The 62,130-nt window shown below is 40.1% G+C and overlaps 2 protein-coding genes across 7 annotated transcripts; both read left to right on the forward strand.

Moving 5' to 3' along the window:
• Positions 1-3,592: 3,592 nt before the first annotated feature.
• On the forward strand, positions 3,593-30,039 carry znf512b (zinc finger protein 512B). 4 transcript variants are annotated; one of them, XM_062426412.1, is made up of 18 exons: positions 3,765-3,805; positions 4,307-4,530; positions 6,017-6,151; positions 14,711-14,790; positions 14,940-15,068; positions 15,378-15,553; positions 15,665-15,948; positions 16,496-16,567; positions 17,394-17,528; positions 18,892-19,019; positions 20,185-20,277; positions 23,015-23,113; positions 23,733-23,882; positions 24,018-24,356; positions 24,696-24,797; positions 24,984-25,046; positions 25,317-25,415; positions 26,178-30,039. In XM_062426412.1, exons 3-18 carry the CDS (start codon positions 6,019-6,021, stop codon positions 26,520-26,522), a joined length of 2,427 nt encoding a protein of 808 aa, XP_062282396.1. In that variant the 5' UTR covers positions 3,765-3,805; positions 4,307-4,530; positions 6,017-6,018; the 3' UTR covers positions 26,523-30,039. The 4 variants fall into 4 exon arrangements, with proteins under 4 accessions (XP_062282395.1, XP_062282396.1, XP_062282394.1 ...); XM_062426411.1 differs by having other exon boundaries at positions 3,593-4,530; XM_062426410.1 differs by lacking the exons at positions 3,765-3,805; positions 4,307-4,530 and having other exon boundaries at positions 5,895-6,151.
• Positions 30,040-31,498: 1,459 nt separating this feature from the next.
• On the forward strand, positions 31,499-49,309 carry uckl1b (uridine-cytidine kinase 1-like 1b). 3 transcript variants are annotated; one of them, XM_062426417.1, is made up of 15 exons: positions 31,499-31,578; positions 37,520-37,713; positions 38,337-38,443; positions 39,610-39,780; positions 40,149-40,220; positions 41,368-41,557; positions 41,786-41,847; positions 43,548-43,564; positions 45,703-45,801; positions 45,919-46,012; positions 46,536-46,598; positions 46,748-46,870; positions 47,226-47,333; positions 47,420-47,576; positions 47,705-49,309. In XM_062426417.1, exons 1-15 carry the CDS (start codon positions 31,505-31,507, stop codon positions 47,782-47,784), a joined length of 1,611 nt encoding a protein of 536 aa, XP_062282401.1. In that variant the 5' UTR covers positions 31,499-31,504; the 3' UTR covers positions 47,785-49,309. The 3 variants fall into 3 exon arrangements, with proteins under 3 accessions (XP_062282401.1, XP_062282400.1, XP_062282403.1); XM_062426416.1 differs by lacking the exon at positions 43,548-43,564 and adding an exon at positions 44,926-44,945; XM_062426419.1 differs by lacking the exons at positions 31,499-31,578; positions 43,548-43,564 and adding exons at positions 35,875-35,960; positions 44,926-44,945.
• Positions 49,310-62,130: the final 12,821 nt, after the last annotated feature.

The raw sequence follows: 62,130 nt of genomic DNA on the forward strand, positions 1-62,130 counted from the left end.
GAAAGCTGTCTTTTTAGAATAAACTAATTGATATGAAGCTTTGGTCCTGCTTTTTAATTCTATTACTATAATGAACTAAATTTACTGCAGAGGTTTTCATAGTGGGAGGTGGGCCTCCCCTGGGGGGCTCTAAACAGTTTCAGGAAAGGCTCAGTGAATGGAAGTGAAAAAATATTGTCACATCGAATAGCCTAAATGTGTGAAATTCTTCTGTTCTTGCGTCCATCTTGCGATTTGATTAAAGAGGGTTCAGTGATACAGTAGTTTGGGGGAATTTTACAGTTTTTCCCACTTTCTCAGAGTCAGAAACAGTTTTATGTATTTGGTGTGGTGTTAAATTATGTCAAACAGCAAACACCTTTGTGTTTTTCCAAGCTTTGTCTGTGTGGAGGCTCACAGTCTCAGACTTTGAAAACTCCTGATTTACTGTATTTACTATAGAGAGACTGCAACATCTCTCATTTCCAATGAGTTTTCATTTCTGTTTGTACACAAGCAGTATACACACATGCACATACAAAACCAAATGCTTTTATTTAAAGGACAGGTTCGCAATAGTTGGGTGCCCTTATGAACATTGAAAAAGGGATGGGGCACAAAATCCACAGCTCTCCTTCCTAATAGGAAACTAATATAAATCTTGAATAAGTCTTCTTTTTGCTATCTTTTCACCACAGCTTACACAACAGGGAAACACAAAGAGGGAACTGTATACTAAAAGGATTGTAACCGTGGAAGATATTCACTTGATTTGACTTGGACTGCTGAAGCTTCATATTGGCTGCAGATGAACTTTTAAATACATTTTTGAGCAAAACAAGGACTTTGGATTCTGCAGTGCATTTGACAGGGATCTTTTAATGTTTATGAACAGGTGAAATGATTACACCAAGCAAAACCTCTTTCATTGTTCATATGGGCACCTAACCTTCAGGTGCCATAAAACTGATTAATGGCAGTGGCTCTATTCTTAAAGTATTCTTGGATAACTTGATCATAATCAAGAAATGCTGCACAGCTTCTCTGGATCCTTGTTTTTCTTCTCTGTCTTACTCTCTATTTTACTTTTCCATATGTACATCCTTCCTTCTGCTGTTTGTTCCTGGCTTTGATTGCTCCTAATCTTCCTTTATCCCTTCCCTTATTCATTTATTCATCAACTATCACAATAAAATGGTATGTTTTCATTAGTGAGTTTCCAATATAAGTAGGCCCTGAACAAAAACAGAAAAAAATCAGTTGAGAAAATAATCCTGGCATCAAGAGAAAGTACCAATAAAGCAAAGCTGAATATAAAAAAATGAATATCAGAGGTTGAACATTGTATTTGTTAGAGAGTGAAAATGTCTCACACTTGCACTCGTGCTTTGACCTGTCATTCAAGGTCCACAAGTCACGACTCTAACTCTGTGAATGCAAAATAGTGCTGCCTGACTAAAGAGACACACTCATTGAGTCTCTGTCCCAACACAGACTAGGATCCAATTACTGAAAGACTTGAAGCATCTCACCTGTTATTAACCAGGCACATGTATGATACACATATTCAGTGAACAGTGGCCTTCTCAACCCTGACAGGGAATAAATCAGTGGAGCAGATGGATGGATAGTGCATTTAATTGGGCACTGTTTACTATTAAGTGTCTTTTCTTTCTCCCCGTGATGTTTAGAAATGTGCGATTCATTTTTGAAAGCTTGTCTTTCGTCATTATTCTTTAAAACACCCAAACGCTGAGGCTCCCCATCCAGCTTGTTTATTGTTATCTGCTTGTGGCTTTGATCAGCTGGATCTCAGTCCTCTGACAGCACTGAAAGAGAATGAAAAACACTCTGTCTTCTCTCATCAACTATTGTTAAGGAGCCCAGTGGCATAAACAGCCAAAGACTAATTTTTTGGTATTGTTAATATTCCTGATACTACAAAGTAAGTCGGTATGAAAAAAGTGCATTCATGCTCACTCTACTTTTACCGGAAAGGTCAAAAGATGAATAACAATCAGCTGCTGGATAGACTCTTGAAGAGCCTTTTAGGGCACAGACCACTCCACCTGGTCAGTTTTAAAAAACCATTAAGTAGCGTTTTGCTCACTCAGCAGAGGAAGAGTGGGAACATAAATCACTGCCATGGTAAAAGGATTAATCACGGGTCAAACAAGGCCTTGTGTGAACAATTCATCAGCAGCCATTGGAAGGAAACAGCAGGCAGATTTACCTTTATCAGCTGGACAGACTTTGCAGGGGAATGGCAACTGTCAGTCACCTACACACATGACATTGTGATGTAAACCAAATACATGTTTAAAACAGACAAAGATGCACTGTGGTAGATACAAGTGCAGTTCCTGGTGAATCTTAAGACAACAGGGCCCCTTATTGGATGATGCAGACAAACCCAGGCTGGACATTAAAGGAAGTAATCTGTTGGCAGTTACAACCAAGCATAAAGTCTAATATTGTTATTAAATAAGAATAAGTGACATTTTATGTTTTTCTTACAGGAAACTAAGACATATCCTATGTATGCAATGTATGTATTTTAAAAGGTTATATTGCTTAATCATTCAGTTCATTAGCTCTGTCTTCTCTTGTGTGACCTTTTTAAAAAAAAAATATATAAAATTGTGTGCAGGTTAATATTAGAAAGCTGCTCTGTATTGCATAGCACTTTGTGATCAGTGGATGAAAATGTTATTTCCTACTCTCTCTCTTTGATTTAAAAGTAATACTAATTAAACCAAACAGATTTCAAGTTATTTAAACATCAGTGACACTGTGGGCTGATGCATCACAGGGAAACAAAAATGAGGCTCTCCTGCCCTCCACTGGCAATGCTGAAAAATGTTTTACACGTAGATTACATCATGGTTTCAGATGATTTCCACTAATATTAGGTCATAATAACTGGCACCAATCAAAGAGAGAGACCCTCTCTGTGTGTGTTTTGACTGAAACTGAGGGAGGTGGCAATGATGCCATGAATGACTCACAAAGTGAGCTGTGATACAAGGAAGATGTGGGTTCACACCATATGTTAAACATTTATTATTAGCTGAGGAACTGTGAGTAGTGTGCACATAACCAGCAGTGACCAACCTGCAGCTACAGCAATTAAAACTCCAGTAGACTGTAGGCCTGCCCTACCATTAACATTCATAGGAATAATAGCCTTAATATTGACCTTGAATTTGAGGATGATAGTTTATTTTAAAAGCCTACTTTAATATAGGGTAAGGTTGAACACATGTATTATATATGTTGCTGTGCAGAGCTTTTTTCTTTTAATTCTGCTGTTTTTGCAAATGTTGGGCATATTTGTTATTCCAGTGGTTTTTGGAGAGGGCTGTTGGCAGTGACTGACTAAAGCATCGGCCTACAGTATAAGGTAATGACAACTAGAAGAGCCCACAACAGACTGGACTATTATCATTTTCTCTTTCTCATTTGTTGAAGCCGTTATAGGTTGGAGGACGCATGGGGGAGAACATATCAGCAACTAGATTAAAATACTTGGCGAAGGTTGATTTAAGGAATTTAAGCCCTGACCCCTTTTTTTTCGTCAGGAACGAGCGCCGTTACGTCGGAAGAGCAGCGCAAGCCGGTATCGCAGCGAGTTTATTTGACAGAAAAAAACCCCCAATATTAATCCGGTCGATATAGATAATAATAACGCGAGAGTTTGCAAGTTGCCTCAAGACTGTAGTTGCAACTGTCAAAGGTGGAGTGGATACGCGCATGACCCAACACACATTACTGTAATACTGTACACGGCCGCCGAGATAATATCCAAAACCGAAATAATCCCGAGGTAAGGAACCGAGGAGTGTACCAAAACCGATCGAGGTTTGGCGTTTCTGCTGATTTTCCTTCGCTTCGTTTTCTTTTACTCTAATCAACTGTCTTGCAGTCGTCGAAATTAATGCACTAAACATATTTTGTGCCTCCCTTTAGCTCCAGCCAGCGCAAGGATTTTTTTTTTTTTACTCCTCCTTCGTAATAAAGTCGCCATTTTGCTTCACTGCCTATATAAACCATCCCGTATTCTAATATTTTTCCTCAAGGAGTCGGGGAGCTACCTATCTTTCCTGGCTATTTCTAATATTTCTGGAGTGTTTAACGAGAAGACAGAGGTTGGAGAAGTGCCTCGTGGTATACATATTAATGCAGGAAAGGAGGAGGGGGCAAGGCAATTGGAAACTGGGAATAAGGTGAAAGTATCCAGGATTTCTTTTCATGTACAGGCGAAATTGTAATTTCTCTTCTCCTGCCCGTGCTCTTTTTTTCTCTTCCACCTCGTCGCCGCCTGCAGAGCTGGGGGGACAGGACGACGGTGACGACTGTCCGCTTCCTTTCAGGCCCCCCCTAACCCCGGTGTGACCGGTCCTTGACGCACAGCAGGTGTGATTGCCATGTAACATAACATTGGTGGAAAAACGCCCACTATAGGTGCCTGTCTGCTGACCTCCTCCTCCCTCACGTGGGTGACCCGGGGCCACCCGACCCCTAGCGCTGGGTGACTGCCCGACAGTTCAGGTAGGTGTGGCCGAGCAGGAGGGAGAAAGTCTCCTCTTTTTTCTCACGTTAACCACACAAATAGGGAACTCTGTAACCTCCTTGCCGTTGACACACACAGCATGGCAGTGTGCCACGTGCGGAGCTAAAATACTTATTTCCAGGTTGGTTTGTCAGCAGATTGTGTGAGGAGATGTGAGTGGGAGTCATCGGGTTTTGTTGTGTCTGGCTAAAGGTATGATAATGTGGGGTTGTCATTTACTTGTAGAATTACTCTTTTTAAAAAAAAAGCAAAAGCAGCTAAAAATAAATGAGTGATCTTAAACAAGAGCAGAGCAAAGCTAACAAATGTTGAATCCTCTACAAGAATGATATAAGAAATAAAAATGCATTGTGTACAAAAGGTACAGAGATCATGACTGAATCTCACCATTAAATATAACAAGGATACTGTTTATTAAAGGATACTTGAGTGATTTTTATTGTTTTTCACCAGTAATAGAGTTTTAATTGCTAGTCTGTAGTTCTCAATTCCTCTCTTCACACTCTCACACCTCACACAGGAACAGGAAGGCGTCTTTTGTTGGTGTGTGCAATATTTCTGCAAAATGCACCATGCAGCGAGCTCACCATGCCTCCAAAGTCAGATTTATTAACAACAAACTCTGTGCATATTATCAGAGTGACAAATGAGCCATCATTGTTCAATGTACAGCGAATGGCATGGCGTGTAAACTGAAACTGAGTGGCCCCCACTGGGTGACCCTTTGTGTGCTGTTGTAATTCATTAGGAGAGTGACATGAATGTGTGCTTAGAGAAAGCATGTTGGATCATAATCAGTCCCACTTACCATAATTAGCAATTGTCTTCATCTATTAGACTGTTCCATGCTGATGGGGGAATGAGGGTTCAAGCACCCAGAATTCATAGCTGACATATGACATGCTATGGATGCTATGGCATGAAATTTAGAACACAGTGGTGGACAATTCTGTGTAATTTATCAAGTAGTCAACAAATGAGGATTAGCCTACTTAAAGCAAAAAATCTTGCTGACCATGTGACCCGAGATGCATCGCTGGTTTTAATTAGAAAGAGGACTAGGCAGCTAAGAAAAGGAGCTTTTACCCCCCAACCCACACCATCCCCTCCCCTTTCTGTGGCTCACCTTTTGTCTAATGGGCAGAGCATGGAGTTAGTGTGTAAGTGAGAATATTGATTTTGAAATGAAACATGGAAGGTCACACCCTCATTACCTCTGCAGATGATGTGTGTGCCTCCACTCAGATAACCTTCAGTCCGACAGCACCGATGGCCGACATGAAGAAACTGCTTTGTAGAACAAGGAGACAGTATCATCACAGACTATTGATGCAGTGGACATTGCTAATAATGTTTTGACAAGCAATGGAACAGGATTAATGAGCGGTATTAGAAAGGATCCAAATATTGCCTCCAGCTATCTATATCTCTTGTGTGTTTGTACCCCCTCTACTATCATTGCAGGCATGGAGAGCCCAAGTGGCCCCAGGCTTGGGAAGCTGTCCTCATCAGGGCTGCCAAGGGGCCGGACCTCCAAACACGGACATCCCCAGGAGCCTGTTAGAAACACGACAGGCCCCGAAAACAACAACAAACATAGTGAGTGAAAAGCCGCCGCACTTTGTTAAATAAAAACAATGCACAACTTTAGATCCATGCAGAATTTCTCCACAGATTGTTTGAAATGTGGGAACTGGGGGAGCTTTTGTTTGTGTGACCCAGGTTTGCTCCTGGACTGATTCCAGGATAAATTCCATTTGGTGATGCAGCGTAAGAATAGCTCTTGTTTGCTTACATGACATATTAACACATGTGCATCTTATTGTATTGTTGCACATTTGTCTCTTTGGCTTTCCATTGGCTGGACTTTTGTCATTCTAGACTGGCTGTTCAGGTTTTGATCAACATACCATACACATAACTCTCTCTGCTGCTTTTTTTGAATGGGTTATATTTTATTAAGAATCAATGGTTCCCCCAGCCTGAATGTAATTCTACCCCTTGCGCCACAGAAAGGCCTGGAAACTACAACGTTTTTCCTCAGACTGCCTTTCAGTGAGAAAACCAAACAAACATGTTTTGCCAAGCAATGACATGAGTGAAACCCCAAGCCATCTGGATGGAGATGGAAGATTTTGGAATGGGGGAGCCGGACTGGAGAATTATGTTTCAATCCAATAACCAGCAGATCATTATGACTTTTTTAATAGAGTCAGGCAGGCTTGGAAAACTGGGGCTTTTCTAATATGACCCAGTTGTTTTGGTTGCTACAAAATAGCCTCACAAACCCAGACACATACAGCACCAAAACTAGACTAAGGTGCTTCAATTTCTTTTCTTTTCGTGTTAATATTCAGCCCTCTAGGCTGGATCTGCATGCCAGTGAGGGTGCTTGCACATATGTGTGTACGTGTGTATGTGTTTGGTTGCTTGCCGTGGACAGTATTACAAAACTTATTTTCCAAGAGAGAAGAGTGCAGGAAAGCGTAGGAGCGTTTTTTTTTTCTCGCATTAGTGAATCCATTTATTGAAGTGCTCTCATTTTTATGTCAATTTCTGATTATCTGTCTAACCTTACTAGGGTCAACACTTACAGGCTTGCTGTATGGTCTCCAATTCTTTTTTGTATATAGGCTGCTGGTTGATGTGTGTGTTTATTTTTCTCTTGAAGAATTTATTGTAGCAGAACACAGTGTATATGAGTGACAGGTTTTTCTCTGCAGCCTCTCAGAGTCTTATGTTTTATAGATTTTTTTTTACACTTTATTACTCCATAAACAAGATGTGTTTACAAATCAATCAGTGCAAAGTTGGTGGTGGGTTCTGCCTTGATTGTTTTGAGACTGAAGGCTAGAATTGAGTGAAACACACTTGGCTGAGGTTTAGTAATGAGCAACACTGATGATTGTGGGAGTGTGTGTGTGTGTGTGTGTGTGTGTGTGTGTGTGTGTGTGTGTGTGTGTGTGTGTGTGTGTGTGTGTGTGTGTGTGTGTGTGTGTGTGTGCATGTGTGTGCGTGTGTCAAGGTAATGCCATCTCAGGTGATGACTTGGTCCTGGTTTTTACGGGACTTTTTCTGGTAACTTTAGACTCTACTGTTCTTGCTTGTCTATTTCATTTTCTTTTTCCACAGTAGATCTGGTTTGACTCTCATTAATGCAGAGCTTCTCGGAAATACAGCTATAATAATTATATCAGTGTTTTTGATACTGCAAGTTTTTTTTATGTCTGTGCTAAGGACAGCTTCCAGCGCAACTTGATTGCCCAAGATATGAATCTACATTCCACTATGTTGTATTAGAAGAATTGTCTTGTTTGGCTGGAAAGTTGCTCTTATCTGGAACATTACCAGGGGTTTCCCTAGCCTTTAAAGAGGCTTAGTTTGTAACATTGCCAGTGAGTTTTATGTGGTTCTCTAAGAACACCCAGCAACCTTAAGGGGAAACACAAGGCCACTACTGGAACACACACACTTCCTGGTGCATCTGTATAACAGTATGTATTAATTTAGACTCAAAACAAAAGAGATGCATGAGGATTTTTACTTCTTCTTTTTTTTTTCTTCAACTAAGTCATTAGTCAGTTGTGCCATTTGTATTCCCTATCCACCATACAATAACTGTTGTGTGTTATGACCCTCATATGTGTATTTGAGGGTGAAGCAAGAATATTTTAGGAAGGGGTCATGTCAGTGTGATAAGGCTTCCTGCAGTAAAATTCCAGCTCTGTGTGTATATAAATACTTAGCCTTTTTATACACCAAACCATCTCCTTCAATTCGGCCTCCTTTGACTTATTGCTCACCAGTGACTGGCTTGAGCTTTCGATATCTAATGATGAGAAGAAATGCTACAGTGCTAATCATAATGAGTCTGGCGCTAGCTTGTCTATCCCAAGGGGGCCATGAGCCTCGGTTTGGGGAAACAAAGGCATCAATATCTAAGGCTCCCTGTGGAGGTTTTTCAGTACTCAGTTTATGCCCATAGTACACAGTGTGCTCTTCAGATAACCAGATACCACATAATCTGCCCTCTTCCCGCTGCTTGCTTTTCATTTTTCACTCCATGCCTCTGAAATGTTTGGACTTAAAATGGCTTTTTTTATTTTCTGTTGTCAGGTTGATTGGTAAATGTCCCTGACTGAAAGTTTGCATGATGTAACTCTGAAAAAAAAACTGTCTGGCTGGACTGTTTTTTTGCTAGTGGTTTTTTGAAATTCTACTGTGTTTTCATACATGGAAACAAGGACTGCAAATTAGATGTGTGGGCTTTCCTAGAGTGTAAGTGGTGTGGTTGAGCTGTCACCTTGCCACACCAGACACCTCCGGAAAGGATGTGGTCTTGAGGGTGACTTTCTCTCTCTTTGTCTCTCTTTCGTCATCATTTTAAGATATTTTTCATATAAACATCTTATTTGATGGTTTCGTCAATCTTTGCTCCAATGCTCTGAGCTAGCTAAAGTAAAAGTATATGGACAGAGCTAATACTGATCTGCCAAATTCTTTAGGCAAGCCCTCAGATTAGGCCCGTTTCTGCAAAGATTAATGCAAGCATAATGAGTGGAATCTAGGGGTGTGTGTGTGTGTGTGTGTGTGTGTGTGTGTGTGTGTGTGTGTGTGTGTGTGTGTGTGTGTGTGTGTGTGTGTGTGTGTGAGCATCCTCCTCCTTTGACAGAGAGTGGTGAGGTACCCTACCTGATCCCAGGACACATTGTCCAGTGGGCACGCTGTGTGTGGTGGTGTTGGTGGTGGTGGTGGGTGCTCCTGTGTAGTGAGGTGCTGTCTCTATCAGTATGGGGAGGAGTAGGTAATAAGTGGGTTGGATGATTATGCCTGCACAGGTTTGTATGCCTCTGGTTATGTGTGAATGTTGAATGTTCTAGTTTGTGCGTGTGTTTTTTTGTGTCTGTGTTTACATGTCTGTGTGTTTATGTGTGCATATGTGCACATACATATGCGTGTTCTCAAATAACAGCCAACTACACCGACTGCACAACATCATTTCATTTCAGGCCTGCAGTCCCCATTTGCTGACCCTGCATATTTGTCTCGGCCTCTCAGTCGTCCTCTATCTTTTGCTCTCTCTCTCTCTCTCTCTCTCTCTCTCTCTCTCTCTCTCTCTCTCTCTCTCTCTCTCTCTCTCTCTCTCTCTTTCTGTCTCTTTCACTTGTTTGTGGTCCCATTCTTCACACATAACTGTCAGTCCTTTCCATTTCATCCTCCCTCAAACTCTTCATCTTTTCCTTGTCACACTTACTTATTTTTATTATTACCATTATTATCCCTCACCATTTCTACTACCTTCCATTCCATCCCCGCTACCCTGTTCACCCACTATCCCCTCTATTCCCACCACTCATCCCTTTTTTCAAGTCTCTCAAATTGGTGAAATACCAAAAGATAAAATCAATAAAGAGCTATAGATCGTGGAATGTTTCTTTTGGGATGAAATTGAATTCTGGTGCTTTTCTCAGCCTGATGCTGCATCTCGTTTTGAGGAGAGTCCTTTGTCATATTTGTCACACCTTTATTTGGCAGGCCTGAGGATGGCAGATGAGAAGGAGTTCAGGGAAATGGAAGTAGAGAGAGATTGAGTTGGTGAGTCACTGTCCATAAGGAGGGCACTGCAAACAGTCTGGAGCAGGCATTGTCTGTCTGGCTCACATATAGTGTATGCACTGTTGCATAAACATCTTCTTTTTTTTTCATTAGTGACCGTATATGCACTGTGTATGCCACAACATGCCTCAGTGATCTATGTATATTTCTCTGATCCTAGGTCTAGTCAGTCTTAGATTTGAAAATGTTTTATTTGCTTTACTGTCAGTTCACCTGTTGTCTCCCAGGAATTTGCTGGCCACATATGTGGCCTGTCATCCAAAACTGTTGTGATTGGATGTCACTAAACACATTATTGGCCATGGGCCAAATGGGCATCAGACAATAGATTAGGTTTCCAATAATATGAAGCATGCAGCTGATGTGGAAGGCTGTAAAATCAATGCAGGTTTGAAGAGGCTGCCGAGGTACTGTGAGTCACCAGATAATGTAGCACGAATCTCAAGTCTAAGCTCTTTCCTTTGATTTGACTGCTTTAAGTGTGGTTTAGTGGGGCTAGTAAACTGATAGTCTACCACAGGTCTGTGTGGTGAGTCTTGGCCTCTACATAAAGTTCAGACCACTGAATACAGTGAAAATATTTTTTTCTCAGTTATCACTATCAGAGGCCTCTTTCCAGCAAACTTTTCTTTGACTGGCCACTAATTACCAGAAAAGTATTTTTCATAAAGTTGTATCAGTAACAGATCTGTGATTTTTGTGTGAAATTGATAACAGTATCATACCTTGGAAATCTGTATCATAGAAAGTAACAGATGACACAGGCACCCCTCAGTTTCTTTTGCACAGTCAGATCATAACAGATTTTAGAATTTATTTATCGTCTCTGATTTTTATTCATGACCCTCGGTAACACTTACAGGTTGATAAACATTTCCAGCAAAGTTTTATTTTATTGTACTAAATATCAGAGGATGGGAGAAGGCAAAAAAATGCATTCTGCAAATATTTCTAAAAAATAACAAATTATTTGAAAAATGTATTTGTGTGCATCAACAAGTGTAAGTATGGAAGAGGTTAGCATAGATACAGAGTCATACAGAAAGAGAGAGAGAGAGAGAGGGGGGGGGAGGGCAGAAAGAGAGAGGGGGAAAAACAAAGTGAGTGAGAGCCAGAGAGTCTGGTTTTCCTTCAGTTAGTCAGTGTCTGGGTAACAAGACTGCTCTGGTGCTGCTCCACCTCTCCTCTTCTTACTCACTGTCTGGAATCAGGCCTGACTGGGAGGGAATTATGGGGACGTCTTCAAAGAGAGGTGCGTATATGATGGAAAGGTTTGTACTCTGTGTGTGTGTGTGTATTTGTGTGTGTAAGAAAAGGGAGGAAATGAGAGCACAGGATGAAATATAACATGTAGGAAAGTAGGAAGTAGTAGGAGGTGTATTTGTGCGTGCATGTGTGTGTGTGTGAAAGTAGCAAAGTGCTGACATGCTGTTAAGCAAATGAATGTGTGAGAGATGGTAACTAAAGTAAAAGTAAAAACACAGAGGAAAAACTGTTGGCTGGGGTAGTTTACATATACAGGAGACGGTTACACTCTGTTTACTCTACACTGTGTCAAGGTGTATCGATTTCCCCATCTATTGTCCGTTGAGATTGAGGAAGTAGTGATCCTATGACTCCTTTCCATTGAGTTGTGTCAGCGGTGAGTACTGTTTGTATTTGTGTGTGTTGTCTTTCTAAACTACAGTATGTCTAAAGCCTACTGTGCAGACACAGACAAAGGCTCCTGTGTGAGTGTTTGTCGAGGAAAACAAATGACTGTTCTGTGTGTGTGTGTGTGTGTGTGTGTGTGTGTGTGTGTGTGTGTGTGTGTGTGTGTGTGTGTGTGTGTGTGTGTGTGTGTGTGTTTGTTGGTAATGTGTGCACCCTTGCACTCAGGGGGAGCAGTTGCAGGCGTAGCTAGGAGAACTCAGAGGTTATTTGAGATCATTAGGCAGCTGCCAGCACTCCTGGGTCCTGACTCTTCTCTTCTTTTCTCTTCTCTTTGCTTCTCTTCTCTACGCTACTTCTCACTTTTCTCCTCTGTCAGGGTTAACCAGTGCAGAGCAACAGTTGCAGACAGCTGGGAGCGAGTCATACCCTGACATTAGTTGAACAGCTGTTTTATCCCCTTGGCCTGTGCTTGAGAAGCGAGGTTTAGATTGGACACAATGGGCCTGCTGTGTTTCATATCAAGACAATGGTTGTGAGTGTGCTAGTCATATTCAAGCGAGCAAAGTAAAGTAAAAGATATTGAATGCATTGTATTGTGTTTGCATAGTTCACCCTAGGAAAGTCAAGTCGTCTGTTGTATAAATCATCATATACTATGTTTTCACTCACACCTGTACTGCCTTGGCTTGTGTGTGTATGTGCCTCTTTGCATTGCAGCCTGCTGTATGTGGGTCTAATTGTTGTGCTTGCTGGAAAGAGGCCTCTGATAGTGATAACTACGACAAGTGGATCTTATTCCCATAGCAACAAGCACATATCTTTCCCAAGAGCAGAATTCATTAATTATGCCTTTCTTTTACAAGACCTTTATTTTCTAAGACAGGAATTAGAATGCATGCTCAATTTCCTCCTCAGCACAAGAGCTGCACCGCCGACTGCATCACCTCTACAGCTGCTACCCAGACAGCTAATAGAGAAATGCCTGGAGAATATTAATACACTCATATCTATGCACACACATCACACTCACACACACACACACTGGTAATGGTTTGCGTACTTGTTTGTGTGTCTCATAGCGCACTCGTATGTGTGTGTGTTTACACCTTGTGTCATGAACTACTCCCAGGCAGCACCACTGTGCTTCTCATTCAATCGTATTCAGACTTGCCTTATTTTCTTTCTACCTTATTATTGTGAGTCTGAAGTAAAAGATTACATATAATCCATCAACCAATGTTTGTGTCTGTGCTTGTGATTGAGAAACATAAAGAAGACAAATGAGGCAAAAAGGGAAAGTTGATACTGTGTAATAAAACACAGAGGGAAATGAGAGTGGGAGGTCATGGTAGGTTAGGCCTGGAGTGTGTTTTTTTTATACACATTAACATCAGTGACAGAGAGAGATTTTTTTGGGTCGGAGTCTATCCTTTTTTTTTTTTTGTATGAACATTGATGGCAGGAAGTCAATTCATTTATTTGATGAAACACCCTCCAACCATTTTCATAATCCTGGTAGGCACACAGAGTACTCTGATCCAGTTTGGGACCCGTCACAAATGGGGCTGCACTAGGCATGTGTGCATCCTGTCACTGCTTGTCAATGAGTTTGCAGGAGAAGAAAGCAGTTGGCAGACACATCGTCATGTTTCTCAGCATGGGGAAGTGAAACGGTTTTAAAATAGTCGATGCAAGACCACTGCTGCATTCCACTTAACCACAAAGGACTATCATCTCTACTTCAAGTAGTTTCCCTTTGACATTTTCTACAACTGATATAACTGAATAGGTTCTAGCAGCATCTCTGTATGTCTCCCTCTTGCCTTGTTTCTGCTGCCGCTATCCGGTCTTGCCTGATCAATGCAGGGGAGTTGGGAGCACATGTAAAGATAGATCATTTTAAAGAGCAAAGTACAGCTCAGCTCCTACCTGCAGCACTATCATTCAGTATTCTGCTTGGTCAGAGGAAGTCATCCGCCTCTGCAATTCTCTCCTATCTGTCTCAGCATTCCCCCCTACACACACACACACACACACACACACACACACACACACACACACACACACACCCCTTCTTACACATGTATACACTCATCCTCAGCTCTCTCCATCTTCCCTTCCTCAGTAGCACTGTATAAAGGAAATGGAGTGCAAGGCTGATAGTGCAGAGGTCTAATTGTGGCCCAGAAGAGAGTAGTAATGAGCCAATGCACTGCCTGTCCTCTGAAGTTCACATGGAGAAATATTGGGAGGGTTGTGGGGAGGTAAAGGGAAGAAAAGTGAGAAAGCTAGACATGGGGTGTGAAAAGAGGGAAGCAGCAATATGAGAGATGGAGGCGGGGAGAAACAGAGAGCAGAGAGAGCTGAGGCAGTCGGTCTGCTGTGTGCTGTGTCAGAGGGTCATACAGGCGCTACCGATTTATAGCTGATCTATTTGGCTCAAGAGAAGGCCTTTACCCAATCTACCCTCTTTCTCTCTCTCGCTCTCTCTTTAGAGAAAAACTCTCTCCCTTTCTCTTACTCAGTTTCTCTGACAATCACACCAAAGATCTCAGCACTCCTTACTTTTCAAACCCACCACCGCGCTGTACTTATTTGCTTTGGTCATGTGTTCATGTCCATATTTTGTTTTAATATGTGGTTAATATGTGAAGGATTGAAAAGGTATTTTACTGAAGTTGTGCATCTGAGAAGCTCTGTGAAATATCAAGGAAATGTATCTAGAAGTGTGAAGATCAAGATACATATAAAACCTAGCAGGTCTGAATGCAACAAGTGTTGGGCATTCTAATGATACCCATTGTAATTAAAATTTATACTGCATGAATAATGAGGCACTGGCAGTGTTCTGTGCTTACTCAGAAATGGTTTTCTCTCTCGTTTTGCCAGGTCCTGTGTGTGATGAGCCAGCAGAGGGGAAGAGGAAAGGTCGTCCTAAAGCAGAAGTGCAGGAACTGAGAAGCATCCCTGTGAGTATCTCTCTTTCAACAGAGTGGGTGTTTGAAGTGGCCTTCATTCCTCCTGTGCAGAGTAGGCAGCTTCCCATGAATATGCACAATAAACTGTATAGCGATCATCCTTGCATGTATTCAATTCTCTCTTCCTCACCCCTGAGCAGGCCCATATGATAGTACAATGGAAGGAAGAGTTTAAGCGCCGCTCCAGGGTTAAGTGTCCATGTTCAGGCTGCTGGTTAGAGTTTCCCAGCATCTATGGCGTCAAGTACCACTATCAACGCTGCCAGGGGGTGAGTCACTAACCTCTGCTCTTTCCTGCTATGCGACTATTCCTACCTTATGCTTCAGAGAAGACTTTAACACTAGATCAAAGTGAAGTATAAGAGAAAATCACCTTACATTTAGAGAATTCATAATGCTCACAGTCCTAATATAGTGATTATTGATCACGCTTGAGCAATTAGTTGTGCTGTTTTAGGAACACGATTAGTCAACTGAAAGCTTCCGGTAACAGCTACAATACCCACTGTAATCTATTTTTGTGTAGCAAGGGAGCTCTCTCTCTAAATCCCCTCTCCTCTTGTCTGTGTTTGTATCAGGCCACCGTAACCGAGAAGCTGAGTCATGGCTGTCCCTACTGTGAGGCAGCGTTTGCCACAAAGGTGCGCCTGCAGAAGCACAAGCTCTGGAATCACCCAGACAGGGTTAGTATGGAGGCCAAGGACGATCAGCCTAAGCTTCAAAAGACCCCTGTCAAGTCCAACACCAAGAAAAGGTGACTGGAATATAGAGCTCAAATTTCCACTCACACTGACCCACATAATGGTGTTAGCAATGTCATAATGCTGACTGCCCAAACTTGTCCTTACTCGGTCTGTGAATTCAGGCCCATGGAGAACAGTCCCCCCTCTCCAGTGTTCTTCAAAGTAAAAAAGACCCATGAGGTGTCCACGCCCTCTCAGAACGGAGAGCTGGCCCACCAAAAGAGCGAGAGGAAACAGCACAACCACAGCCAGCCTTCACAACAGATTCATCAATCCCTGCCAGTCCAGCCTCAGTCCCAGCAGTCGCAGGCACAAAGCACGTCGTCTGATGCAGGGGGCAGTGAAAGTGAAGAGGGCAGTCTTCCCCCTTCTTTCCCTGATGAAGACCCAGAGCGAATGAGACACAGTAAGATTACAGCATGTCTTTTGTACCAGATGACATATTCTCATTATGAGCTTGTACTTGTGTATGGGTCAATGAGTTTTTTTTTTAATGTGGTTAAGACAAATTTAAAGGGGTTCAAAATCTGAGAATACATTTTTTTTTATATTAAATAAAAGTAATGGAATACAATTGGTCTAAATATTAAATGTAATCTGGGGAATCATGTAAATCAGGAACCATTGCAGTTTTTTTTTTTTAAATGAAGTAATTATTTCTATACACTTAAATACACTGTAGGTGAATAAAATATTTAATATTTATCATTATTTTGTGGTTACACCATTTGACATTTTCAGGAGCATTCAGTCTTACTTGTAAAAATGGTGCAAATGTCATTTCAAATGACATAAAACCAACAAAAATACAAAATGTACATTATAACAAACTTGATGCTGCTTTTAAGACAATTTTTGAGATATTTTTGAATTGCTCATCTCGCCAACCCTTATTTGTCACTGACCCTTATGTGTTTGACCCTTCTCTGCTCTGTGTTTTTCTCTTGAGCCAGGACGGAAGCAGAAAACGCCCAAGAAATTCACTGGAGAGCAGCCTTCCATCTCTGGAACATTTGGATTGAAAGGTAGAATCCAAAATTTCCCTCATTAAATACTTTGTTGGCAGTAAAACATGTTTCCTATGAGAACTTGCCCTTAACAACCTCATATAGGACATTAATAATTGAATAAAAGAAGTTGTGATGGAGAGACTGCTATTATGTGCTTTACTCATTCATCACTGATTACCGACAAAACATAATGGAAACAACTATTGGAAGATGGGGATTGCGGGTTGGAGGCTTGCTCACATCCACCTTACTACATCATGTGATTGGCACATGAGTGTTTGTAAACGATCCCTACTGCCACTGATCATTGGTACTGGTTTTTGAACCTTTCTAACTGTAGAGGTGTTTCATATCCTGCGTAATGAACGAGTGACTCACAACAAGAACACTTACACAGCCATCTCAGTCTCTCTCTCTCTTTCTGTCTCATTCAAATGCTGAAAATGTTCAATGACTCATATATTGTAGCATACATAGGGCTGTACTACCATCACCTATCAAACAATTCATCACAGTTTACTGCCCTCTTGTGTAGTCCTTTTCAGTCCGATCCAGTATAATTCAAAACAACCTCCTTTTCTCATTTTCTACACTTTTCTCTCTTAAGAGTTTTTTTATATTGAGTATCAACTTTTTTAGTATTTCTCTTGTTCAGCATTGTCCTTCATCTGTCCCTCTTTGCTTGTATCTCTCATTTTACCTTCAATGGGAGTGTTAATTACTACCATGACTTTGTGTCTGTTTGTGCCTGTGTGTGTGTGTGTGTGTGTGTGTGTGTGTGTGTGTGTGTGTGTGTGTGTGTCTGTCTGTGTGTGTCTGTGTGTGTGTGTGTGTGTTGCAGGTATGACTAAGGTGGAGGAGAAGCTGAAGGCAGGCCGTGCGAAGAGATCAGAGGGGAGTGGGTTCAGTGAGGAGCCTCAGAGAAGACCTTCTTCAAGTCAGCCCTCTAAGAAAGACCCAGCCACAACCAGCTCTGGTGAACACCTAGATCAGCTTTTTAAATTGTTTGCTAAGTTACTGGTAACTGATAATCTTTCAGGCCCTGTGCCTTTTCACACATGCCATGACAATGCTGGAAAAGATGGGGCAATTGACAGGCAGTCATGCAACATATATGGATGCCAACCGCCATAAAACTCAACAATAGAAAAAGAAGATGAGGGCGCATGTGTAGACATCTCTTGTTAGTTTCAGGAACATGGCGGGTGACGAGCTGTTGTCGGGTGCCTATGTTCTCATAATGTATTTAATATTCAACAAGTTTGTTAGATAGATCACGTGCAAAAGTAAACAAGTTGCAGATTCAAATACACCATTAGTAAAGTGTTTGGTTTGCTTGCACCACATGAAAGTGTCTTTTATCAGACAGACGTAATGCGTGCTTGTCCCTGCAGTTTTTCTGCTTTCATTCACAACACAGCTCTACTGGGTGGCTGTGGCTCAGGAGGTAGAGCAGTCGTCAACCAATCAGAAGATTGGTAGTTCGATTCCCGGCTCCTCCAGTCCATATGTCAATGTGTCCTTGGGCAAGACACTTAATCCCAAATTGCTCCCGTTGCTGTGAATGGCTAGTTTCCCTCTGATGAGCAGGTTGGCACCCTGTGTGGTAACCCCTGCCATCAGTGTGTGAATGGGTGAATGACATGTAGTGTAAAAGCGCTTTGAGTGGTCATAATGACTAGAAAAGCGCTATATAAATACAGTCCATTTACTGGTCTTGATTGGCAGTACAGATTTCCCTGAATATCAAGCCCTGCTTCCATGCAAGAAATGTTGCAGAACATTTGAGGGAGAGGCTGCATGTGTGAAAGGGGCTTAAATATGTTTAATATGTCCATCACTGTTAAATTAATAAACTTTCGGTACCTGACCGTTTCAATATTGGTTTCCATAGAGACAAGTTTGATGCCCAGCCTCAAGCTTTAAGCTTTTTAAAGTATCAATTCAAACTGACATGTAATACCTGCTGGATGTAGTGATTAATTTACGTCTCTGTGATCTGTCTGTATCACAAATGTAAAAACAACTTAAGAATATGACAAAAAATATGAGTAAAACTGTCAAATGATTATTCAATTTATTAAGTAGTTGAATGAAAAAAAACTAATTCCAGATGATCAAGAAGTTCTGGTTACGCTTGCTGTTCAGGAAGCAACAGGTCAGGGATTATTTTGCATCAGTGACTCACTCACACATTGTTACTTGCCAACACAAGCATGAAATTCAACTGTAAGAATAGAAAACAGGAAAACTAAGTACCAAAGGGAAATGTTTTATGCACTAGGACATCATACCACTAATACATGATTGGCTGAGAGTAATATCCTCATGTTTCTAAGGTGCTGTTCCTGACATCCAATGGCAGCGAGCAATCTCAGAACGAGGGGAAGTTGTGTGTCCCACCTGCTCCATCGTCACCAGGAAAACAATCCATGGCCTAAAGAAACACATGGAGATTTGCCAGAAGGTCAGTGGGCGATACAGCCGTCCATCAGACTGAGAGGGGTTGGTGTGCTGTCACCGTTTCTGATAGAGCTTGCTCTGAAACCGATAAAACAGTTTTCCTATCATTTCCTATATTAATACCAGCCTTTTTATCATTTATTGCATTTGCTTCTGGATGTATGTCCTTAAAATGGAACCATTATGTAATACCCGCTGAATGCTGAGGGTAGGCAATTCACTTGGAAAGCAATCTTAAATCTGGAACTGTATAACATGTGACAGCATACAATACAAATGTTGTGTTAATATTACTGCCTAGAAACTGTTTACATATTGACTTTTCTGAGTCATAATTGTTAGGAAACTTTTTTTCTGTCTGGGTATGAAATAAAACTCTCTCAACCCAGAGCTGTAATTTCAAATTTTTTTAAATTTGATTATAACTTTGACTGCAACATAATAAGACAACCCCCCTAAGGACCCAATTGTGCAGGGTCTGGGGAGCCTTTACAGTAAAGATATTGATCAGAAGCTTGTAGTAATAATATCTGGGTATGTCTCAGTAATGTTATTTCAGCCTTATTCCTCATGTAGTCTCCTTTATTAATTTTTTTTTCTGACATGAAAGCAAATATTATTAGCCGGTAAGTGTCTGCCGTTTGTTTCCGTTGCACTCAATTTTGGTCTAACGTTGTACTAAACGAGATAGGAAGTGAAGCACAGAAAAAGGTAATCCAACTGAATTATATCGAGCTTTTTTCTGAGGACAAGCCATCTTGAATGGTGCAGTGGCCTCCAGGCCCTCAGAGAGATGTGTTCCTACAGTCATTTTAATGGCTCCTTGGCCCAGTGGCCTGTGTGACTCTATTAAAGTGAAAGTCTGCCATTAAGCAATGACAAAATCATCACATTACCACAGGGTCACTTACCATCAAAACACGCGTGTCACCAAATCAATACTGAAGCTAGGCAAGAAATCTCCAAGAAAGGAAAACTGTATTAAATTGGGTTTGTTGTCTTTGATCAGAGTTATCCACCAATAACACACACTATTAAGTTACAGATGAAATGTTACTATATTGATAGATCCAATAAAAAGGAAAGCAAGTAAAAAAAAAGTGCTTCCTGATCATTTCCTTTCTTTGAAATGTTGTTTGATCCTCTGTTTTGACCTTTAACCCCTGCAGCTCCAGGATGCCCTGAGGTGCCAGCAGTGCCAAAAACAGTTCAGGTCCAAGGCTGGCCTCAACTACCACACCATGGCCGAACACAGCACCAAGGTACACTCACAGAGGTGCACACACACACACACAAACACACACAACAACACAATACAACACACATGATTTTGTAACGCCTCACACAGCTGAAATTCAAAACATTCCAAACAGTTAATGGTGCCCTGTAAAGGTTTTGGATTCAGGAAGCTCATGTTTCACCACTGTCCCACTGACCCACTGAACAGGGTTGTTAGGTATTAGACACCACACCAAAGCACTACACCCATTCAGGAAGAGGTCACACTTACACTTGACTATGTATGGAAATCCACTGTATACTACTTCTAGTATCAGTTTTCGCTGGTGGGGGGTGTCCTGCATTTAGACGACCATATAGGTATGAGCTGTAAGTCAGTACATTTAATCTGTTGCATATTCATTGTCAGCTTCGATGCCCTCCTCTTTGATCGTGGGGTTTGTAAACGATCATACATTTGAAACCAGTGATTGGTATTCTTGTCCTTGAAGTCCTCACATTCCTTTCTTCAGCTGTCTTGAGTCTGACAGCAGAGAGCTTCATTAGGATATTATCATGACACTCCTGCATTAGAGCAATGGTCCTGCTATGAAGTTTGCTGAATAATTCAACACTGCCTGTTTCAAAAAGTATCATGAAAGATTAATGAATGTACGTGCAGAAAACCTTGCAGCATGCTGCGTGTGTGTTTTTGTGTGAGAACACTTACAAATAGTATATGATATGGAGTGTGTGTGAGTGTGCACATGCTTGTGTGACTGTGTGTTAGGGGTTTTGGATGTCTAATGTTTGACAGTTTAAAAGCAATGATAGATAGCCGTGCCATCTGTCGGCCAACTCAAACTGTTTGATACCGCCATTTGTCTTCAGTCCGGACCTGTTGTGCCCTGACCTTTTTGGCAGTATTCCAATTCAGCAGAACAGGAGACAGGACTGTTCGTCTGTTAAAATGAATATCCTCAAACGTTTGACCAGATAGTCCTCCTCAGCAAACAACTAAACTTTCCTGCAACATTTTTAAGATAAGTCAAACTTTTGTGACAGCCTGAATGCTATCATCGTGTTAATTCTATGATAGTGTGTTGGCATCTGCGATTGTGTGTTAAGACTACAGCAGCTGCTGATTAAAGCAGGTTTAGATAGATACATATATACTTTATTGTCCCCGAAGGGAAATTTGTCTTGGACTCTAAGTGTTGAGACAGCTGCCGCCATAGTTAAAAAGAACAAAGAAAGTAAAAGTAAAGTTGCACATTTGCACAACAATAATACAATATAAATGACAGAATTGCAGTTTGACTAGTGCCGTAAACAGCAGAAAATATTAAATTCAAGACCGTGAGGAAATCTCATCTTATCAAAATACAGAATTTTAAGACATACCCTCATTATTTAGGTAGAAACTTTTACTTTAACTGCTGTTACTCTATTAACGTTATTCTGCATATTTTTAGTGGGTTTATGGGTGTATTTTTAAGCATGCAGATCACTGAAAGGCCCGGTCATCTGAGGATTTTTATGCAAATATTTCTGTATATGGCTTTTTGTTTTTTATATACATGTGCATCCAGAAGCTGTTTGAGTCTTTGACAGGACAAAATCATTTTTTTCTGTAAAAAGGCTTACATTGTATTAAGTGTTGTGTTTGTGGCCTCGGCACACAGAGAGTGCTGACAGGCACTGAGGTGTTGTTTCTGTAAATATGACCCTTTGGGATACACTGAGATATTGGATTTTCCAGTGTTCCTATATGACAATCCATCTGCCTTTATATCCTGTCTGTAGAAGTGTGTTCGTATACTGGAGACTGCAAGAAATATTTTACAGATGAATTTACTCCTTTATACTTTTATTATTGTTTTGTTCTTTTTTTGATCTGTTAATGTCCCTGGTTGTTGAATCTTTTATTGATTTTTCTATAATTTGTATGTGAAGCCAATTGTATTTTAGTCCTGTACAAGTAGTGCAATATCATTTGATTTGATCTCTATATGATCTGATATGGTGTTTGCACTAACCCTGGGTCCAGTGTGTTGTTGGTGCGGTCACATGGCACAGCCTCCGTGCAGTTTGGGAAAACACAGCGGGCTGACAGAAGGACAAGGATCACCCACTGAGTTTGACCTTGATGTTGCTGTTGCTACTGTGATACCGCCACCTATTGTCTCGCTCTTTTTCTCTCATCTCGCTCTTCTCTGCTTTCTCTGTCTCTCATAGAGGCATTAAGAATACATGCAGATGTAGTTTCATGGTTTTTTCCCCTACCAGTGTAAATCAAAGGCTGAGCTGGTGTCTGTACTCGCGCCTGCAGGCCTGAGTGTGATTTACTTGACTAGTGAAGTACTCTGGCGGTATCTCATCTCCTCCTTACCTTGACAGAAAGCTAGGGTTGTATGTCAGTCATCTCAGTGTGTTAACACATGAGAAAACACATGAAGTTCTCTCCACTGGGATCCATATTCTCTCTAGTCCCCTGCTCCTCTGTTCTTTCTTCTCCCTGGCAGCCCTGCCATCTGTTGTTCTGGTCTTGGCTGGGGTTTGGCACCAGCCAATTCTTGAGTGAAAACGTGAGTTTGACAGTTGTCATAAACATGCCTTGAGAAACAACCTCACCATGAAACCATTTAATGATCCTGGCACAGTGTGAACACCAGAGATGGAAAAAACATTTTCATCACCTTTTTTTTTTTTTAAGTCAGGGAGGAAGGGGAGGTGTTGTGGTGGAACACGCTAATGCGACGTTGTGTTTGTTCCCCTCAGCCCTCGGGGAGTGAAGGCCAGACGGGGGACGAGCATGAGGAGAGAGAAAGGCTGCGCCGAGTGCTCAAACAGATGGGACGAATCAAGTGTCCTAGTGAGGTATGCACTCCTTCTTTCTTCCGATGTCCCTTTCTCTCTCATTTTTTACTGCTCTTGCTTTCCTTTGTCCTCCATTTCCATTTGTCCAACTTTTCTTTATATTCTATGTCACATTTTCCTCTCTCCTCATCTGCCAGTTTCGTTTTGTTTCTCCATTTTCCTCGGGCCCTGTTTTTGTGTCTGCCTTCTTTTACCTCTCTCCCTCCTTTTTCCTCTATGCCTTGTTCTTGACATGTTGCCCAAAACCACATCAACACCCTGCTTCCCATTACTCACACTAGAGTGCAAAAGACAGAGCGAGGAAGAGAAAGAGCTGCAAAAAATAGACTCTCTACAGTGACATATCTTCATGCTGAAAAATGAGCAGTCTCTTTCTGTTTGCTTGTCTTTTTAACACTAACCACTGGCCAAATGCTGCAATATTGTTCCATTTTGCTCCATTTACCCAGTTTCCTTCTTAATGTGTGTTTTCATTCTGCCTCATTTCTGCCACTGGCCTCATACAATCACACAAACATTATGGGTTGCATGTGTATACAGTCTGATGGGTTACCAGTACCACTAGAAGCGTTGTGGAAGAGAATTATCTGATGATGAGAAGCCTATGTTTCTGTGCCAGCACTGTGGAAAAACCTACCGATCCAAGGCTGGAAGAGACTACCATGTACGCACTGAACACCCCCCGACCATCACCACCGCCATGGCAGCCACCACCACCACAAACAAGGACAACATCCCTGACACCAACAACAACACTGGCAAAGAGAGGGTAAGATAATCTACAGTACAGTATAGGAGACTGCTCTTTTTTCCATTTAATGTTTATAAGAATTTTTTACTAGATTTTAATACGACGCCACATTTTCTTTACATATTAAAATCAAAGTGTCCTACTCCTCACCAGGTGGTCTCTGAAGGGTCTCCATCAGGAGGCAAAAGGGAGCAAAGCCAACCTGAAAGGAGGAACTGGCAAGAGAAAGCACCATCCATCCAGCCTATGGAAAGGGAAAGAGAAGCCAGCGAGAAGGACAGGGAAAAAGAAAAGGAGAGGGAGCGAGTCAAAGAAAAGGCAGCACAGAATGAGGTGGAGGTGGACTTTGAACGGACCCCCAGTGGTAGAGTGAGGCGCCGTTCAGCTCAGGTGGCAGTGTTTCACCTGCAGGAGATCGCAGAGGATGAGCTGGCCAAAGACTGGGGCACCAAACGCCGCATCAAGGATGACTTGGTGCCCGACAGCAAGAGGGTGAGGATAGACAGCGGATCAATAATGCACACATGATCCACATATAGACATAAGTAGTAGACATATATGTGTACCTATCTCACACACAGGCACAGGTACAGACATTCAGCAACATTGCATACAGCACAAAAATAAATGATTCAACACACATACAGGATTACACACTGACACATCAAAGCCAAACTTTCCATGAAAAGGCTCCACACAGGCACTGGGTGTAAGTGGTGAAAAGTGACATCAATGGATAAAAATGTCCCCCAGTCTATCTCCTTGTGACACACACAGTACAATGGTAATACTACCAAGAATACTGATAATAAATGTTCTCTTTGTGTTTAGCTAAACTACACACGTCCTGGCCTCCCAAACTTCAGCCCTGAGCTACTAGAAACCTGGAAGACCCAAGTCAAGGAGAAGGGCTTCATTTGCTGCACTAATGAAGTAAGAGCACTGACTGGTTTATTTGTTTAATTCTCATATTTAAATAAAACAAAATGTCCATTGAGGGATTTACCATTGATCACAACAAAAAGCTTTAAAAAAAAAAAAAAGTGTGTTTTTTACAGGATGTTCATTGGATGAATTTGTTCACTCACTGGATATTTATGTTTTGGGTTTTTTTGTCAGAACTGTGAAGCTGTCTACTCCAGTGTGTCTGGACTAAAAGCTCACCTTGCCAACTGCAGCCAGGTACAAACACCCACCTGCAGCAAATCCACCACTGACATTACTGCAGTCAATATTACTCTGCAACCTGCATGTATCTCAGGAGAAGACAATGCAATATAATACAGCATATCAATAAACATGACCAGCAAAAAAAGAAAGAAGTGGAACCTGATTTAATAACAAAGTAATATAAAAAATAAAAATGTGTGTGTGTGTGTGTGTGTGTGTGTGTGTGTGTGTGTGTGTGTGTGTGTGTGTGTGTGTGTGTGTGTGTGTGTGTGTGTGTTGCAGAGTGGTGGAGAACTGGGGAAGTACACCTGTCTGATCTGTCAGAAGGAGTTTAGCTCAGAGAGTGGTGTCAAGTACCACATCAGCAAGACACACTCACAGGTGAGTCAGACTTAGTGTTAACTTCACAAGTAATCTAAAAAATATCGTTAATATAGAGTCAAACCAGCCAAGTTGCAGAAGATGGTATATTTATCTTGTGATAACATGGTGTTAATTTGCAGGAAACAAGATGCTTATGTTTTATGTTGTGCAAAGAAGTCATTAACTTGTGGGAACAAGTTCATATCGATCTTGTTGGCAGATCAGACTGTTCTTGTTCCCTTAATAACAGTACCATGTTCAATATGTAGATCTTGTTCCAACACATTAATGTTTTCCCACCATATAATATCTTGTTTCCATAATATGAACTTCCCTTACAAGGACCACACCTTCAACAAGATGTGCTTAAATTATTTATTAAGAAAAACAACTGATGTACGTAGTTCTTCCGCTTGCTGACTGCATTCTCAGGAAGCTCGTAGGGAATCTGCCTTATCACCCAGGCAATGATGAACCCCCTCAGGGCCCTACAAAGGAGAGGAAGAACAGGAAGAGAGAAATAGAGTGGGTGGAGGGGCATAGAGTACGAGAGCAGAAGATGAGGACAGGGTTAAGTAGTATTTATAGGAATGCCGGAAGTGGTGCAGCTGAGGTGAGGTCCTGCTCCTGAAACTTCGCTAAATAAGCTTCAAATCTTTAATAATTACCATTTTTTGGGACATCAGGGACACCTTACTAATTACATTTGGAAGGTTATACAGTTGTATACATGTGCCTATTCCTTAGGTTCATCACTAACGGTGTGTTTTATTGCCTCAGAACTGGTTCCGTGCAGCAGCCAGTCAAGTGGTCTCCAGTAGCAAGGGTAAAGGGCCGGAGGACAATGGCATTAAAGCTGAGGTGAGGAACGGTGCCACCACTGGCAAGAAGAGGGGCCGCAAGCCCAAAGACCGCCCCCCAGTGGACGCACCTCTCCAAACACAAACTGAAGCACCCACCACTCCTCAAAACTCAACCCCTGCTGTGACACCTTTCTCTGGCCCAACACAGTCTCCCACCCATATCCCCGACCCTACGGACAGTGGTCATTCAGGCCAAAACAGACAGCCTAAGGCCTCTGCCGCCAGACGAAGCAAACCCAAGAGGCTGTCATTGTCAGAGTAGCTCTGCTTTTGCGACCCAGGAGCCAGAGCGGACGCTTATTGTAAATGTTATTCCAGGAAGCTAACAGACCTTTCTAACTCCACAAGGACTTGGCACTGAGAAGAAAGATGAATCAAACATTAAGAAGTAAAACATTTAGTACAGACTTCAAATCTTGGTTTTGAAGCCCCACAGTTAATGTGTCTGCTGTTATACACAGTACTCATGTAACAGTAGAGTTTAATTTCTCCATTCCACTTTTGTCTCCTTTTAAAGGCCCACATTTCAGTTTCTGTACTCACAGCAGGGGTATCTGTAGTAATCAAAGATAAAATCCAGACTCTACATGGATAGCATTTTCTAAACAGATATAATATTCCTAACAAATGGAGTGTGCTTCTCTCTACAAGATTCATGTTGTGTTTGAGAGGTTTTACAAAGGATATTCTATTAGCATGGTGAAGTCATTTATTGATAGATAGTGTTTTCACATTTTTTTCACAGATATACTGTACTGTGTACATAAACAATATCTATATCTATATATCTATATACTCAAAGCAATGATGCCATCTGTCATTATAAAGCCTAACACGTCCAATTGGATCATGAGCAATCAGAATTTTCGCAGTGTGTGATGTAGTGCAATGTTGTTTTGAACCTTTTTTTTTCTGATTTGACTTTTATTGTTTTTTACTTTTTATGTTTTAAGTAAGCAAATGTCATATAAGCTAAAATGTTGGTCAGTTGTTAATCATGTTCCAGTCTGGTTTTCCTACAGCTATGTGGCTATCATTTCAGTGACATTTATCTTTATTTTACCTGCATCACATGATGATGGAAGGTATCTGCTTTGAGAACCATCATCAAGTGTCAAAAGATTATTTCCACAGTTCTTTTACACTGAAGCAGAATACCCAAAAAATGTTGTGAGTATGTTAGTCACAATAATACTTAATATGGCATTGTTTAATTGATTTTAAACAAAAAAAACTTGAAGTGTTCTGACTAAAATAGGACTGGCAAAGCTAAATGTTTGACAGAAGGGTGAATTATGTGTGAAGCTTGTTGCACCATTGCAGCACAATCAAATGAGGTAACATCATTTTAAAATAGGCCATATTTTGGCTACTGCTTTAGCTTGAATCAAAGAGCTGAGAAGAGAATGCTATCTTTTATAGAGAGGCTGAGGAAAATAATCTTTTATTAAACAGAAAAAAACTGCAAATGAAGATTGACTTATAGTAATGTATATGAATTAATTCCTGGTCGCTCGAAGTTATTGTCTTGCACTTTAACCCTTAACCCTTCTCGCTCCCCCTCTTGTATTTTTGCACTCCCGGATTATTCAACCTAACCTAGTGGCAGTCGGGCACAGGAGTGGAAGTATTTTACTCTCATGAAAAATTAAACTAGAGAAAGACTAAATTTGTCTTTACATGGGTAATGAGCAGCATGGCTAACTCTTTCTTGTTAATATATGTAATCCAACATGACCATATCATTTTGACTCACCACACAAAGCCATAACTGGTCTTGTTGAATTTTAAGGCTGCTCTACCACTTACTCTAATGTTAGTTTAGCTTCATATTTTAAAAAAACAAACAAATATTATCAAATTATTTCAATTTAAAATCTAAAACTTGTGCAATCAGAGAATATTTTTCACTTTAACATGTTTAAAGTACTTGAATCCACAGTTATTAATGATTTGAGATAATGAAAAGTCCATAATTGTCCATAAAAATAATGACTTGCTTGCTTATGAAAAAGACATCATGAATCTATTTTATATTCTCTTGTGTGTATTATCTAGATAGCAATCTGATAGCTTTGGATAAAGTTGTAATGTGAGGATATTCTGCTAAGATAATAAGGGTGCTTTACTTGCCACTCTACCTTAAGGACCTGTTACAACCCAGTAAGTCCACTAATCCATCCTACCTTTTTCTCCTTACTGGCAAGTCCTCTGAATTTTGCACCAACAAACGTCAGTGTCATCATTTAAATCAAGCACTGATGTCAACAGAGCATTTCAAGAAATTTATCTGTGTGTCCCAGGTGGTGTCATCCCTACGCTGTGACCTTTTTCTATAGTAAAGCAAAGATTTGAGCTGACTTTCTCCATTTTTAATCAACTGATGGAGTGTATTCAGGTAGGGATGGTTATGCATGTGTCTGTCTCTGTTAATGGGATGGACCTCTACCATCTATCCAGGTTCAGCTGGCGGAGAGAAAAAGTTAGACAAGCACTGATTGGTCTTTGGACCTTTTCAATATGAGTTATCCAGACCTTTGTGTGTGTATGCGTGTGTGTGTGTGTGTGTGTGTGTGTGTGTGTGCGTGTGCGGTAAACAGTTAGCACCTTTGTAAGACTGGATGTTAGAATCGGTAACACTTTTTGTTGAGTGTTATGCTGTGGCACAGAATCAGTTCATCAGCTGCTTGTTCCTCGTTTCATTTATAACGTCACATTGACTGTGTTTACCTGACAAGCTTTGGTGTTGCAATATGATAGTTTAGCACTGCTTTTAACAGTGGGTATTTTATATTTTATCACACCCTTTACTATCTGTCTTCCTATGATGTGGAAAACACATATCTATCCCGCAGTGTGAGCTAACTGCAACATGTTTAGAGAGTACAGCAATACACCATATTTAGCTGGTTTTGTTGGCTTGCTGATATTTTGATATTGATGTGTCTTCTCAAAATTGTATGGCTTTTTTCACTCCCCTACTTTTATTTGTTTGCTTTGAAAATGCTTTTTACATATTATGAAATCTAAAAAATATTTTAAAAAAAAGGTTGAAAGAATTTGTAGACCACAAATAACATTGTAGGCCTATGTGTCGGCATACACTGTTATTTTATCCATTTTGATGATGCACATAAATTGAGCTTTTTCAGTACACGATGACAAACACATTGAGAGAGTCCTTTATTATCATCTATTCAATATGGGACAACAAGGCATATGTATATGTGTTTGTTTCTGTATTTAGTGCACTTACTATACCATGAAATAGGCTTGAAATAGGAGTGTTGTTGGAGCTTTCTAGTTACCTGGACTGTGTGTGGTGTGACTTTTGTACCTGGAGAAACAGCAGGCTCAAGTGTCTTCCCTTTATCAGCAATATTGTTTCCAAAACCAAGGTTAATCCTTAGAAATCCCATTACACCACCTCGGAATTTTTTCCCTTTTATTTGGACAACAGTGGCTCATTTTGTATGCTACCTACTTTAAAGACAGGAAATGGCGTCCACTTCTGTTGTCGGGGCCATTGTGGTGAAACTGGTGAGAGTTTTAAGAGGTGATGTTATAGCTCATAACTGGTTATGATATATAGGTAACAGGTGAAATGAGACTAATGATGTATTAAAGATTTCCATATCTGAAATTAAGCTGTATAGTACCTAACATAGGAGGCGTCACAACTCCTTTGAGTCTGAGCTGTTACAATTTTTCTCCCAAACTTGTTGTATTACCTGTGCATTAGTATCCCTCAACTAATTAATAAAAGTTTGTTGACTAAATTGGTGTCAGCTACAATACGTTTGTTATCCAAAGCACACATGCTACAGAGGATAATTGCCAAAATGTGATAGACTTTTCTCGCAGTGGACATTTTGACTTGTCACACAAAGATATAAATCATAATAAGATGAATAATGGCAGTACTGCTGTGTGCCATTTCCTCCTTCCTGCTCTGTGCATGCTGGTTCACTGACACAGCTAAATGGCGGGGGGCATCAGTAATAAGTTACAGCTGTCTTTTTCCTGCTATGACATGTCAAAATGTCTGCTGTTAAAAATGGCTTATTCCTAAAATGTAATTATTTAAATTCACAATTCAGCTTTTATAACTTCAGAAGTGTCTTTCTTTGTGCTATGAGTGTGTGTGATATTTCACATTTTCATACTGGCTTTTATTGTTGTACTGCAGGATTTATTACAAAACAGACTTACAGATGCAATTTGAAACAGCAAGGTTATTGTGTTTATACTTTTAATGCCCTACTTTAGTTACAATTTACTTTTTTGTAATATAAAGTTGAATAAATTGTACTTTGATGTATATGTATAATTATCAGTGTTGGGGAGTAACTAGTTACATGTAACAGTGTTACGTAATTTAATAAGAAAATAAATGTAACTGTAATCCATTACAGTTACTAAAAAAATGTGTAATTAAATTACAATTACTGATGAAAATGTTGATGACTACAAAGGGTTTTTAAAATATTTAACATGTTACTGAATACATATATTGCTGTTTCTAATTCTTTGAAAACAATATTTTTTTATATTTTGTAAATAAATCATGATGTGGGCTTATTTGGAGCACACAACAGCTTAAAATGCGTCACAGTACCAATTAAGCCGATGCCAGACTTTTGACTTTTTTCATAAAATATCTTTATTTTATATTCCAAAATCTACATGAACTAATAAATACATGTTCAAGTGAGAGATCAATCTTGCTTTATAAGAAGTTATCTCCCTTATAAATCATGTGACTGTTCATGAAAAACACCTTAACTAAAAAAGTAACAAAAGTTACATTACTTTGATTAAGTAATTTAAATAGTTACATTACTTGTTACATTTTAAATAGGGTAACTAGTATGTAAACTATTACATTACCAAGGTAACCTTCCCAACCCTGGTTATTATGATATAACTGAATCCTTGAAAAATATTTCATAAATCTAAAAAGTCGTACACGTCAATCTTCAATCTTCCACTCACACGTGGCCTGTTGGACATTACCGACTGCCAGTGTAGGGGATGGCCCTATATGAACATAATACTGTACGGGACATGCTGCCTGCTGTACTTTGGAGAAAAAAAAAGGAACAGCTGCATTCTGGGCCTTGAAGTCCACCATGGAGATGATGCTGGTGGAGCGATCCAATAGTGAATTGCGAAATGAACTACAAATTCCATAATGCATCTGCGCGAACTGGACTCCAACACCTGATTGTCAACAGAATAGCGATGTCTGCCGTTAGCCGTGAAGAAAGGCTGTCAAAGATGGAGAACGAAGAGAAAACTTCCTCAATGTCTAACAGGTAAAAGAAATGGTTTGATTTAGGGTTGTATTTGGAAACCGTTTAAATCACATGAGGATTTTCTTAGTGACTTTTTTTTCTTATTTTTTTGTTACCGTAACGTTAAGCATCTTTACGAAAACACGACACATTGTGTGGCTTAAGGGAATAGCTTATAATACCTTACATAAATAATATGTCGCTTTAAGAGAAGTCAGGACATTTCATTCTTAGTTTATTAAACATATCATAGAAACTGACTACTTTAGTTTTAGTCGCTGTGTCCACTCTCACTTTGCTTTTATAGTTATAACATTTTACACGAGGTGCCCTCCTAAAATAACTTCATTGTCATCTTTACAAACCAGGAAAACACTACACTAAACGGTGTTTAGCCAAAATAGGCTAACGTGTTAGTTACGTGTATTTTAACGTGTGACAAGTATTAGCTAGAGATACATTAATATCCAGAATAAAGCTGAGAAAGTGAATAGAGATTTAGCAGAGGGGAGAAGCGTGGCAGGGTGTATTTGCTACTGCAGCATGAGCAAGTGACAAAAAGCCCCTTTCCCTTTAGGGGAAGTACAAGGCTATAGAAAGGCGGTTCATTGTGTTTAGGTGACTAATACTGTACCTGGATATATACATACAGATGTCTATTTGTTACATTGACCCAGTTTGTTACCTCTCTGTAACCACCCACAGTCACACCAGCCTTCTGCTTGGTACCTTTTTAAGCCACAAGAGGGTGTAGTTACTGCATTGATCTATCCACTGAGAGTTTTTTTCATATCACAAGCCTTTAAAGTTATACTCACATGGTCACATCTAACATGTGATGCTGGTGAGAGGTGCTTGGTGATATTCAGTAAGGAAACTAACTTGTAAGTATACAGTGATATGAAATTGGCAGAAAGCTCTGTCAGCAGGTGAACATAATGTGATCCAACACAAAAGCACCATGAACTATGCCCTCAAAAACATAACATGAGAAAATTAAACATCATAAGCTATGCAAATATAATATTTAGCTGCAGGATTATGTCTTTAATTTGCATAATATTGTGCACATATTCTGGTTGTTTTGTCCACCCCATGAATATATATCTACTTACGTAACCCTGTCCTTGTTTCTAAATAGATAAGCATTTGGAATTTAGGTTGTGTAAAAATATTGTTTACCTTTATGGCCTCTTTGAAGGGTGACTTCCATTTTTGTGAGAAATATTACATTATTTTTATGTTATAAACTATATCATTTTAGATTTATATTATAATATTCCTCTCACTTTACATCAAATATTGGTAGGTTTTACTTTTATCTCGGGCCTGTAACCCTGCTGTCCCTGAAGCCGTACAAAGACAGCTGAATGTTTGGCATAGCAACTAGTTCAGGACTCTTGTTTCGATATGGCTTTCTTGCTGTGCAGCTGTCTTCAGAGCGCTGTTTAAAGCAACACAGACAGTCCCAAAACTATCCTGAAGATCAGAGGAAAAACACTGAATTCCCTTGTGTCTCTCCCCTGTGGTTTTCGCTGGGAAGTAAACAGAAATGAGATCTTGTCAAGTCCATACTCCAAATATGTGAGGATGCTTAAATGTTGGTTTTAAATCATATCTAGTCATTTCTTCATTTGAGTGCTGTGGTTCTCAAACTGTGGCCTGTGCAGTTCTCGGGTTTGTTTTTGCTGTGCCCCAAAACAATTATGGTGTCGCCTCTGATCTGTGAGAATAATGATTTGTTTGTCTGTACAAGTTGTGGCCCAAGGAGGATTGCGTGCGCGCGTGTGTGTGCGTGTGTGTGTGAGTGTTTTTACATGTTGTATGTGTGTGTTGCCCAGGGCTGTTCCTCAGACTGTCAGCTGATAGAGCAGTAGAACTAGTGTTTGGTTTCATCATGCTGTTTATACACCGCTCTTCACTGTGAGTGGAGTGAGGGAGGGGATGGCACTGTGTGTGTGTGTGTGTGTGTGTGTGTGTGTGTGTGTGTGTGTGTGTGTGTGTGTGTGTGTGTGTGTTGGCTGCCATACTGATGTCTCCCGACTCTGGGGTAAGCACACAGAGACATGGTGAGTCCCTGCAGGGGAAAAGCACATCTCCTCCCTTCTGCCATTCCCTTTATCCTCCTCCCTCCCGCCATTTCTCCCCTTCTTCACCTCCCCAATGCAGCCTGAAGGATCTCTGTTGTGAATGCAAACAACTGCGTCAACATCAGAGGAGAATAACGACTGGCTGTTTGTCTGTTCCCGCTCTTGTCTTGTTCAGTTTTTCAGTTTTCTTCCAGTCTGGTTGTCAGTCTCTCTGTCGCTCTCCTCTGATTCCTATTTAACTCCGGTCACATATTGCGAAACTGATCTGTCAAAGACAGATGACCCGTCAAAGACAGATGACCCAAGCTCGGCATGTGTGTGTTTATGTGCGTGTGTGCCAGGAGAGGGAAGGTCTGGCTCTAACCTGATGCTATTAATAGCACCTAATGAACATAATCTGGAGGGTAGGTTATCCTCTTACATTTGTTGGCTGAGGGGAGGAGTTGAGAGCGAGTGAAAGAGGAGGGAAAAGCTTTTCTGTAGTTTCACACTGAGTGCACGCTCTCTCTACCAAGCTGCAGTGCCTTCTCTTTCCGTCTTTTGCTCCAGTGAGTGGAAGAAACAAAGCTAAACAGATGTTTAAAGTTTCGTTTCTCATCCAAGCTGACTCCCCTATATACTTCCCAACCTCTTATCTCTCTCTCTCTCTCTCTAGATGTGTTGTACCAGAGGGCAGTGCTGTTAATTGTTTCATTGCCCTCGGGTGTATATAAGTACTGAGTATACCTATTTGTACTAATATAAGATTAAAACACAACTTGCGAAGTACCTACGTTGGAACCCTCCTTTATATTTTCTCCAGTTATGAACTCTTTACCGGCTTACTCAGGAGCTAGAATATCTGGCTGTTGGACTCTAAGATCTGATGGCAGGTAAGTGCATTTTATTTATTATTTTTTAACTTTTTTTCGTTCGTACTAGTATCCTCAGGTGTACTAAACAGTTGTGTTTTCGTGCACAACCAGGTCATTAAAGGTTTAAGATAGACTCTTCAAAATGTGGATGAACAGGAGTGGCAGCTCTAGCTCTCTGTGGTAACGCCTGTGGGTTTTTGTTGACATGCTTTGGGAAAGTTTGCATCTGTTGCTTAGTAATATAAATTTGGTGTTTGTGACAGCAGTATGGCTTTTGTGGAGTTTCACTAGGATTGCAGTGTGATAATATGATTATATCATGTTATCAAAATGTTGTTACCCAAATTAAACTGTGAGCAAGTTGTTTCATTTGAGGTGTGTGAAACACACTAGAACACACTTCATTTAGATGAACATCAAAGGTTCATCTTATTAATCCGTGAAAACCATAGATAAAAACAACATAAAACTATTAGTCTTTAAAACATTTGAAACACATTTTTAAAAATAACTATCAAAAACGGCAGCATAAAAAAAGGCGTTGTTTAGAAAAAATTGGTTGTTTTGGCCCTGCTGTTATATCACCTATCGGGTAAAAGATAGAGAATACTGTTAACATGTGACAGGTGGCCTTATCTTAAACTTTGTGACTTTGTAAACATTTAAATACATATATCATGAGATATAGAGCGCTAACCCAAACTGAAATGCAAAGTTGCAGTCTTGCATCATAAATTTCAGTTTTGGTTGAGTTCATCTACAGCATGTGTGAGCAATTATGCATTTGTTTTTTATATACAGTATACAATAAGTTAACATGTTTTCCGAAGAAAGAAATAACTTGTCATTTAACATATTTAAGATAGGACCCTGTGTCATATTTATTGATGTCATATTTTGCTGACCTTAAGGGTTCAGAGGGTTAGGCTCCGTAAAGATTCTTATCATAGCAGGGTCTCAGGTAGACTGCACTGTGACCCAGTGTCAACCTTTTCTTTACATAATGTTGCATTCATAGGTCAGTGTACTGCAATGTTAAGGGTCTAGTGACTGTTGCTGTTGAACAAGCGCATGATTCAGCACAGTCAACGAGGCTAATCTTTTATGGCACCCTGGTTTGCTTTTAACTGATTACCCAGCTGGAGTGTGCTCTGCCTCCAGAGCATGGTCTGTGTCTATTGCTCAGTCCCAGCCTGCTCCCTGGTTCCATATACAGGTGACCCCGGTGAGATAAGATAAATCTTGACTTTCTCTCTTGCATGTTTGCTTCTCGTTTGACCTGTTGATACTCCACCTGGGGAGGAGCGTGGCCTATATAAAGTTGTGGAAGCTGAGAGTTGAGTGCATAACAGAAAAATAGGAACATCTAAAACTGCTCATTTACACATTCTACTATCGTAATGGCGTCTGGGTTTTTACAGTCTTCACTCGGTGCAGTGTTGGTGTCTCGTATGATGAGGTAAGTGTTGCTAGCAACCGTCACTCAGTTAGACAATACTCTCAAAGAAACTTGTGTTTGTAAAACAACCATAGCAGCATTTGTTTTGGTGATGCTTCTTGGAGATATTTCTTGTGCTACTTATTAATTGTGACAGTGAATTAAAAGTGATTGTTCACCGATGATTCTCAAGTTGTTGTTCTGTATTGATAATGCACCACAGATGCTTCTTCAGACTCTCAGACCAGATTCTTGACAGAGAGCTGAAGCAAACTTTCCAGGGAAAGTTGGATTCTAGACGGGTTACTAAGCAATGTGTTAGACCAGTTCTTTGTATCGTTGTTCTCTGCTCTGCATCTAAATTAGCCATAACCATTAACAGAATGTTAATGCTCATGCTTCTTCACTGTCCTTCAGTGAAATCACAAAATTTAACCTTCTTCTCTGGTTGGCACAATTTAAAAACTTCATTACTAGATACTGTCAAAAATTAAGCTGTAAAACAATTACACAACTTTGTTCTTGCAGCTTTTTTCTTTTGAAATGCAAGACATTTGCGATCGGTATTACACAAGATTGTTGTTTGTGGAAATGTTGTCATTAGTTGTTGCATTATTATTGTGTCAGGCGGAAGATGCGGTTGGCCATCGTGTTTAATTTAAATAGTCTATGCAAACTCACTTCAAGAGCCTCATGCCTTTTTGAATGAGCTTGTTGTCATTTGTTTATGAAGATCTTGTTCACTTTGTTATATGTTTCAACACGTTGCAGTGGTGAAACAGTGTTATTCCTTGATACACCCTCAGCATATTGCATGTATACAACTCAGTTGCACAACTGATCACTGGACACTGGAAGTTAACATTGTGTAATTTGGTACAGCACTTATACACCACAAAACTGAGCAAAGCTCACCTGATAAAGACGTAAAACCTAAATATTAACCCGGGACAGTAGGACGCACAATACTTGCTCTGTCTTGTTTACTATCATTTAACTGGGACACCTTTCTTTACTCTCTGATCAAGATTACACACCCAAACTGCCACATGTCTTCGCGTCATTCGGCAAGTATGCATCAAACTGACAGATTGTGTTATAACAGGGAGGAGCTTTTCTTCATTTAATGACTGTTCTTATTTTTGTATTAGTGTCTTATTGACATGACTGCCTTGTTATTACTGCACCTATTTTAACACCAAATAGTTTTTTATGAGCTTATATTGAAGATCTATAAATTGCAACTCGTGGCACTAGGACACAAATAGGCAAGTTTTGTACTATGGTGTTTGTCTTTTCTATGTGTAGTTTATCACGTTAAATCAGAATCCCCCCCATACTGTAACCCAAAGCTGTTTTATTATTGATCGATTAATAAAACATGATTGTTCGTAACGGTGCTGCTTGTACAAAACACAGACAAGAATTCCATTTAAAGGTGTATAGGGTTGTATGAAAAACCAGCAGTTGTTCCGTTACATTTTACAAGAACACACATTAAAGGCCAAAAAAAGTTATAAATGTGTATTCCTTTACTAAACAGTGATGGAGACCTCTGTTGTGTGTCTATTGCTTCACAGTGGAGGTGGTGAGGGATCACTGGACCGGCTCCTCCCCTCGGTAAGCACAGGTCTTTCACCCAGGAAAAGGACCACCAGCCAGTGCAAGTCTGAGCCTCCTCTCCTACGCACCTCCAAACGTACCATCTACACTGCCGGTCGCCCGCCCTGGTACAACGAACATGGAACACAGTCCAAAGAGGCCTTTGTCATCGGTAGGATGCTTAGATCAGATGCACACCATGATGTAACAACAAAGATGTTTTCTTTCCTCCTATATGTTTGTTTCATTGAGAGACAGTTATCAGTGCATATATAGTCCTAATTCTCAAATTTGAGTTCTCAAATGTGAATGAAAAAAGCAGCCCTGCACTGGATCATGATTTTATAAACTGAGTACACTTTGCAGCTTACATGTCTCAGGGACACAGGAATATTTATGTGTTGGAACTGAAATTAAATGATTTCCTGTTAAAGCAGATAAAGAGTGTCTTCTGTAGGAATTAGGCATGGCCACATTCATGACTAATGGGTATTGACAAACTCATTCAGTGTCATTATTGACATTTTAACTGAGTTAGAGGTGGCTCTGCTTTACCGCTGAGTTATTGGACTTGAAAGTGTGTTTTGCACAAGAGAAATCCATGAAAATTCCTTCACCTGTTAATAGGGATGTTTACCTTGAGCAAAACCAAGATCTTTGTTTCTGCCTGCCTTTGCAAATGTAAGTGATAGCCTAAAGCACATACGTACAAACAGGTTCTCTCATGTCATGCAAAGGTATGTTACAATTAACTATGTGTATACTGAATGTCTTAATGTCAATATTCTGTCACAGGTCTTTGTGGTGGCAGCGCTTCAGGAAAGACAACGGTGGCCAGGAAAATCATAGAAGCTCTAGATGTTCCGTGGGTTGTTCTACTATCAATGGACTCCTTTTACAAGGTGTGCATCCGTGTGCATACAAACGTGTTGTAATGAATGTTGTAGTGGTTAAGATACAGGAATCATCTTCAACACTTATTTACCATGATTTTGACATATTTGTGCATTGCTCCAAATTATTTTAAAATATAATATCTTGACAAGTCCATGAAATCACTTGTTCCTTTTATTATTATTTCATTTCTGTTTTCTGTGGCTGCTAACGCCCCAATGGCCTGAGGTAAGGACACTTGAGTGCAGAGGACAAAGTGAAAGAGAAAAAGTAGGATTCCCTGTGATTCCCTGAGGAAAAATGAGGATAAGAGGAGTGACTGGAGAAAAAGGAGATGGAAAGGATGAAATATTAGAAGACCGATAAGTCGAAAGAGAAACGTAGTGCTTAGTGAATTGGGGGAGAGAAAGAGTGGTGCAGAGCAATCAAGCAAGAGCCATCATTCCTGCCCCTCCATGCCTCCACCCACTCTCTTGGTTATGTAATCCTGTCACAATCTGACAGCAGCGGTTCAGACTGTGCCGAGTAGGAGGGATTTGCCAGTGACCAGTGGTAATGTGGCCCTCAGCAAGTGGCGGTTTGCACACCGCGTTACCAGAGGTCGGCATCCAAAACACTTGCTGAGGAATGCATCCCTTGAAATTCATATCTCCTGTGTCTCATGTTTGCTCACAGCCACTAAAGCCGCTAGAGAACTTGTAACATCGGTTTATCATATTAAGAGGGTAATCTGTTCACTTGAGACGGGGGTGTTGCTGTTCTGAAACGGCCACGTACCAGGTCTGGGGTTTTAATGCTCGACCACCCTAAGGGCACACACAAATACCACCTGGTACAGACGTCACAGTGGCGCATGATGTTCTCCTAAATTTAGGTCTACTAACTTGAACTGCTCTTTAACAGTGATCTGTGTGCATGGTTCCTGCACAAGATTTGAGCATGTATACGTCTTATAATAGAATTCATTTCTGTAATTGACCAATTTACCACTTTTTGTCCTTGATATGCAAATGTTAACATATGTGTCTAAGCAAAAAGCAGAGACTGAGAGACAGCTGAAGCACTTTTCAGTATTCCGCTCAGGAAGTCAGTTTGTATTGGGCTTGAAAAGCTTTATTGTTTTGGCAAGGTTACTGTAAAGTTATTCCAACACTGCTGCGATGGTTGTCCTCAGGTTCTGTCCTCAGAAGAGCAGACCATGGCTGCCAGTAATGACTACAACTTTGACCATCCTGACGCCTTTGACTTTGGTTTGCTGACACACACGCTGCGCAAACTCAAACAGGGCAAGAGTGTAAAAATTCCAGTTTATGACTTCACAACTCATGGGAGACAGAAGGAGTGGGTAAGGATGAATGCACACATCCAAACACATGAAAAAGCACTTTGTAAGTTAATGAGTAGCATGTCAAATTACTGCTTATAATCTCAGTTTCTCGATTACCTAAGAGGGATTTAATGTTCCTTGCTAGAGGTTTAGAGTCATATTGCTAATCTGCTACTCCAGATGGTCACTGACAAACCATTATTGTGATTCCCATCTACTTGTTTCTATTTTTAATGCCCATTCACTACAGTAGCTGTAAATATTCTCTCAATATAGCATCAGTATATTACTATGAGTATATTTCAGCATATCCTGTCTGTATATCATGCACTGTGTTTTGTCTGTATATTGTACTGTAATGCTACATGCACATGTGTCCTCCACAGAAAACTGTATATGGAGCAAGTGTTATTATCTTCGAGGGAATCATGGCCTTTGCAGATAAAATGCTCTTGCAGGTAGGGCAAGGTTATCTCCTCTTACATATTCAGCTGGTCAGTGGAAGGTGCTGACGTCAGATGTATTTTTATTTGTGCATGTGGTCAAACATGTTTTTCTGTGCATAAGGGGGACGTGACTTTTTTACTTATACCAATCAGTATTGTCCATGCAAACAAAGTTGAGCAACTGATTTAAATGTAATCAAATTTGAAATACAGTATTTGTACAGTTTTGGCTTATCACAGATACGTTTATTGGCTTATATGTTGGCTGGTACATGAACTGCCATGAAATTGCAATGCTAAACAAACAGTATGTTTGAAGTGCTTCAGAAACAATGCCTACATCACATAGTTTGTCCACCAGAGAGCACTGACACATGTATTTTTCAACTGTAAAATGTGACTAATTTAATGGATCTTTATCAAAAATGTTTGTAGGCTTCTTGTACGAACCTGTTGCTTCCAATTACATTCAAACTGATTGACAGATATTTTAATGTGCATACTGATACAACAAAGTTAATGTTTTCAGGTGCTCTTAAAGTTTGTTCATCAGAGTGATTGTGAGCATTAGAGAAAAACAGGCCAGTTAAGTTGAAACATACAGTTGACACACACATATGAATGTGACTTTAGCTGCATTTTATGTAATTTTGCTTTTTAATCCTTCACTCTGGACATAATTAGTCAAAACACTTGTTTTTAATGAGGTACTATGTGTCAAAAATAAACAGAATAAATGATTCATATTAATTAAGAGTCACCACACACATGCAGCTCCGATGTGATAATACATTTTAGAAGAAAACTGTTTCAACAGCTTAGTTGCCTTTGTCTGGGTTAATATTTGCAGTCATCCATATTACAATTATTACAAGACACATTTTTTATCAGAGAATTTATTGTCAAGAAAAATGAAATATCGGTTTAATTCACCTTTCAAGAAAATATCTGTATATGTGAAATACAGTGCTATTTCATGACACAACTGAAAGGAAATTGTCTGCTGCTCGAGTTTGACCTAAAACACCAGGAAGCAAAAAGTAGAATCAAGAGGGTATGTTTAGCTTACCATTTATCTGATCTCTCCTTTGTGTGAATGTGTGTTATGAGATTTCTGTTCAGCTAAACATTGTCCCTGTGTTCCATGTTTTCATTTCAGTTGCTGGACATGAAGATCTTTGTAGACACAGACTCTGACATCCGGCTGGTGCGGCGGCTGAGGAGGGACATTACAGAAAGGGGCCGAGACATCGAGGGTGTCATCAAACAGTACAACAAGTTTGTCAAGCCAGCCTTTGAGCAGTACATTGAACCCACCATGAGACTGGCTGATATTGTGGTGCCACGTGGTGCGTGCATACTCCATACACACAAATGTATTTACATAGGTACCACTATGATACTAGCAATATAAGAAAAGGATGAACCTCCTCAGGTGTTATGTGTACAGTGCAGCAGTACAGTGAATCTAATTAAAATTTCCCACTTTTTACTGCTGTTAAATTATTAAAACACTATGTTTTTAAATTCTTGTGATTTCAGTCTTGTTAATGTCACTTTGTTTTTCATCCTGTCAGGTGGTGGTAACATGGTGGCCATCGATTTGATAGTGCAGCATGTCCACAGTCAGCTGGAGGAGGTACATACACACACACACACACACACACACACAGACACAGACACACACAGACACAGTAAATATATAATGCTGGTTTAATATGAGTGGATAATGTATAAGCAGAGGGTTGTGGCCTTTCATCCTTCCTGGTGTTATTTTTGTATTTGATTCTTTTATTCAGTGCAGGTTACTGTTAGAACTGAAAGGTTATTTGGTTTAGGGATGATTCGCACTTGTAATTTTTGGACAGTAAATACAAGCTTCAACAGACCCTCTACTGGATAGAAAATGCACTGCACAGACTTCAGGGGAGAATTAATGTGCATGATAGCTGAGAATGGAAAAATTAGATAGATAGATTATTTTGCTAAATACTGCGGTGTGTTTATTAATGTTAATTTCAAGGAATGATATAAATGCAATTTGGTCCAGAATTTTTTTTTATTATTAATTGGTGAAGTTACACAAAGTAACAACAACTATTTAAGTTTAACTAAGTATTAATATATACAGACGAGTGACAATTTAAAGGAGAAAAAAAAGAGAAAAAGATTTGAGTCCACTTGCCCCCTTAGAGAGAAGAATCAATCAATACAAAGTTGTTGTTAGTGATCACCTTTATCCTATGATGAAAGATTTCTGTCCTGATGGGATTACCTAAGAGTGGGATGGGAGTGGTCTCTTTCTTGATGACAGTGCTCCTATCCATAGGGCATAGAGGGTGCACTGAATGGTTTGATGAGTATAAAAACGATGTGACAGACGATCATATGCTGTGGCTGTCGCAGTCACCAGATCTCAAGCAAATTGAACACCTATGGGAGATTCTGAACCAACATGTTACACAGCGCTCTACAACACCATAATCATAATGCCAAATTAGGGAATATCTTTTGGAAGAATGATGTTCATCCCTCCAGGAGAGTTTAGAGACTTGTAGAATCAATGCCAAGGCGCATAGAAGCTCTTCTGGTGGCACATGGTGGCCCAACACCTTACTAAGATACTTAACGTTTGTTTTACCTTTAATTTGTCACCCATCTATATATTCAGGTATGTTTTCAAGTGAAATGAAATGATCACACGTATGTATTATCGTGGAATCATTAAATAGTCATACACAATTATGTGCTATTAGTTGTGCAGCCTCAATAGAAATCCTCTCTCTATGGTTCAGGTTCTTAGTGCTAATTCATTACATGTCAAATTCTTCATAATTACTCCATAGATACTGAAATAGAGAGTGCTGTATTTTTAACCTTTGGATTTTTTACTCAACATGCTTTAATTGTCACCAAAGGCACATTTTTCTCTTGCAGAACTCTTACTGTAACACTTTGCTTTAGTTCCTTCCCTCAATACATACACATTTACTTGAGTCACTTTTGGGGTATTTAAATAGACTTACATTCATTTCTTGGAGAATAACCCTAACCCTAACCTTACCCTCACCCTAACCGTAACCACTTACCCAAAAATCAGCATTTTACCAATTGGAGACATAGCTTTTGTCCAGCACAAGCTGTTCTAAGTGAATTTGTTTTAAGTCTGGTGTGTGTCCCTGAAAGTGACTTAAGTCATAACACTCACACACACACACACACACACACACACACACACACACAGAGTAACACACAAGCTGCTGATGTACTGCTCTCTCACTCTTCCCCACCCCCCACTCCCCCCACCCCCATCATCCCAAATCCCTCCATGGCTCACAGCGAGAGCTCAGCGTCAGGTAGAGTGGCCTTTATCCTGTCTATCATTCTCTCCTCACCATCTGCCCTGTTCCCCAACCACTCCGGCTTTTTCGGAGGAAGAGAAAAACAAGGCCACAAAACCAACCTCTACCTTCCACTGATCTGCTGGCTGCCATGAGACATCACCAGGCGGCAGTCTTGTATCTGTAGACCAAAATATGGCTAATTAGTGATCAGCTATAAAAATTTGCCAAAACATTATTAAAACTTGTTCCACACCAGCATGGAATAAATATGGAAAATGCAGAAAAAGCTGCAGTCAACAAAGTCGAGTTTAGATCAAAAGTTTGAAAGTGGTGCGGTGCAGCCAGCATTGAATGTACAGATGTTGGTTTTCCCTCTCTCTGCCTTTTAGAGAAATGACAACTCACACTCTTCCTGCCTTCTGTGTCTAAAAATACACCTATGAGTCAAGTCACTGACCCCTCCTTTCAGCGGCAACAAGAATAAGAGAGAGAGTGACTATAACAGAAAGCGAGAGAGAGGAAGCTCTTTCTACAGCTATTGTTGACTATCACATACCTCAGCCACAGAGAAAGTTTCCAATACCCTACTACAAAGCGCTGAGTTTTTCCATTGAATGTCGGCCACAGTATCTGAGACAGAGAGAGAGAGGAAGTGAGCTTGGTGTCTGTCTTTAGACACAGGATGTGCTGGGGCCTGTGAGCTGAAATACCAACTTTTACTGTTCTACATGGTGAAAGAGTGACAGCCGCACCATATCTTGTGCATCTCCCACGCAGACAAACAATAGATGCACTTGTATAGATATCAAAATCTGATCCAAAACTCTCTTTTACCCAAGCATCAGTAAGAATCTTTAGAAGACACGGCCTGCTACTTCATTTTTACGATTCAAGATATTTCTTGTCACTCCAGTTATACAAGTACAATTGTGTGAACTACTTTGACTCGGAGGCTCCATTATATAAAAAGACACATAAGTATAATAACAAAATATAAAAAGCAATAAAGACAGACTCAAAGTGCGGAACTCCCAGCACGTCGCCCTCCTCTTACGGCACCATTTGGATGGGTTTTTATTTCATGCATTTCATTTCTTCTCAGTATCATGATATATATAACAAGTGATAACCAGGAAAACATGACTTTACTTTAAATGGCAATTCACATGTGGTAAGCGCATTTCCGAGACATTTGACATTTTCAAGTCTCAGCTGTCACACTTTTCACTGTGTGTGATAATCGCTTCATCCCTTCATCCACCTGATGTTGTGTCTCTTCTCATTTTTTTTCCTCCTCTTGTCTGTTGTTCCTCGTCTTTCTGTGTCCCCTGTTTTGTGATTGTTGTGTTTCGTCGAAAAACTCTTCCCCATAGAGGAAACTTCGCTGGGATATGTGAGCAGATTTGCTATGATTTCTTTTTTCTTTGCATCTGGCTATTGTGAATTTCAGTGACATTATTGGTACTGGAGATGTTGGGACTCATACTGCAATGCCAGTCAACATGACTGCATTGATGAATATTTGTAACAGTGTGTCTGTTCCTTAGGTTAGAGCCCACATTAGACTTAGGTTAACAAAATATACAAACTTTTTGTTTGTGTGTATAATTTTGGGGAATTATTACAGGTAGTAGAGACCTAACATGGAAAGTAATGAGGAAAGATTCATTTTATTTACAGTGAAATTTTCCTTTATTTCAAATATGTTATGTTTGTTTTTAAATTGAACAGTTTTAATTCTCTGTCTTTTTAAGAAGCTTTTTTCCATTGTCATGGTCTCTATGCTGTAATTTTCCACTAAAATGCTCAACACTTGGCCATGCTTTGCTATTTGGTGTGTCTGCTTTTTCCCAAGCAATCATATTACAGTGGTTACACACTGCAAATATCAACTTTGCTCTAACTACCACTGAAAATGATTTGTGACTTTTTTTGCATGTACTTGCACGTCTTTTTTTGTGTGCGTTTGAATGTGCATACAATACGTGTGTACATGTTTGTGTCTGAACTTGCACATACCATACACGTGTGCAGAGAAGTGTTGCATTCATGTTCACTTGAATTGTATTTATGTCTCTGTCCATCTTCTCTCTTTCCGCTCCTCTCACCCCACACCACCCCCGCTCTACTATTTGTTGCTGTGGTTACAGGGCAGCCCTGGCTTCTGCACACCAAGCCCAACCCCTCCCCCAGACCCTCAGTGTTCTAGAGAGCACACCTCAGGTCAGGGGTATGCACACCATCATCAGGTAAAAGATAAGAAAATAGATGTGTTACACTGACAACTACATATAATTCAATTTTAAAAATAATCAGCTACTGCAGTATAAAGGGTGTGTCTTTTTTTCCCTTATCAACACATTCAGAAACAAGGAAACCAGCCGTGATGAGTTCATCTTCTATTCCAAGAGGTTGATGCGATTGTTGATCGAGCGAGCACTCTCCTTCCTCCCCTCACAGGTGCTAAAGACTGATATATTCTGTTAATTAATTCATAGCATGAAGGCTCTGTAATTCTTTTTTATTAAGTAGGACATTGACTGAATCATTTCATACCTGTGCGTAGATAAAGACATGTAAGAGAACGAAAGTGTGAGATAACCAATGGATAGACAGACAGATAGGCAGTAAGAGAGAGGTAAAACTCCTGGCCTTGAAATGGAGAAAGAGTATTAAAAGATGAGTTTTAAAAAAAAAAGTTTGCATTGGCTAAAAAGAGAGTCAGATATACACGTAATGGCCTGTGGCGCAGGTTTGGAAACCTACCAAGCCACCACAATGGAAAGTTTTCATACCTAAACTAAAAGATACGCGTTTGCATTTCACACACACGCACACATGAACCAAGGAGTGACACAATCTGCTTGATCTGACTGACTGAAATTCACTATAGACGGCCACAAACTATTTCTCTGACTTTTGTAGTACAGTACGTCACCATGGCACTGTGCTCAGACTCTTATGATTTTTAATATTATCTCAGGTCCACATAGTCCAGACCCCCCAGGGAGAGGATTATGAAGGCAGAACTTTCCACGGGAAGAGGGTGAGTGAACTCCATTTACTTCCTGCCGTCTTCTCTGACGACTTTTTTTTTAATTCTAAAGACCATTCAGAAGAGTTTTGTCTGTACCCAAACTGATGCAATTAACCTCTGTTTCATTTTTTTTCCTTCTTCTTTTTGTTTTTCTGTAGATCACAGGCGTGTCCATCTTACGAGCCGGGGAGACCATGGAGCCGGCTCTGAGGGCCGTCTGCAAAGACGTCCGCATCGGCAAGATCCTCATCCAGACCAACCAGGACACAGGAGAGCCAGAGGTGCAGATTTAAATTAATGGCATACGGGTTATTGAACTTTTTGAACATTTTTCTTTTTGCTGTGTAAAACATTTTGCTGTCTCTGTCCTACATTCACCTTCAATGTCACAAAAGAGGCAAAGTTCACTTTTATTTTTTTTATTTTTTTTAAATATTATGGGTTTATTCACATTTTAACACATTCTTAATATCTCACAATAAAAAAAGGTTGTTTATCCACTTGTCATTTCCAGGAAATGCTGGTGTTGGGATATTTCTGCATAATTTCACCTACAACATAGCAACAGGATATAGGTACTGGTCATGCATATAACATTTTGGTATTAACCCACATCCTTTGTCTTACCATTTTCAGCTTCATTATCTGCGTCTACCAAAAGAAATCAGCGAAGATCATGTGATTCTGATGGACTGTACCGTGTCCACTGGAGCTGCTGCCATGATGGCTGTACGAGTCCTACTGGTGGGTTCACCAGATTGTACACATTGCATGAAATGAATTGCACTCTACATGTAGCTTTTTTTTCATGGGCATGTTTTGTTTTTCAGGATCATGATGTACAGGAGGACAAAATTCTGCTGGTGTCTTTGTTAATGGCTGAAATGGGGGTCCATTCAGTGGCCTACGCGTTCCCACAGGTCAAGATCATCACCACAGCTGTAGACAAGAAGGTCAACGATCTCTTCCACATCATACCTGGCATTGGTGAGTAAAGCTTAGAAAAAAGAAAAGAAAAGAAAAATGTGTAAGAGTTTTAAATTGTAAGATATGCAGTAGTTTTTCACATTTGCTCAATTTAACTGATGTGTTTAAATGTTTTTTTGTCCTTGTAGGAAACTTTGGGGATCGATATTTTGGAACAGATGCACCCCCCGACTGGAGTGACGAAGAGATGGATGAGCCTAGTTACTGATTCAGTTATTGGCAGCGCACTAACTTATTGGGGGATTCAGATCCCAATAGGACAATATGAAGACATACTCTAAGCCTCTGTGGGGCTGTAACGTTCATCTTATAGGGGCCAAACAAAGTGCCCTGAAAAATATACTGCGAACAGGACAAAACATTGTTGATGTACAGTCACCCTGTTGAACCTTATAAATTATATTATTTTATCTTTTCTGTATATGCTGTTGTGGAAAGTTGTGATATGATGTTTAAAATATTTTTATATGTACAGAATTTTATTAAGTCCAAATGTTTTATTTTGGGGTTTAGCTTGTGACAATCTCTGTGTTGAAATTTACAGACATTTTATTTAAAGATATATATCTATATGGCCTTAAGCGGTGAACTGTGGACGACGCAACTGTGAATGTGAATATGCACGTGCCGTAAAGGAAAAAGAATAATGCTATTTAAGGTTATCTTCTACCCCACAACTTTCACAAAAGTTAAATCGGAACAAGAACTCGTGTTGTTACTCAACTTCCATCGCCATGAGCACTTTCTGAAGGACCATTCAATCGGAAAATGTGTAGGTGTATCTGTCTTTCTCTTTTCTTTTTTTTCTTTTTTCTTTTTCTTTTCTTTTTCTTTTTTTGGTCTGGTTCACCCTTTTCGTTCTCTATGGATGCAGACCCAACCAGCTGAAAAGGCTGTTTTTCATCATACAGCTTAAAGTGTGCACTCTTGGTGTATATTTATGCAGCATGTCCTTCATTTACATGTTTTTACTATAGCTAGATCTGACCAGTCAGCAGGCAAGTCATACATATTGTTTGCTGCTATGGAAATCGGTCACATGATTTCAACAAACAAATTATGTGTTCATTTCAGTCTTACACAACCTGATTTTCACCTCCATTTTTCATGCAAACGATGTGATTGTATTTTTTTTTTTAAGTCGGTACATACTGTATGAATTAATTATCATATGATCTATATGTCAAAAACAGGAGAAAGTCCTGTTAGTGCCTGTACCTTTCCTGTTATTAGTATTGAATGTAATGAATCAGATCTTTAAATCTGGTGCCTAAATTGTATCGCCTTGTTCTTTACAGAAAGACTTTGACTGTTTGCCAGACATGGGGTTGCCCCCTACGATATTTATAGTTATTTGAGCTAATGCAATGAGACATCAGAAGGAGAGGAGTATTGCATATAAAGTTCATTTTCACAATTATCATACAAGATTTACATTATTTGGATTTCATCAACCATCATTTGCTTTATTGTGTAAAAGAAATCTATATGAAGGAGGGGGGAAAAAACTTTGAACACAAAAAAATTGTACATGCAGTATTCACATTTGCTACAGGTACGGTTACCACTGTTGGCTCGAAATGACCTTTCTGTTTAGTCACCTGTTAAACTGCACAGTGTGTGCTTACTGCTGAATGCAGTAAACTGTTAGTGAATCATTCTGTACATAAAATCCACTGTTTTGTGTTTACCATTTCTGCTGCATGTTTTTATATACATTTAATTAAAGTGCAATAGAGCTTTTAAACTGTTCCCAGTGCATTATTTCATTTGTTAATTACAAGTTGTGTTATCTATCATTCACCACAGTTAAACAGAGATCATATTTTAGCCATAGTAACAACTCATTTGAATTTCTTGCACAAAACACATCTTAAACCACATCAACTCTTCACCATGTTAAAACACCCACATATTTTGTGCCTTTATCAAATATTTCAAGATAGAAGGAGACAGTACTTACACTTTGAAAATGAACAGGAAGGATATTGTGGCTGTCCTCTTCTCATGGAAAGTAACCTTGATATCTTCCATCACTTTCCATAATTATCACTGACAGCTGTCAAGACGTCAGCCACAGTAAGGTTTGATTGATGGGCATTTGATGAGACTGATGGACAATTACAAACCAGCAGCTTATTAGACAGATATTGACCCACGAGAGGCACGTTTTTCTGAGGGAGGAGGTGTGAGAAGGACAGTCAAAAGACGTGGTGGAGCTAAGAATATCATAAAGCTCATCAGCATTTGTTTTCCTTCATTTTCACGTACTGCTCTAGTTTATCAAGAGTTAACTCTGCAGCTGTCAAAGTAATGAAATATTTTAATTATCTGGAAATATGTTAAATGGCAGAGTTTTGATTCATTCCCTACACACACACACACACACACACACATACAGTACACATACAAATGAGTTCTATCTTTTTTTCCCCCTTTTTTTGCATGCTTCTATTTGCATAAATAGAGTTCTTAAATTCAGTTCAGATGTGTTTTTGTTTTAATGACAAAATGCACAAAAACTTTGTATTAGTCCCTTGAATGAAGATGTCAGTGGAAAGTTTACCACCAGCGCTGACAAACAGGAAGGTGCTCTGTGTGTGTCTCTCTCTCTCTCTCTCTCTCTCTCTCTCTCTCTCTCTCTCTCTCTCTCTCTCTGTGTGTGTGTGTGTGTGTGTGTGTGTGTGTGTGTGTGTGTGTGTGTGTGTGTGTGTGTGTGTGTGTGTGTGTGTGTGTGTGTGTGTGTGTGTGTGTGTGTGTGTGTGTGTGAGAGTTGCATCCCCATTGGTAGTGTAGAGCATGATGAGGTCACAGCTTGGTAAAGACAGCAGGAGTGGCCGTTATAACTCAGCAACCTGTGTTTCTTTTTCATCCTCATATCACTTTTGCCCCAGGTTGCTCTGCTGTCTTCCTGTTTGCCTTCTTTTGGTCTCGACTTTAGGTGATGAAGACTTTTTTCCCCCCGTTTTCTTCGTCTGGGTCTTGAGGAGTCAGAGGGTCTGCTATGTGGGTAAGGAGTACGCATAGGAGACTTTTAAAGCTCTTGGAGACTTCACAAACTTGCCACAGTCCTCAATTATTGTAATGATTGTTGAAAGATGAGAGGAAACATTGTAAAGTAACTATGAATTTATGATTGTTATTTGTTTGGTTAATGTACTATGTGGCAGTGAGAGTGTCTAGATTGTAATGTGAAGTGATGGCATGAGTAGGCCAACACAGAACAGTGGCTTAATGCAGATAGTTCAGGATGAATTATTCAGACGGTGAAGTATTTCTGAATCATGTGAAGAGGTTTTGGATTAGTCTGTTGAAGAGGGTAAAGTATTGTCTTTCCCTTTCTCTCCCTCCTTCTGCTTTCATTCTCTCTCTCCTCTGAGCAGGCTCCTCTGCTCTCCATCTACATTCATCATGAGCGTAAAAATTCTAAGATACTGGACTGCCCTCATAAAGTCAAGCCAGTGTGATTTAGATGTTTTTAGTATGAGATGCAGCTTGTGCATTAGGCTTTGTTAGCTGAGTGTTTAATTGCTCTCTGAGTGGTTTCAGTGCAGGTTAGCTAACAACAGAGAGCCAGATGTGGGGTTAACCTTCTTATATTGTGCTCAGAGTTTTCTGAATGAGAGAAATTTGCACAACTATGAGTCAGGTAATAGTTTATCTGTATACTTGATATGTTTAAATGTACTTAATTCTGGCTGTTAGTTGGCCATTTGATGAAAACATTTTATTGCAACGAGATGTAATATTTTCAATTCATCATTGCGCTCAGCTTCTGTATCATCTCTCTATTACTAACATACAAAACTATTCAGTGTTAATTATATTAGGAGTGAAATTATATCACCAGGATGAACAAAATCACAGTTTAATCAATCAAGAAAAATATTTCTCAGTTTTATTCTTACTGGTTGTTCTTGGCGCCAAAATCTTAACGTGACCATGCATACAGCACACAATCTTAATTATTTTACATTAGAAATGATGCATTATTTGTATTTCTTTTATTTACTTAATATTCAACACAGCAACAACAATAGAGTTCCTCTTGGTCACAAAAAGCCAACATTTTACATTAAAGCTTATTTCAGCAGACACTGTAATTATATCAAGGGCCATCAATTACAAACAATACATGCTTCTGATAATAATGGTGATTAGTAACTTCGGTGCACCAACAGTGTTGTCCTTTTAAACACTGTCTCTATTCTAAATTTTTATCAAGTGGATTTGAAAGTTTTGTATTACAAAGGACAATACACCCACCATTGTTTCAACCAGAAGGTGCACAATTGCAGGTGTATAAACACATCTGCACCAGAATCATCCTCTGATGGATATATTTTATACAACCTTGCACAATCAATCTTCAATCTTATACAATCTTACAAATCTTAAACAAGTAATTTCATCTTTGTGTGGTCACTGCATACTGAGGCTCACGGAGCGGCCTGAGAAAGACACCCAGTCCTGCTTAAACTCTTGAGTGGCTCTTTCTAGGACTGTCCAACCTGAGAATGGTGATTTCAGGCTCAATCTCAGGTTCGTCAGCCCATGAAACGCTAACTCCCCCTCAGCAGAGTATGAGAAGAAACCTCAAAAACCTGCCTCGACTGGGGTGAAATATGTTTTCATAATCAAACAGCAAGGTTTTCAATTATCTGCTGATTAGATGGACGACCATTACTCTTTTTTTATTTTATTTTTTTATTTGTGTTTTTCATGAATAGAAAATAATTCATGACTATTTATTTTCATGGCTGCAATTCTGCAGTTCTAACTTTAGCTTTCTAACTTCTTCTTCTTTAGCTTTTTGTCAGAATATACATTTTCCGTTCCTCTCTAATATTGTATTAAATCAGGTTGAATATTGTGTGTCAACACAATGGAGAAAAAACATACTTGTTCCATTTATTACAGCTTGAAGAACCTTTGACAAGGTAGTTTGTCTTCATACAAAACTCTGCTGTTATAATGTTGAGATAAAGCATGCAGAGAGCAAGTTTCCTCCAACATAACTCTTCCTATTAACCAGTAGAGGGAGCAATGTACACAGAAACCGGGGAGCAGAGGCCATTGATTCTTGTGGAAATTCATTTTTTATAAGTTCGACTTAAATTTTAAAAGAAAATCACAGTCACCAATCTAGTCATTTTCGCTCAAATGCTTTTATTCTATAAAATTATGAAAATGTACTTTTGATGCCTTACATGCTGCTTTCACATTGTATCATCTGCCACGTGGCACACACCTGCCACAGCTCAAATTTGATATTATTTTATAACAAAGAGAAGACAAACAACTGTTTTCTTCAGTGATATCCATGTTCGTATCCATGCTGAAAATCTTGTCTTGTCGCTCGTCAGTTCTGCTGTTCTTATTTGATGTTATTTGATGCAGAAGAATAAGACTGCTGATTTCACTTAATCATTTCAGAACAGATTAGACGACAGTACGGAAGTAAAGACATTTTAAAGGTGTAGGATAAGAAAGTATATTCGTATACTCATATGTTATATAAGTATATTCATATCTTCATAAATGGGACGTATGTACAAGTATAGTTACAAAATTACTATTTTATATACCAACTTTATATTTGATCATATTATTATGTGTGGAAGGAATATTTTTTGCTGCATCCATCATTTACAAACATAAAATCAGGTAATTTTTTAACATTTATTTGTTAACTCTTTCTTAATTTTTTCCAAATTGTAACACACAAATGTAATTGAACATGATTTACTGAATCAGCGATAAAACAGAAATTAGCAGTAACGGTATATATATTACTTTTATTAAAAAAATGCAACACTCTTTAAAATACAATACAATAAACTAAAATCCATAACTATTGTTTCATGTTATTACTCTCTGTGGAAAAAATATTGAAAAGGTATATTGTAATTTCTTTTCATACAGCAGTCCATGGATAAGAAGCATTACAGCCTTCACACCATCTCAAATTTTGTGCAAATGCAGCCTTTATCCATCCTTTTATTCTCTGAAATGCAACTTGTACACTGCTCTGGTTGCTCAGCTTGGAAGACTTGCTTGGTAGAGCAGCCTGTCATTTTTGTCTCCTTGCTTTCTGAACTGATTCATAAATCCAAAAATTCCACCAAAAATGTTTTGACAAAAAAACTCACAAACGATGCAGTCTGTGTGCATTCATCCCCAGGAAGGATATTTAAGATCTGCTTTTCAAAAGTCGTTCCTGGTGAGTTCTGTGCAGCGGCACGTGCGTACCCTTTCAAGGGAGAAAATGCAATATCATTTTACATCCTGACCTCTCACTGAGATTAAAATCTAATACAATATAAAAATCACAGGAATAAAATGAAGTGCAAAATGAAACAGAGGAACCTCTATATTTCCAATCAGATCTTTTCAAACTTGTTTTATATTTAGTAAGAAAGTTTCCAGTTCTATTTTCCATTAACTATCCCAGCAACTGTTTCCAGACAAGATAGGTAAGCTCTGAACCACTTTACTATATCAAGAAAAATGTTACTCCTCAGAGAGTATGGCCTATATTCAGACCCGAGAAAATCATAACAGCTAATGATGCAGAAAAATGACAAGTAAAATCGATGTGACTTCTCAATACACTTTGGGATCTATGACAATTTTGATTTTTTTTTTTTTTGTCTGCTGAAGCTGCAAAAAAAAATTTTTCTGCAAAGATTGTCTTATGATTTTATAGAAAGGATGTTAACATTGATGCAGCATTATAAACTCAACTGTACATTTTGTTTGATTGTATGCTATAAATGTCCTTTATTGACTTACACTGGCTTATATCGGTTTTCAGATATGTTACAGAGTCTTTATGCTAGCAGCTCCCCTTCAGAAAGTCTTTGTTTTACACTGCAAAGAGACAGCAGGTGCACTCTGTCAAATCCCTGCCAATACATAAAGGACAATGGAGTGTTGCAAAATTTTCACTATATTTGTTTTCCTGCTGCCGCAAACTCACGAGTCTTTATTCTGGCTTGCAGTAATTATATCAGGACAACTGTGTTACTACTATGTGAATTCACGCCAGCTTTCTGTTGCCAATGAAAACTGATTTTACAAACGCCCTTTCAGAGAAAAAATGGTTGTGTAGAAAATGGACCAGAGGAGTGTGTGACCCCAGTGACCTTTCTTTCATCAGGGTTAAGGGTCAGATTGGGATCCAGCTCTCTGTGGAGAGATTAAACCCGGTCACCAAGGTAACATTATGTGCAACCGGGATGACCTGGGTCACATTGGTGAACGCTGACTCTTATTTTAATTTACACACTGACTTTTATCTTAAGGGTGTAGAAGGAATTCAAAAACATAGCAATCTGTGTATGTGTTAATTTTTATCAACAGTGTTCATGTGTTACTGTTTATGTCAATTAATCAACAATGTTTTAATAAAAGAAAGAAATGATGAACCAATATTAATATCAACGTGTCATTTCTGTGTGTGTGTGTGTGTGTGTGTGGGTGGGGGGGGGGGGGGGGGGGGTTATGGGTGTGTGTGTGTTTTAACATGAGCTCTCGCTAGCTTTAACCCCACAGGATTCGCTTTGTGAGTCAGCAGACTAGGGTTGAAGGGTTTGAGCCACTTCGCCTGGGGTCAGTTGGTTGGGAATTAGTGAGTTAAATAAGCATGTGTGCGGACCGAGTGTGAGCTGAGCTGGCTGCCATACAGTGCAGTCTGAGTCTCAGAGAGGATGTTCAGGTCAGCTCATGTCATGTAAGGAAAGGTGTTTGACTTCATGTGCACATATGAAGACTGTAAAAGTTATTGCTTGCATGATCAGATAATTAGCTTTCTGGACTTTTTTATTGACTTTGTATTGGTGAATTCAAAGAGCCAGTGTCAGTGGTTTTGTGTTTTATATTATTTTTGCGTCTTTTTGGATCGATTGAGATTTGATTGATTTATTTATTTATTTTTACTTTCAACTCATTTTGCCATACTATGAAAATCAATATCTAAAGAAACGTAAATTGCTTGAGATAATTAGTCCATCAGAATAAATATTTAATTGTTCTTCATTTTTATGGCAGAGTTATGTTGGTGGATTTAAGGGCACTCTGATATGTAAGATTTTTGTCAGATTTGAGTCTATGCAGCAACCATTTTAGTGCAAAAATCGTCCATACTCAAATGATTATTTTCATAATGTCTGTGTAAGTCCTTAAGACTGTCCTTAATCCTCTAAGGTCTCATCTATCACATGAGTTTGGTTATGATAGATTGCCTGCATCATCAAGGCTCTGCAAGGAAGTTTTTTCATATTGTTTCATGCTGCTCAACTGTGCGTATAAAGTAGGTGGGAAGTCAATCCAAACACTTGATGCTTTAGAAAATGACTGGAAATAATATAGATAAAGATTATGCGATTTGTAGTGAAAGGGCTAAAACATGCAACACCATCCAGTCTGGTCAATATTTTTTCCAAACAATTACAGAAAGCGTCATGAGGCAAACAGCCAAGTGTTTTGTTACAACAGCATGAAAATTAAATGAGCTGCTGTCACAGCACTCAGTGCAACGCTTGACAAATAGGTACGTGATGGTCAACTTCTACTTGAGCAATCACTGTTTATGTGAGCAAGTGACCATCATTTGTTCGTGTGTGTGTCTTAGAGGGTTAAAAGGTGTGGTGGGAGCTGTGAGCTGAGGTCACTTAGTTCCAGCCCCAAGGAGAGCGCCGCCACGGCCTTGGAACAGTGTGGGGGTGGTTCACTTCCCCTTTCCCTGCCTCACGGCTTCCTGTGAGTGCTATAACCGTTAACCACACCCTCCTCCCCTGGCCTACACCCCCCTCTCACAACCACTACTACCACCGCCACACACCAAGCCCTAGAAAACATTCGGCTCGTACACCAACTCTCCCCTTGTTCTCCTTTATTCCCTGGCCAATGAACACACACACACTCCAACAATAGTCCTCTTCTTTCATACTGTAGTAGTCACACCTCTCCCTGCTCTCTCCCTTTCTCTCTGCCCTGACAACCATCTTTCTTGTTTCTTTCTCGCGTTGTGCCTGACCCTCTGCCAGAAAATTATAAAGATAACATGAGTGTACGTATGTAGACATGTTAGTGCTTGTGCCATTGTGGCTACGCAAGTAGGGTTTGCACCCGTGATAGGTTCACGGCATTCTTCCCAATGCCAGTTTCTCATCATGTCATCAACCTTGTGCAACTCTCATTGAAAGACATTCTAAAGACCCCGTCTGTGCTTTGCAAGAGCTGAGTCACCAGTGAAAGAGATCAGTGTGCAGATTCTGCATTTCCCGAAATCAAATAATCTTTTTTCTTTGTTGTTTTTTGTGACTGAAGGAGCAAATTAAAACAATACAGCCATGCTCTGATCTGATCACTGGCCACATCCCACTATGCCACTCATCACACCTACAATATCAGTATTCCTACTACTGTATACTCCCATCAGACATTATGCTGCAGAAGAGGCGAATTCTGAACGAGATCTTCTGTGTCAGTGTGTATGTGAGTGGGCGTATATAAGCCTGTGGTCTGTTGAGGGACAGTAGAGATGTGTTGAAGAGTGTGTGTATGTGTGTGTGGGGGGGTATACATTTTGTGTGAGAACACAGTAGTGGTGATGCTGGGGGTGGGGGGGGGGGGGTGAGGTGTACTCCTCTAAAGGGAGTGCTGTTCCCGTAGGGGAGAGGAGGAGAGGGGGTGGGAGGGGTGGAGTGCATGGAGTGAGTGTATGTGGGGGGAGTGTGTGTGGGGGGCAGCTAGGCCATCTGGACTGCGAGGAGGCTGAAGAAAGGGAGAGTGTGTGTGTGTTGTGTGCGTGTGTGTGTGTGTGTGTGTGTGTGTGAGGGGGGGGGGCAGAGAAAGCAAGGGATGTAGGTTGTAGGAATGAGAAAAGAGAAAGAAAAGAGGGAGGAGAGAGGGGATCGAGTGTATGTGAAGAGCAACACAGGGAGGAATGTTGCTTGGGGTCATGATGCTAAACATTTCCATGGCAATACGCAACATTCTGCAAATGTATTGATTTTACTCGATAGAGAAACAATAAGTGTGTGAATGTGCATGTGAGTGTAGGCTCAGGAAAAGATACTTGTGTTTTAAACCCCTCTACATTCACTCAGTCAATATTCACTATAGTGATCTTAATTCATTATTTATAGGCACAGACAGAGGAGTCTTGGTTATGTTGCATACTTGCCACAAGGTGTTGGAAGATGAGTATTGTTTAGTAAGTTTATTTATGTGCTGGGAGACTTTATTGTATTGTACACTGATTATTGTTTGGAGCTAAGTAATTAACTAGTGGATGAATTATCTTGACACATTTAATTTTTATGAATACAATGAGTACACTTCAATTAGAAATCAACATGAATCCTTCCTACACCAGAGCTGCATCCAGATGCAGATCCAGACAGCAATGGAACTGATTGGTTTGGGGGTTTTTTCAAACATTTTGGCTTTTTTATGGGTTCTCCAAGTAAAAAAATATTTAAAAGTTGAGCTTGTGCATAGCATGGTTTTCTATTACTATCTATACTGAAGTTGATCCTAGTCCAGATGCAGATGTAAAAAGAAAAATATATATACATTTAAAGTTTTTTCAGAAGCAAAGACAACCATACTGAAAAAAAACATGGTGGGTATTAAGGAGACATAATTCAAATTTACCAAAACTCTCTAAGTTTGCCCTGTAGATGCAGTATCATACTTCATTTTATATCTGAAAGCTCATTAAATTTTTATGTTGATGATTTCAGATGTACATTACGAAATGTAGCACTGGCACTATGAGATTAATACAGTGGGTCCTACAACAGCAACAACATCACAAAATAACTTGTAAATGTCTGTAAATGCAAAGAGTAGGAACAGTGCAGGATGCAAAGAGTAGGAACAGTGCAGGTGTTACAAATGACATTAATGATGCTTGTGTTATATTTAAGTTCTATTATATTATAGGCCATGACAGTAGCAGTGTGACAACATGCACAATACCAGAACCCTGGAGCGGAAGCAGCTAAATGGAATTCAGCCATCACTCATCTTATTATTTACACCTGAGATTTCCCATCATATCAAAATGTCTTGGATGATAATGGATGGAATAACCTGCAAAAGGCCCCCTATCAACCCCTCTTCCTCCCACACAGTTTTACAGGTTAGTATTTATCATTTTGATTGGTTACCAAACCAAGGTCTTATCTAACCAAAGCTGTCTTTAAGGGTTAGGGTGAGTTAGTGAAAGATTGTTATTAGATATTAAAATCATGTTGTGTCTTGTGCTGAGTCACTGAAGACTTGTTTGTATTGAACGGACCATGATATTTCAATAACCTTAACCAAATGCTGCCAGTACCTTAACACAACCATAAAAACCACTTATCTGACATGTTAGTGGGAACGTTTTTTTTGTCACTGAACATTTTACTTATACGACAGAACCAACATTTTTGGATATAGTCAGACTTATTTGCTGTTGCAGCTTAGTAGTATAAACACATCATTTCTAGGAGAGAGGGTTGTATCTATGATTAGTGTCTCAGAGGGCAGACACCAGACATAATGAGTAGAGATAGGAACACATGGAAGTGGTGTGCTGCTGAAACTTTTTGTTGAGGCTTTGATGGACAATAAATAATAACCCTCATCCCGGAAGTATTCTGGTTTAAAACCAGTGGAGTTCACCGGGGTTCAGGTAAAGCCTTCATCTTTTATTATTGTTGGCAACTGAAGGCATGCAGCATATGTTTTAGCCTGTTAGTAGCTGGTACAGTACTACCTGTGATGTCCCAAACAAATTTTCAGTAACCTGACATAAACCAGATGACACAGCAAATCTGAAGCTTTCAGGGCTTTGGAGTTAGTTATGGGACCCCGAGGCATGCTTTTCCTAGTTGGCAATCCAGCCTTGACAGTGGATGGTGATTATTGGCACTCGATTCATGACTACTAATCTTCTAGGTACTCACTACATATTATGTTGCATTGTGGGATAATTTGAGTCTCAGTATTCTATAGTTAAAGTGTTCTTTACCCTGAAGCATGAATGAAAAGCTCTCAATGGAAACCAACAGGAACTGTGATGTTATCCTGTCAAATGTGTGATGTATACAAGATGCTAAATGACAGTTAGTTATCAGAATGGTTTGTGTAAAGCAATAAACAGTGTGCAAGAAAGATGTGGAGGTGAGTTAAATTTGATGACTGTAATGACAGACTGCTTGTTCTCGGGTTTGGTGAAGAGAAAACACTTCCTTATACTGTTCTTGGATGGTCAGCTAATCCCCAAACTCTGTGACCCTGACCCTCACTCCTCCTCCTCACCCTCTTCAACACACTGCCTCCCATCCCCCGTCTTTTGCCACATCAATATCACCTCCCTTTCCGAACCTCCCACACTTCCATCCCCTCCCCTGCCCTGCTCTCTCTGGGCCCTCCTGGCTGAGAGGTCAGCAGGGGTTGGGAGCTCACGACTCCCTCGTTCATGCTCTTTCCTCTTTCTTCCGACCTTGCTCTTGTTTTATCACAGCCCCGTCCATCTCTCCCTCCCTCCGTCTCTCTGTCCTCATCCTTTCGTCTCATTATTTGACCCACTTTTCCTCTCTCTCATTCTCTACCTCTCTCACTCTGTTTCAGTTTCTCTGCTCCTTCACTGGCTCGAGCAGTTCTTGGATGGCGTATTGATTGGGATTTCTATTCACCTTCACTCACATCCTCTCTCTCTTTGACGATCTCTCTCTCTCTCTCTCTCTCTCTCTCTGACTCTCTCTCTCTCCCCCTCTCTCTCTATTCCTTTTGTTCCCCAGTGTACTGTAATGCTCAAATCTCTTTGATCTGTGTGTTTGTGTCTGTCTATCTACTGCTTTCCTAAATGTCTCCATTTACTGTAAGCTCTACCACCACGCTGTGCTCAATTCCTCTTTATCTCCCTCTCCAACACACACACACACACACACACACACACACACACACACACACACACACACACACACACACACACACGTCACATTGTCAAATTGATGTTTGAAAAAAATCTGGTGTGCAGATGTATAACAAAATGGGATTGTAGTCTGACTTGTGGATCACATTTAACACGTTTGTCTAGTCTGCTAGTCTTTTCTTTTTTCATTAGGCTACTGTATGAGTCTCTCTACATGTTAACTGTGGTTTGTGTGTGGGACCTGTTTTCCCAAAGGCCATCAGTGTTAAATCATTATTTTGAAGAAGGACCATGCAGCTAAAAACCTTGGGTACTTTAGGGGATTTACATACAAGCGTGTGTGTACACACACACACACACACACACACACACAACACACACACACTCAGTGCAAATACACATACACATAAGCACAGAGCAAACACAAACACGGCCAAGAGGGAGGGGCTGTACTTTACCCCCACATAGCTGAAGGGAGAGGAGATGAGGTACAGAAAAAAAAAATTAGAAACCAAATTAGAAGAACTGGTCAGGCGAGGAGGAAAGGCAGAGAGGAGTTGGAGGGGAATGAGGGGGAGGGGGGGGGGGGGGGGGGGGGGGGGGGGGGTTGAAGGAAAGGAGGGCTAGGACAAACAGAGCCAGTGACCTGAGGAGGGAGTGTCTGAGAACCTACCCAGCATGCATCAACAAGAAGGCTGCTGAGAGGACAGAAATAGGAGTTAAAACAGCCAGAGCGACTCACAGAGAAAAAGAGCGAGTGCACAATGTTGAACGTGTGTGTTGGTGTGAGTCGTCTTTGTCCGGCCGTCACCCTCTGACCCTTTGCTTGTATGTGTATGTGTCCACTCTTGCATAGTAGCCCTAAATGATCCTAACAAAGGCCTTTCTTGTGTCCACCCCTTATCACTCCCTGCCCCCATGCTAAACCCCTCCAACATGCGTCATCATCACCCTCTCACACCTCAGTGAAACAAACATAGGCCTAAACACATACACATGCCTTACAGCAAGATAGGATTTTTGAAACAAACAGCAACCCCAGTCCCCCCCTCTCTGAGGAAGCCATCTCCTGACTGGTCCATCCCACGCCTTCCTAGTCAGCCTCTCCTACTTGTTGGGTGTAAAAATCTGGGAAATGTTTTAACTCTGAGTGTCAGCAGGGTGGGGCAGGAGAAAAAGACTTATCATATTATCATCCTGATGATGACTATGCCTCTTTCCATTTGTCTCTGTCAAAGCGGTACGTAATCGTCAGATACATGACAGACACTCAAACTGCACTGGTGTAATGACTGATGAATATCCACCACATAAAACAACCCTTCCTTGGTGCGAAGACAGTCAAACTGGGATACTTACAGATTACAACCTCCCACAACCGTGACCTCCGCCCCCATCCTCTTCTAACTCTCTCCCATTCTCCCTCTCTCATGCTTTTCGCAGCTCCTTCTCTCCCCCTGTCTTCTATTGCCTCATTTCTTTCTCTTGTTGGTGTAAGTAAGCAGCTTAAACACCTACAGGGTGTGACATTGGGGCCCCACGCACCTCCAAATGCAGTCAGAGCGGGTGGGAGAAGGCAGCGCTGAAAAGGAGAGCGTTTCATCCGTCTATTCTCTC

The sequence above is a fragment of the Scomber scombrus genome, chromosome 10 (assembly GCF_963691925.1).
Source record: "Scomber scombrus chromosome 10, fScoSco1.1, whole genome shotgun sequence".
Taxonomy (NCBI): Eukaryota; Metazoa; Chordata; class Actinopteri; order Scombriformes; family Scombridae; genus Scomber; species Scomber scombrus.

What these genes read in the sequence shown, in the direction of transcription:
- uckl1b (XM_062426416.1), top strand. Translation starts at nt 31,505, where the DNA reads ATGTCTGCCGTTAGCCGTGAAGAAAGGCTGTCAAAGATGGAGAACGAA. An exon ending in CAAAGAGGCCTTTGTCATCG is followed by an intron (nt 37,714 to 38,336) that starts GTAGGATGCTTA and finishes ATTCTGTCACAG; the next exon opens with GTCTTTGTGGTGGCAGCGCT. An exon ending in TGGCTGTACGAGTCCTACTG is followed by an intron (nt 47,334 to 47,419) that starts GTGGGTTCACCA and finishes TTTGTTTTTCAG; the next exon opens with GATCATGATGTACAGGAGGA.
- znf512b (XM_062426410.1), top strand. Translation starts at nt 5,932, where the DNA reads ATGAGCGGTATTAGAAAGGATCCAAATATTGCCTCCAGCTATCTATAT. An exon ending in TGGAACATTTGGATTGAAAG is followed by an intron (nt 16,568 to 17,393) that starts GTAGAATCCAAA and finishes TGTGTGTTGCAG; the next exon opens with GTATGACTAAGGTGGAGGAG. An exon ending in TGGTGCCCGACAGCAAGAGG is followed by an intron (nt 24,357 to 24,695) that starts GTGAGGATAGAC and finishes CTTTGTGTTTAG; the next exon opens with CTAAACTACACACGTCCTGG.